Genomic DNA, 72,089 nt, shown 5'->3' on the forward strand with positions numbered 1-72,089 from the left:
AGATTTGCCAGTTCTTGCTGTGAGATGTTACCCCACTCTTCCACCAAGGCACCTGCAAGTTCCCGGACATTTATGGGGGGGAATGGCCCTAGACGCGAATCCGACCACCACCCCTGGTGAGATAAAACCGCAACTCGTCAGTGAAGAGCACTTTTGCCAGTTCTGTCTGGACGGTGGGTTTGTGCCCAAAGGCGACGTTGTTGCCGGTGATGTCTGGTGAGGACCTGCCTTACAACAGGCCTACAAGCCCTCAGTCCAGCCTCCCTCAGCCTATTGAGGACAGTCTGAGCACTGATGGAGGGATTGTGCATTCCTGGTGTAACTCGGGCAGTTGTTGCTATCCTGTACCTGTCCCGCAGGTGTGATGTTCGGATGTACCGATCCTGTGCAGGTGTTGTTACACGTGGTCTGCCACTGCGAGAACGAACGTCCTGTATCCCTGTATTGCAGTCTTAGGCGTTTCACAGTACGGACATTGCAATTTATTGCCCTGGCCACATCTGCAGTCCTCATGCCTCCTTGCAGCATGCCTAAGGCACGTTCACACAGATGAGCAGGGACCCTGGGCATCTTTCTTTTGGTGTTTTTCAGAGTCAGTAGAAAGGCCTCTTTAGTGTCCTAAGTTTTCATAATTGTGACCTTAATTGCTTACCGCCTGTAAGCTGTTAGTGTCTTAACGACCGTTCTACAGGTGCATGTTCATTCATCGTTTATGGTTCATTGAACAAGCATGGGAAACAGTGTTTAAACCCTTTACAATGAAGATCTGTGAAGTTATTTGGATTTTTACACATTTTCTTTGAAATACGGGGTCCTGAAAAAGGGATGTTTCTTTTTTTCTGATATATATATATATATATATATAATTCATTTATAAGTCCAAAAATGGATGCAACAACTAAGGATTCTAGCTTTAAACCCCTGTCTAATAACGTTGCCAGCCATGTGCAACCCAATTAAATGTACCATCAGTTAGATAAGAGCAGAAGCTGCATCAGGGAACATCCCAGAACACACAGGTTGAACTGACATAGATGAGCGACTCACCCCACATACTGCAGGTCAAATCTGATTGGTAGCTGGAAGTCCAATTGGATGGTGGCACACTGGTGCTGTCGACCAATGGCGTCCTTGATCTGGATGTCAATCTAGGACAACAGGAAGATGGAGTGTGTGAGTGTTAATAACATGGCTCTGTTCAGGGCGGGTTGCAGCGTTACACAACGCTCAGACAGAAGGGTCTTGTGTAACTGACCTTTGGCCCGTAGAACGCTCCATCTCCTGGGTTCAGCTGCCAGCGCTCTCCAAACTGCTGCAGACTCCTCTCCAACTGCTGCTCAGAGAGAAAGAGACAGAGAGAGGAGAGCAGGGGGGGACAAGAGGGAGGGGAGTGAAAGAGGGAAGAGGGGAAGAAAGTGGGAAAGAGAAAAATGGAAAGAAAGGATCTCATTTCTTCATTGAGCTTCTCCTCTCTGTTAATTTCCTGAGCTTTACTCCACAGAGGAAGAGGCAGGGAGCATAGACAGCAGCCACGGAACAGACAGGGCTTTGAGTTCGTCACATCCACATGGCCATTTATCAACACTGATTGGATAATTGTCCCTCATTACGTGATGTCATTATGATTACAATAGAGGCTATGTGCTGGAATTTATAGACATGACTTGCGGGACAGTAAACACACATTTACACAGCTGTCTCTGTGCGTGTACATCTGTCTGTATGTTGTGTGTGTACCTGCTCAGCGTGGTCCCACAGTGCAGGCTCCCCCAGGCAGGGTGTAGGTCGGGTGGAGAGGAGACAGTGGAAGGAGAATCCAAATACTCGATACACACTCCTCACAAAGTCCAAACACGCCATGATCTCCTCCTCCAACTGACAGAGAGAGAGAGAGAGAGAGTGTGTGTGGGGGGGGGGGGTACAGGAAGGGATTGGGGGGCAGGAGTACAGCCAGAAAAAGGAGGACAGAGTGATGAGACAGAATAGAGAAAGTAAATGCAATATTGTAAAAGACAGCATAAATAAACAGATGTGAAACTGGAGAGTCCAGGGCTTTCAGGGTTAAGGGTTAACTCAGAGATGAGTCCAGGGGTTAAGGGTTAACTCAGAGATGAGTCCAGGGGTTAAGGGTTAACTCAGAGATGAGTCCAGGGGTTAAGGGTTAACTCAGAGATGAGTCCAGGGGTTAAGGGTTAACTCAGAGATGAGTCCAGGGGTTAAGGGTTAACTCAGAGATGAGTCCAGGGGTTAAGGGTTAACTCAGAGATGAGTCCAGGGGTTAAGGGTTAACTCAGAGATGAGTGAGGAGGAACAGTTAACTTATTGACTGTTCCAGTGATTGGATTAGCCAAAGTAGAAAACAAACCTCACAATATCATGTGAATCAGTGTGTGTATAAGCGCAAGTGTGTGTGTGATGTGAGACAAATATCCCAAAAGGTTCAAATGACAGGAATCGTGTGTGTGTGTACCTGCTCAGGAGTGCAGAAGATGTGTGCGTCGTCCTGGCAGAACCTGCGGACCCGGGTGAGACCACCCAGAGCGCCGGACAGCTCGTTCCGATGCAGTGCCCCGAAATCGGCCCAACGCAACGGGAGCTCCCTCCATGACCTTACACGCTGCTCAAACATCAGACTGGAACAGAGAGAGCTGTTATTGACAAGTCCTGAACAGTGTGTGGGGCAGAGTATGAGAGAGAATGTAAGGGTGTGTGTGTGTTCTCACCAGTGTGCAGGGCAGTTCATGGGTTTGAGTGCATAGGTGTGTGTGTCACCGGTCACAGTAAACATGTTTTCACTGTAGTGTTCCCAGTGACCCGAACGCTCCCACAGTGCAGTGCTGTATAGAGTAGGGGTCACAACCTCATGGAAGCCACGCCTCCTGTACTCAGTCTGGGGGGGGGGGTATGGAGAGAAGGAAGGGAGGGGTGGAGAGAAAGGGAGGAACAGAGGGAAGTAACAACTTAATTATTACAGACAGATTTCTTCTCTGTTCATGTGTCATCCAGGGTTATTTGGAAAACAGACAGTCACAGTGTAGTAATTGGGGTGATTTCCTGACTACAACAGGAGTGTCCTGAGGTCACCGTCAGGGTAAAGATGTCTGAATGAGCGGCTGTGTGTGTGCGCGCACACGGAAGCCAACTTTGCTGATTGTCGTGGCCATTCTACTCTAAAATCATTCAAAAATACTAAGGGGGTGTTAGTAAATTGCTAAGAGTGCGCTCGTAAATTCAGAGCGTTGTCAGATTCTCCATTCGTAAATTCAGAGCGTTGTCAGATTCTCCATTCGTAAATTCAGAGCGTTCCGCTCTAGGAGCTTTCAGAGCACACACTGGACGCCCTGACCGAGGAGTAGGGTTGATTGAGCGTTCTGACCTCGGCAGTTAATCACCCAAGCTAACTGGCTAAAGTTGGTTAACTTGCTAGCTACTTCCAGACACATAATGAGAGAACACCTCACTCTGACCATTTTACTCTCCCTAGCAGAGCTGGTTAGGCTGTTTGCATGTTATCCAGAGTGTTAGTGACTAACTGTGCTGCTTGCAACAATTAAATGAAGTTAATTTGACAACGTTTACTGACACCGGTCATATTCAACGGGTGTTGCGCATTAATTCATCAGTTATTCTGCACTCTGGCACACTCAGACGAGAGTAGATAGGGTACGTTAGTTAATTAATTCATCAGTTAATCTGCGCTCTGACACACTCAGACGAGAGTAGATAGGGTGCGTTCGTTAATTCATTAATTCATCAGTTATTCTGCACTCTGGCACACTCAGACGAGAGTACATAGGGTACGTTAGTTAATTCATCAGTTATTCTGCGCTCTGACACACTCAGACGAGAGTAGATAGGGTGCGTTAGTATTCACTCTGGCTAAGTCAATCAAAGCAAAGTTGGTAGAATGTTTGAATTTGAATGTTTGGCTGATAAGATTAACAGTGTTGATTTGAAAGTCGTTCTATTTCCTTGCCATGGTCATTCTATTCATAAGAATACTTACATTTGAATATGATGATCTCACAATTGAAAAGAGCAACTTTAGAATGTTTGCTTGATAGGCACCAATGTTGATATGGAACTGTTTTGGTGGCAACAACACCATGACTAGACGAGGGACTTTTTTCTGCCAGAGCCATATATGAATATATTTCTGCCAGGTTTTAGAACAGCTGACATGTTAGCACCTTATTCTTGAGATGTTGGTGATGTAATAATACGAGAGTGCCTCTGACAGTTCCCTATGAAATGACCCGCTGTAAACAAACAAAACAGTGCAGCGAATTTAAAATACATTTTTACTGATTAGCATTTGGGATAATGTGTATCCAAGTCGGTATTGTGTTTTGGTGTCAACAAATTGCATCTTCATCGATTTTGAAAACTATCAGAAATAAACAGTATAATGTGGAAGTGTCAATGATCACTTAGCAACGGCTATAGAGGAGAAAGTGGTGCTCTCAGAACGTTCAGGCAGAGACCGCATTGGCCCAACTCTCTAGATACTGTTTCACTCTGGTTTCTGCCATCTTAGATTATCAACTTTTCAAAAATGCGCTTCTACATCCAGCGATTTCACGAGTCTGTAACATGGATGGCACTGAGACATCAGCATCTTCCTGCAAGACCTTCCAATCCCATCATCAATGGTACGAATCATGGTGTATTCTCACGAAGATCTGGTTCATTGTTGAGTTTCGTGTGCTTCTCAACATTCCTTGTTTAGCATGCATTTGGGTACATATAGAACTGGTTTTATGTGTGAATTTAGGTCTGGTCCTGACCGAGTTTCTCAGAGATCTTGCAGCGTGAGTGGCACTGGAAGCCTCTAAACATGGCCAGCTGCTGGTATCACAACCAGCACCTGCCTGAGCAGCACCTGCCTGAGCAGCACCTGCCTGAGCAGCAGAAATGACATCCGTTTCACAAGCACATGGAGCTGAAGCGCAAGGTGGAGTTTTACAGGAGAGTTAGGAGGGGGTTTTACGAGCAGCGTGTGAGCTCAGGGCCCAGGTCTGGATTTGGCCTGTCAGATAGTGTTAAATGCATAGAAATATAATGAATAGAACTGGACTCCTAATTCAAGTTAATGGTTTGACCATTCTATTTCTATGCATTTAACATTATACGATAGACGAAATACAAATAGACAACTTGTGAAAAACTGGGACCAGGAGACCAGTGGCATTTTTCTGATGGAGAAACTACAAGCCATTCCGGGGGTGTTGGAGTTGGCTGCAGAGATGGGCTTCCTGTGAATCTCTGATCTATTTTGGAGAAGCAGTAGCTAGTAAGAGGGATTGGTAAGTATAGTACATTTGTGTAAGTTAGTCTATTTTATATCAATAAAAATAAACAATATTTCAAGCATAAAAATGATGATGCGTCTGTGTGTGCGCGTGTGTTACCTTGATAAAGTCAGCGAGTGTGTTGTAGATGTGAGCTCCTTTAGGCAGGAAGAAGCAGCTTCCAGGACTGACGTCATTAAAGAAGAACAGCTCCTGGTCCTGGAGGCAAAACACACACACACACATATCAGTGAACGCTCCATTTGAGACACCGTCGCACTTGCCTCACAGTTAGCCAAGATGCTAAGCTAGCCCGCTAAAATAGGTTAGTTCGTTAGCAATAGTTTCTACACTACTCGGCTAGCTACAGTAGCGCTGCCGTGCCAATAATAACCTGTCTCCAGTTGTTTATATTTCTATGCGTATTGGGCCTAGATCTTTTATCTTCCCTCTCCCCGTCCACCTCACCTTGCCGATGCGTCTGTGGTCTCTCTTCCGTGTCTCCTCCTGTTCCCTCTCCCACTCCTCCCTCTCCCTCTGTCCTGGGAAGGCCACACCTATCACACGCATCACACCTGACGTGCCAACAGGATTGGTCAACGTTACGGGAGACACCTGAACAGAAAGAGGGGGGACAGAAAAGACAGAGTGTGACAGAAAGAGAGATAGAGTAGCATAAAAGAGAAATATACTAAACAAAAATATAAAAGGCAACATGTAAAGTGTTGGTCTCATGTTTCATGAGCTGAAATAAAAGATCCCATAAATGTTCCATAGGCACAAAAAGCTTATTTCTCTCCATTTTTGTGAAGAAATTTGTTTACATTCCTGATAGTGAGCATTTCTCCTTTGCCAAGATAATCCATCCACCTGACAGGTGTGGCATATCAAGAAGCTGATTAAACAGCATGATCATTACACAGGTGCACCTTGTGCTGTGGTCAATAAAAGGCCACTCTAAAATGTGCCGTTGTGTCGCACAACACAATGCCACAGATGTCTCAAGTTTTATAGGGAGCGTGCAATTGACTTGCTGACTGCAGGAATGTCCCCCAGAGCTGTTGCCTGAAAATGTAATGTTAATATCTCTACCATAAGCTGTCGTTTTAGAGAATTTGGCAGTAAGTTCAACCAGTCTCACAACCGCAGACCACATGTATGGCGTCAGGAGGGCGAGTGGTTTGCTGATCAATGTTGTGAACATAGTGCCCCATGGTGGCGGTGGGGTTATGGTATGGGCAGGCATAAGCTACGGATGGACAATTAACACAACTGCATTTTATCGATGGCAATTTTAATGCACAGAGAAACCGTGACGAGATCAACTCTATGCGAAGGAGATGTGTCGCGCTGCATGAGGCAAATGGTAGTTTAAGGTATCTGTGACCAACAGATGCATATCTGTACTCCAAGTCATGTGAAAACCATAGATTTGGGACTAATGGTTTCATTTCAAATTGAATGATTTCCTTATATGAACTGTAACTCAGTAAAATCTTTTAAATTGTTGCGTTTATATTTCTGTTCAGTATATATAGTAAAAAAAGAAAAACCCTTGAATGAATAGGTGTCCAATATATACAGTACCAGTCAAGAGTTGACACCTACTCATTCAAGGGTTTTTCTTTATTAGTACTATTTTCTACATTGTAGAATAATAGTGAAGACATCACAACTATGAAATAACAAATGGAATCATGTAGTAACCAAAAAAAAGTGTTAAAGAAATGAAAATATATTCTAGATTTTAGATTCTTTAAAGTAGCCACCCTTTGCCTTGATGACAGCTTTGCACATACTTGGCATTCTCTCAACCAGCTTCACCTGGAATGCTTTTCCAACAGTCTTGAAGGAGTTCCCACATATGCTGAGCACTTGTTGGCTGCTTTTCCTTCAATCTGCTTTCAATTCATCCCAAACCATCTCAATTGGGTTGAGGTCGGGTGATTGTGGAGGCCAGGTCATCTGATACAGCACTCCATCACTCTCCTTCTTGGTCATATAGCCCTTACACAGCCTGGAGGTGTGTTTTGGGTCATTGTCCTGTTGAAAAACAAATGATAGCCCCACTAAGCCCAAATCAGATGGGATGGCGTATCGCTGCAGAATACGGTGGTAGCCATGCTGGTTAAGTGTGCCTTGAATTCTAACTGTCACCAGCAAAGCACCCCCACACCTCCTCCTCCATGCTTCAAGGTGGGAACCACACATGCGGAGATCATCCGTTCACCTACACTGCGTCTCACAAAGACAGGGCGGTTGGAACCAAAAATCTCAAATTTGAACTCATTAGACCAAATGACAGATTTCCAGTCTAATGTCCATTGCTCGTGTTTCTTGGCCCAAGCAAGTCTCTTCTTCTTATCGGTGTCCTTTAGTAGTGGTTTCTTTGCAGCAATGTAACCATGAAGGCCTGATTCACGCAGTCTCTGAACAGTCGATGTTGAGATGTGTCTGTTACTTGAACTCCGTGAAGCATTTATTTGGGCTGCAATCTGATGTGCAGTTAACTCTAATGAACTTATCCTCTGCAGCAGAGGTAACTCTGGGTCTTCCTTTCCTGTGGTGGTCCTCATGAGAGCCAGTTTCATCATAGCGCTTGATGGTTTTTTGCGACTGCACTAAGGCGGTACACCTGTTAATTAAAATGCATTCCAGGTGACTACCTCATGAAGCTGGTTGAGATAATGCCAAGAGTGTGCAAAGCTGTCATCAAGGCAAAGGGTGGCTACTTTGAAGAATGTCAAATATATTTTGATTTGTTTAACACTTTTTTGGTTACTACATGGATTCCATGTGTTATTTCATAGTTTTGATGTCTTCACTATTATTCTACAATGTAGAAAATAGTAAAAATAAAGAAAAACACTTGAATGAGTAGGTGTTCTAATACTTTAGACCGGTAGGTAGTGCGTATTATATATATATATATATATCCCAGCCATCTTTCTTCCATAGCCACCATTTTGGAACCACTTCTCTACAGATAATAGGCAGGGGCTGCTTTCCCCTTGGGACAATAAAGATTGACATGATTTGACTTGGCGGGCGGGGGCAGGAAACTGGTCACTGACAATCACAACATCCTGTGGCTATTGCTCTCCCAGCGTGGAAAGTGGAAATTCCATTCTGACCAGTACAATATCAGTATGGAAATTCCACTTCTGAAAGCAAACAGTAGTGCTGAGCGATTAACCGAAATGTTGGTTTTTAAAACATCTAATTGACAAACGTCAGTTCAATTATTTGAATTCGATTTAGTTCATTACTTTTTCTGTGAGCTCGATGCGCAGTTTCTCTAGAGACAAACCAGATCATGGAAACTGAACAGACCTCAAGCACTAATTGCTCAGTACCAGCAAATAGGTCATTGTTGGCATCACGGGCTACCAAGCTACAGTTCTAATGCTTCTAGGGAAAAAAAACAAGCAGCGTTTTGTTTTCGCTTGTCTTCCGTGTGACATGTTGTTTAACTTGTTAGTCTCCAGTGCGTCGTTTAACTGGCCAGTGACTGCCAAGCGATTGTCATTTACCAGTAAGGAATTTCCAGTGTGACCTGTGCAGTCCCAGTACACATTGGTATCAGGAAGAGGTCAGAGTTAATGGCTATATTGCCTGGTAATGTCACAGCCCATGTTATGAGTTAAACAGTAACCAGGTTTCCATCCAACAGGTTTCCATCCAACCTTTTTCTGTGAGTAAAGTACATGTTGGATAAAAAGAAAAGTCACGACAGGCCGGATGGAAACAGCAAATTTGTAGGTAAACTTTCCAAATGTAGACAAAACACGCTAGACAAGGTGGGATCTTTTAGTGTCTAAAATTAAAACGGTGGTGGAAACGCTTTTAGGCGCAAATATTTATATAATAACCATCATAACGAAGTAAAGTTGGAGTCACGCGATGACAAGTCTGTGTGGTCTTCCCACTATGACACGTCAGGAAAGCATGCAGTTTATTAGAGTACAGATGAAATACGTTATTATGAACGTCAGGGTGGTGAAAACACAAGGTGATGAGCTTGATGCTCCTTTCCAAATACTGTATCAAGGGTCTGATGCTTGGCTGCCTTTTGACAAATAAAAATAATCTTGCTCTTTTGTCTATAATAATCTCATCATGTAGGCTATACCCACACTGTATCTGCCAGCTGTTGGCTACAGCACGCGTGCCAGGACCAGAGTGGGAACATTCACTACATAACTCAACATGGTTTGTGACAAAACCACCACCAGTAGAGATGAAAATGCGATGGAAACCCATGTAAGTGTTGTTTTTTATCCTGTACATTCAATTTTTACATCCAGCGTAGTTTAGATGTCATGAGGAGAAGACAAGAACTGTACATTCCTCACTGAACTGATACGCAGACAGGAAGGCAGGCAGGTTGACACACACACAAACACACATACCTGCAGCATCTTGAAGACCTTGAGGAGACCAGTGTGAGGGAGGAGAGGACCATTGCAGACTCCTATGCTGTCTCCACACCTGAAACAGGAAGAGATGGACGTCATCCTAGTGTAGTCATTTCTCCTTAAAAACAGACCATGACTGTGTTGTATCAGGCTGTGAGATGTTGAGCAACAAACCTGTAGACTGTAACAGTAGGACCACTCATCTGTTCTTCAATCAACTGGAGTCTCAGAGCATTGTCCTAGATGACAGAACACACTCAGTTAGTACACATACACACTAGTGTATCACGGCCACACCCCTTGAATTACAGACATTCCTAGATGACCATCACAGTCAGAGGTTAAAGACAACACATGTAAACAGTCAATTCCACAAGCTGCTACAGGTAGGAGCAGAGCAACACACCTACATTCTAGAATACTGTGGGCCATAACCATAATGCCATCTAATGTCTCATTCTGTACCAACTTCATACTATCCCTGCGTCATTACACTGACTAACCAAACACTCTAAGCCAAATACATTTAGTGCAGGTAAGGTACAAAATAGTACTAGTATTGATCCAAATACCTGTTTCCAACCACAATGGTTATGTCCTAAATGGCACCCTATTCCCTATATAGGGATCTACATAAGAAATAGGATGCCATTTCAGATGCAGCAAATGACAGACAAACAGAGCCAATGACCTCTGACCTGGAAGAGCTCTGTAACTTCCTGCCTGTTCAGCTCCAGTCTGGAGAGAGGAAGCCTCTGGCCAGCGGCCTCCTTACATCTCTCCTCTAGCTCAGCTAGGGACAGGCCACTGGGAGAGAGACCAGGGGTAAATGCTGTTTCTCTGTGTATACAGTGCATTCGGAAAGTATTCAAACCACTCAACTTTTTCCACATTTTGTTACGTTACAGCCTTATTCTAAAATGGATTCAATCGTTCCCCCCCCCCCCCAATCTATACACAATACCCATAATGACAAAGCAAAAACAGGTTTAGACATTTTAGCAAATTTATATTAAAAACACACGGAAATATCCCATTTACATGTTAGCTCCTCCCAGGGGCTCTGTTAGAGAACAAATGCATCCTTCCTCCCTTCCCTCCCTCAAAGCAGCTTTTCTGTCGTAAAGGGGTGCCAAAAGGTGAGGGGATGGTTAGTGTGGTAAAATGTAATGACTAAGTTGCTTTGGATAAAAGCATCTGAAAAATGGCATATATTATATTACAAAGAGAGGGAGATGTCTTACCTGTTCTCCAGGAGGTGGTCACAGTAGAGGCCGGACTCTGACACGCCCTCTCTGCACACATCCACCCCAAACACCCTCTCTAACACCCACCCCACAACACACGCTCCTGTCCTCCACACAGCCTGGGGAGAAAATAAAAGAGATGAGCAAGAGGGGATAAGAGAGAGAAGAGGTCAACCTCTGCCTCTGACTGCTCTACATGTAAGATCTATTGGGTTAGATGAATGAGAATGTCCTTAGTAAGTACCTGTTTGCCCTCTGTGGTGTCGAAGCCTAGCAGCTGTAGTTCACAGTCAGCCTCCAGGGGGCGAAGCAGCTCCCACAGCTCTCCATTCACCCTGCACACCAGAGCACCTTTCACACTGCACAGACATGGAGTGTTGGAGGGTTAGAGACAATGTCAATATGTTTGCTTACACCTATCCAATTTCACCAAATTCCAATCTGAAAGCAAAGAGATGGGACACATAGGTGTCCCAGGGACTGAGAAAGTAACTCCCTGCAGTCCTAAGGCTGCATTTAGACAGGCAGCCCAATTCTGATATTTTTTTTCCCTCACTAATTGGTCTTTTGACCAATCAGATCAGCTCTGAAAACGACCTGATGTCAAAAGATCTAATGAATCAAAAGACCAATTAGTGAAAAATAAATAAGAGAATTAGGCTGCCTGTCTAAACACGGCACGTGTTCTGAGGGATAAACAGTGCTTGAATTGGACAGAAGCTCAATGGGGCAGAGTACCAGCACCTCAACATTTCTGCTGCTTGAGTTCCTGCACCTCTTACAGAATATTAGCTCAAAAGTATTGCAGAGTTCCTTTACCTAAATATAAAACAGTACCGGCACTCAAAATAAGTACCAGCACCTATTGAGCACTGGGGATAACCCTTCCCTGACTTTTAGGATTCTGAATAATACATTATAAAAACACATGTCTGAGAGGCTAACCGTGCGTTCTGAGCGATGATTGAGGGCGTGGTCACGCCTGTGGTGCCATTCACCGTCCTGCCATCAGCCAATCGGACGCTGAAGGCCTGTTTCATGGCGCCGCTTGTCCTCTGCTGTCCCTGCCTCTCTCTGAGAGACTCAAACACCCGCACACGCTCAGACAGAGCAGGGGATGCCTGTATATAAAGGCAGAGGGGAAGAAATTAGGAAACAAGGGAATAGGAAAGAGAGCACAGGGGTCAATATGAACAACAATAATACAGACAAGGGGATCATACTATTAACATGTAATCGTTTTAAATCAAATCTTCAATATGGTATTCAACACAATATGGTATTCATAACAAAATGTATGGCATTATGATCACACATTAGTATTTGCATATTTCAGAGAGAGAGGACCCAATAATATGCTTAATTGAGAACTGTCCCCTCCCACCAAACACCCCTAAAAAAAAATTATAACCTTGTGGTCTCACACACACACACACACACACACACACACACACACACACTACATGACAGTTTACAGCGCAGTCTTGTTTGGACGTCAGAACACTTTCAGGGCTATTCATAGATCCATGTCAGAGGACACGCCCACACCTATGTACCTGAGCGGTCATAGGACAATGCTACACCACTGATTTGGAGAAGGCTGGCTACACAACCCAATGATACTGTACTCAGCAGGCCACTACAGCTACATTTCATAACAGAAAACGGTTTAAGATTGCACACCTTGCTAAAGCGCCTCTGACAGTGAAGCACTGCCCGAACTGACGGCCGACAGACGGGAAACCGCAACATCATGGTCACGAGCATCCTTAATCCACCGGTTTCACCGAAAACTGTTCATAATCATAACATTTCACACTCGTTGTCCCTTACACTGCAAGCGGCCATAATACCGGAAGAATGAAGTAGATGGGGAAGAAAAGTGATTGGCCAGCAAGGGAAGAGGGCGGAAACTTGACGTTGGCCAGTGCGCGCACGTTGGTGAGCGTCAACAATGAAAGCGCGCCCACCGTTCAGTTATACACCTCAGTGGCGCCCACTAATCTGTATTTAACATTCGGATAGATCACTTTCAGGTACACGAGACTAACTTCACAGCATTAATCTAAAACCGGCTATCCATGAAAATGACCTGAATCTATTTAACATAGGTATGCTCAATTCCTACATTTTCTCAAATTACGCCCAAGATCAAGAGTGGAGCGTTCAAGAAACCCATCCCAATATGAGTAGATCACTGCATCTGTGCAGCGCCTGAAGAGAATTGATCAACGGTGAGGCAACCGGATTGGTCCCTGTGAGAGCCAGCCAGCAACACACATCCATTCATTGATTGGCCGCATGAAGAGAGAGGAACAGCAGAGAACGTTGTAGCTCAGAGCACCGGTATTAGGCTATTACACGCACATAGCTCAAAAGTACTCGCCTCTAACGTGGGGCAGAAATTAGGCTACTTTCAACAGACTTCTGGAAGGAATAGTATGAATAGCCTATTTCGTTTACATTGTTTTAATATAAAGTAGCATATAACTAGGATTAGTTTGAGAAGCCTTGCCACTGGCATCTCTATTCGTACATTCAAGACACCAGTAACGAGCGCATGGTGATATGATCAATAGGGTTTCGTTATTTCTTTCCACATAAGGTATATTGGTTCAAAGCTCATAGTGGTTGTTGACGTCTTTGTGTGTAATAGTTGAGACATAACTTGGTCATTTTATGTGACCGATATACACGTAAATATGGTTTCATTTTTTCTACATAAATGTAAGTAACTTAAGTAAAATATACTTCAAAGAGTTACATAGTGTTGATGTACTAACAAACGTCAATATGATTTTAAAGAAAAGGCAATTTGCAAGTGACGCAGACTGGCTCGTATAAGAAAAAACATTGAAAGAACGCTTGGGGGCGCTAGAGTAATTTAACTGGGGATTTAGGACCACCTGTAAAGTGTCACTGAAAATACACTGAAATGGGTAGGTCCCTGGGTAGAATGCCCTAGAGGGACCTTGGACCTTCTCCTCAAATACATTTGTACAAATACATTTGAGGAGGGGTGAGGACACAAGGAATCACAGAAAGACAAATTGAGTTAGAGCCCTAGAAATCAGGTTGCCCTAAAATTCACAGGTTACCCCAAATACTGATTCCAAAATCTCATTAGGGGTAAAACTCCTAAATGATATTGGATCAGTGTCTAGGGGCAATGTCATTCTCATTGGCTACTACCAGAAATATGGACCATTATGAAGCACAATAAAATACTTGTTCACCGTCAATATCTCATACTTGGAACCCCACCACCACACAGATAAGAGACGTGTGTACTCTCATAAGGTGAAACATTTATGTTTGTATGAAGAGCATCTCAATGGCTCTCATCGCATCCTTTCCTTCATCTACACTGATCCCAATGAAGGAAACCGGTGAAATAAAGACTTTTAGCACACTTCCCTACATTGCTTTCACCTATCCAGTCTTCTCAGAACAGTATATGAAGGTGATGAGAGGAAGCCACTGAGATGTGGTAATATTACAATATGATCTCAACTGCCTTTCATTAATGGGACAGGGGTAATACATTTAAAGTACTGTGCAGTGACTGCACTGAATATTGGGTGGGTGGGTTACAGACGTCAATGCTTTCAACGCCAGACTGTGAAATCAGAGTCAAGGTGCCTCATACATGCAGTAGACTGGTTTGGGAGGAACTATGGATGTGACAGCAAAGACATGTGAACTAGAGCTCTGTGCAAGGATGTGAGCTACACAACCAAGAAAATCAGTGTCAATCGAAAAGGTTGAATGTAGATGGGTATGGTAGATGCTGTTGGATGGAATCACGTGTGTGTGTGTGTGTGTGTGTGTGCGCGTGCGCGCATAGAAAACAATAAATGGTAACCCACTTCTGGGTTAGGATCTTCAGACTCAATAATATAACTAAACTTACAATGGGTGTAATAGCATGGCAGTGACTACCTCAGCCAACCAGAGGAGGCTGGTGAGGGGAGGACAACTCATAGTAATGGATGGAATGGTATAAAACACATGGAAAACCAGGTGTTTGATAACACTCAATTTATTCTGTTCCAGCCATTACTATGAGCCCGTCCTCCCCATATAAAGTGCCACCAGCCACCACTGGTCTTAACCGATATGGTACAGTACTGTCTTCATGTCAGTGCTCTGTGGCCTGTTCCGGTCACCAAATCAACCCCTAGTCTCTACTACACACTTCACATATATGAAAGGATTGGATAGGTGCAATACGGTAATAGCTGCACCTTGCCTCTGATTGGCTTACACCTATGTAATCCTCCCAGATTGACAAGTGCCTAAAAGGTAAGGCCAAGGGGTTGATTATGAATTGAATATTCATAATTGCAGAGGCTGTGTTTAAAACAAAAACACATGCAGTAGGACTCCATGGAGTGTGGTTTAAACTGTAAAGTCTTCATATGAAGTAAATGCCTGGCTGGATGTCTAAATTGTGACAGTCATAGGTAAACATAGTAAATCCCTGAACTACAAGACGGCTCAGTGGTAGAGAGAGGAGAGCAGTAGCATCGGAAAGGATTGGACACTCAAAAGATTAATGATAGAACATCATTGATGATCATAAAAAGAATAGCAATGCATCTAAACAAGGAGAACATAACAACCACCCCTTCATAACTGAATCATTACATAGTTAATGCATACTATACACACACACCATCAGATTCCTCAAATCTTAAGCATTTTCACTCAAATTATTCAAACAAACATATTTCAAACTCAAGGGTACATTGAATGACAATATTATTTAAACAAACTGTTCAAAGAAAATGATTACATCTCTGAATCCATCCTGGTGGCTAGCTCTGTCTGAGGTATGAGTTAGAAGGGAGGTCATTAGTCTACTGTACAGCAGGGAAACGTGCACAAACCAACCAGCCTGCGTTAATCTGGTCATTATCAGCAGTGACAGAGATGCATCACATCATACATATAGTCAGAGTAGCTGCTCTGTACCATTGATTCAGGACAGCATCGCTTCCATTCAGACATTTATAGCAGAACACTATAAACTGATAAACTAACGGGAAATTTAGAGGAGCATTTACATAGTTTTCCATCATCTTAATGAGTAATGAATGTTTGCAGATAATTCACTCATCACTTCTTCATTGGTGTTATTTGGTATTCTACAGTTGTAAATGTACAGCGTCAGAGGAAGGAAAGGAGGAAAAAGAAGAGACTAAATCTAGGAAAGGTAGCGAAGGGAAAAGGTCAAAAGTAACAAACAAACAAAACTTCTGGACTGGACAGACAGTGCACTGCACATGCATAGGCAAGTATAGATATTTTACATCTGACATGAAGTTACAGCCACAACAAAAATCACAGCAAGAAATCCAAAACAACTCAGAACAAATGAGCAGTTGGGGAAAAAAATGACATTGTTTGTACTGTTATAAGTAATGTTTCAGCATTTCAATTCAGCTTTGAATAACTAGACCAAAATAACATCTATCATACTGCAGCAGCCATGACAACTGCGACTGATCTTACCGGTATCTATGACAGTGACTGTATCAAAGAAAGTAGTACCCTCCCCTTGGTTGGGTTGAAACTGGATTTTATTAAAGACAATACAGGTAGCGATGGCCTAGTAGAGAGACACAGCGGGTTCATAGTTCAAACTTCTAAAGCACCCGCCTCAACTACTGAGTCTCCACAACTCATCATTATCGGTTAAATGCATCTTTACACTGGACGATTCTTCACTCTCCTCCCCCCTCAGATTGGAGATGGAGATGGACAGACTGGTGTTTTGTTAGAGCAATGAGAAGCACGAACATCTCTGCCTCGGTGTAACTAAAGCTAAGGCTTCTTCACAATGGCGTCAATCACAAGTTAGCGAATAGCGATGACTCCGCTCTTTACACAAACAACCGAGGTTTAATAGTCGCAACACAGCCAACTCATTCAGTCTATACATTTAAAAGCTGAGAAATATACAGAGGGAAGAGAGACTTAAGCATGAAAACCTCTAGGAGAGAAACAAGGTTATTATTTCCAAGATGATGCACTGGGAGCACGTAGGGGTTATGGTGGAGAAACTCCACAACAGCACTGATCATAAAGTCAGCACTCATCTGGATAACCAAATCCTATTGACAAAAATGGTTGTATTTAGGACACACTCAGTGAGCAACTTTGTTCCTCAATCAAACCCCCTCCCATCCCATCCCTCCAGCCCATCCCATCTATCTCTCCAGCCCCTCCCATCTCTCTCTCCAGCCCCTCCCATCTATCTCTCCAGCCCCTCCCATCTCTCTCTCCAGCCCATCTCATCTATCTCTCCAGCCCATCTCATCTCTCTCCAGCCCCTCCCATCTCTCTCCAGCCCCTCCCATCTCTCCAGCCCATCCCATCTATCCCTCCATCCATCTCATCCCTCCAGCCCCTCCCATCTCATCCCTCCAGCCCCTCCCATCTCATCCCTCCAGCCCCTCCCATCTCATCCCTCCAGCCCCTCCCATCTCTCCAGCCCCTCCCATCTCTCCAGCCCCTCCCATCTCTCCAGCCCATCCATCTCTCCAGCCCCTCCATCTCTCCAGCCCCTCCATCTCTCCAGCCCCTCCATCTCTCCCTCCATCCATTTCTCCAGCCCCTCCCATCTCTCCAGCCCCTCCCATCTCTCCAGCCCCTCCCATCTCTCCAGCCCCTCCCATCTCTCCAGCCCCTCCCATCTCTCCAGCCCCTCCCATCTATCTCTCGCTCTCTTTCTCTCTGAAAGTGTTTATATCAGCTTATTCACACAATACCGGAGGTAAGTAGAATTTTAGTGAAATAGAATAACCACCTGTTTCTATTTGATCTGTGCTTGTCGTCTTCCTTCTAGTTCACACCTCCATTACTCCCTCACTGCTTTAGTGAGGGGAAGCAGAGAACATTGTCGCTCCTGGGGATTGGAGGAGGGGAGGGGTGGCAGATTTGGTTTGGTTACCTATTTCATCCATAACACTGTGCATAATTGCTAAGCTGGTACTGTATTGTGGTGAGGTGACGAGCTAGTTTGTGTCAAGGTGCGATCAGCTAAATGTAGTAAACCAAATGACTCCACTAGGATTAACATAGTGAGGACAGACTGGGCTCATACCATAAGGGTTCTACACATCTTCTCCCTGTGTCGGGTAGCTAGGTGTGTGGGTTGCTTTTCATTCAGCATGGGTTAACATTTCAATAGCGTGGGGGTAAGAAAGGTCTCTTGGGGGGGTAGAAGGGACCTCCTCGGCCCCCGCCGAATGGAGGGCCAGGACGCTTGCCCCCGCGGAACATGTGTGGCTCTCGGTTTAGGTGCGGATGGACAGGGGGGCCGCGAGGGTGGAGTAGAGGTCTCTGGGGGATGGAGTTGGAGGGGCGGGGGTTGGGGGAGGGTAGGCGTAGGAGGGACGGCGAGGGACGGTGGGGATGGTTGGGGTTGGGGTGTCGGGGCTGGGCAGGCGGGCTAGCTGGAGGGTGCTGGAGCGGAGGAGCTTGGGGGCGAGGAAGCAGGGGGTCGCCTGAGGGAGAGGGAGGGGTGGAGGAGGAGGGAGAGGGGGATGGAGGAGGGAGGTTGATGCCATCCTTGACACGGCCCAATAAGGGAGGCGGGGCACCGGGGGTGCCGGGGCGGTGGAGAGGGGGTGCGTGGCGGGGAGTGAAATGCTCTTTGACTGTGCCGGGACGAGGCATCTTAGGGGGCTCCCCTAACAGAGAGGACATGAGGGGAGTGGGGCCACCTTTACCCCCCCTGGGTCCCCCTCCCATCCCCCCTCGGTCTCCTCCTCCGTCTGGGCGGACCTGGGGAGGGAGGGGCAGTTGGCGGTCAATGGGGACTAGAACCCCGCCTACCATGACTGCCGAGGGGGGGAGGAAGTTGCGCGGGGGTGGAGGGAGCTGGGGCATGGGAGGGGGTGGAGGGCGTGGGATGGGTGGAGGAGGGGAGTTGAAGAAGGGAGGAGGGGGGTGATGGTGGAGGTGTGAGGGGAGGGGACCCTGGGGGTTCTCCCCATGGTAGGGGGGCATCTGAAACTGGGGTGGGGGGCCGTGCGGATGAGGGTGGGGAGGGTGATTAGAATGAGGATGAGGGTGGTGGTGTGAGGTCGGGGGAGGCATGGTGGGTGAAGTCATGTCGTCTGAGCCGCCCTGAGGAGAAGGTGAGGGGGGCTGGGCATCCAGGTACCCTTCCTCATCGTACCACATTCCTCCACCTGGCCTCCCCCCTTCTCCTCCACCCCCGCGACGCAGCCCTTGGCCAATCACGCGGATACTTTCCACCGTCTGGATGCGCTCTCCGGTTGGCTGGCGGTTTGAGAAGCCCCCCAGTGATTGGAAAGGTGCTCCCTCTGTGCAAGGCGACACCAGCGTCTCGATACGGTGGTACTGCCCTCCCTCCCCGTCAGATGAGCCCCCACCATCCTCTCCTCCCCTCTTTCCCTTTTCATCCCTCGTTCCACTGATTCCTCCCTCCTCTGACCCGCTGCTGGTCTTGCGAGAACCTATGGACGCTCTCCTCTCTCCTTCGACTGATCTGTCGTTCCCGTGACTCTTCCCGTGACTGTTCTGTCCATCCTTCTTGACCTTGCTGCATCCCAGTGATGAAGAGCTAATCTTCCTCTTCGAATCTTCCTCCTTCAGCTTGGCGGCCTTCTTCCCCGCTCCGTAGCCCTGGAAACGAGAAGAGGAAGAGAGGAAGTCCACGTCGCTGCTGCTTCCTGTTGGGGTGATGACGGCGTCCCAAGGGTCACTGCGGTAGGCCGTGGGTGAAAGATCATGACCTATGGATGAGCCTAAACTCTTGGGGTCACTGTTGAGGCCAAGGGGGTCGGAGGAGACACCCCCTGGTGTGTCCATGATTTCGTCCTGGGTGGGGGTGCCCCCGCTCTCATCCCTGACGGGGGTCCCGTCTACCCCGTCTCCCCCCAGCAGAGGGCTCCCATCCCCCAGGCCCAGACTGAACCCGGGGTTCCCCTGGAGGAAACGGTTGATCTTAGACTCTAGGCTGGGAGGAGAGACAGAGCGGCTAGGGAGAGGGGGAGGAGGAGGAGGAGGGGAGGCCTCTCGGTTTTTCTCCCAATCCCTGGCTCCTCTGCTCCTCTCAGGTGTGTCTCGTTTGAGACTGTTGGTCAGGGGGGGTTTGGTGTTGCTAGGATTGGTGGGTGTGGGGGGGCCCTTGGCTGCTGAGGAGTCTGGGGAGGCATGGGAGGAGGGGGCAGAGGAGGAGGAGCTACCAGACCTCAGCAGAGAGGACAGACCTGAGGAGAGAGAAAAGAAGATGGAGAGAAACAAAGATATGGGGAGGGAGAGAGAGAGAAAGTGGGGTGGGTGGAGATAATTACACCAGCAGATACACAAGTTACTCAGCATAAAAAGTGCCCCCAAAACAATTCCAACAGAAGCTTTGCATATCCCATCTCAAAGTCTGTCTTTAAATCTGCCTGTCTGGTTTACTATCTTGTGTGTGTCTCACCCTGTGTGTGGGTCTTTGACAGGGCGTTGAGGATGCCTTCAGGGGTGACGTTCACTCTGGACAGGATGCTGGCCAGGGCTGGGCTAGGAGGGGTGGGGCCAACTGGGGTTTTGGAGGAAGATGATTGGCCAGAGGGGGTGGTGGGAGTTCCAGGGGAGGGGCGAGACACAGGGCTGGCTGCTGAGAGAGACAGAGACACACAGAGAGAAAGAGAGATAGAGAACAATCTTATGCAAACATGTTATAACATTTCTGTACCAGCATGTCACAGAATCCATATATTAACTCTGCAAACATGTTATAACATTTCTGTACCAGCATGTCACAGAATCCATATATTAACTCTGCTTATCTTGCTAAGTACAGACAAACACACACCTGTGTTCTTCATGGCTGATGTGATACTGCTCAGTATGGAGCTGATCTTGCCCAGGTCCACGTTGGCCAGGTTCATTCCCAGAGGAGCGGTCGGACCGCTAGGACCACTCACACCCGCGCTCGTAGGGGTGCTGGGGGTCACTGGCGTGGGGGTAGACGTGGCTGCCTTTTTGAGAGGGGATTCGGTGGAGGTTCGAACGAGTGTGACAGGGGCGGGTTTTGCTGCGGTCTTGGAGCTGGTCACCTTGGAAACGAGGGCTGATGATGACTGCTTCTCAGCTGATGGAAACACAAGGGGTTAAAGTGTTCATTTTGACAAGGTTTAGTCTCCTTGAGAATTCCCTACTGCCATCTCACCTGTGTTGGCTGTCTCCATGTCCTCCTCAGACAGATCCATGTCCTCCACATCTCTGTTGTCCCCCTCTCTCACAACCCCCATATCCCTCTCGTCCATGGCACTCCCATCCAGGTCCGGGTCAAAGCCCAGCCTACCCCCTCGGCCTCCTCCCAGCCCCAGGAAGGGGGAGTCAGAGCCGGTGGGTGAGGGAGCGTCCTCAGAGGGGGAGGGGATGGGAGAGTCCTCGGGACCGGGAAGGGAGGACTTGAGGGCATCCAGTTTACGTTTGAGGTTGACCACACGGTTGGCAAAGGTTTTATAGGCCTTGAAAATTAGAACCATAGAATTAGATGTATTAGATTTTGATTCGATTATTTATTTATTTGATAGATGACAATCAGATTGATTGCCTGAATGACTGGTTAATACTCACGCTGGCCACGATCTTGACTTCCTTGTATTGCATCTCATAGAAGATGTCTGCGTTTCCCAGAGCCTCCAGCAGAGGGGGCCCTACAGGCATCTGGTTCTCCAGGAAACTGACAAACTCCTGCAGCTTCTGGCCGCCCTCTTCAAAGTCCTTGGCAAACTTGTTCCCTCCAGCCTTGTCTGGGGTAGAGATAAGTAATTTAAACAAGAGTACACAGAAGCCAGCCGCACCAATATGTCGGAGATAACACCGCACAGCTGGACACCAAAGCCAGCAACTCCACCACAAGGAGTTGCTAGAGCGCAATGGGACAAGGATATCCCAGCCGGCCAAACCCTCCCCTAACCCAGACTACGCTGGGCCAATGGTGCACCGCCTCATGGGTCTCCCGGTCGCGGCCGGCTGCGACACAACCCGGGGTCGAACCTGGATCTGTAGTGACACCTCTATCACTGATCAGTGTCTTAGACCGCCGCACCACTCAGGAGGGCTACTCTGATTGCTTTGCAATGTGCTTAATATTAGGAGAGCTGAGAAATAAATATAGGAGGCCTAGCCTATAGAAAGCTGATGGGATTCTCCTCTTTTTATTAGAGGCCATCAAAACTCTGTTTTGTCACACAATTGAATTGCATAGCCTATAGAAATGTTGTCCAACATGGGCTTATAGGAACATGTACTTTATTCTATGCATCAACCAGCTATGAGCTGGCTCTCGCAACACAACAGGTGATCCTATTCCCCTCAAACTCTTAATGCCAGGGCTCTCATGAAGTGTTTCATTTGATTTTCTATTGCATTGATGTCAGAGTGATTTGAGGGTCAATAGAGTGCTGAGTACCAGGCCATTAGCAAGTTTGGTAGGCTACTAATGACCATAGGGGACATCAGAGCGCCGTTTTGGAGACGCCTAGTTACCGTGATTCAACGATACGTGGAATTTGACTGCAGTCATGACCCGTGACTGTCGGTAATACAGTCACCGTAACCCTAGGCATGACCCCTGGCCTTAACCCTGTTTTGACCACTGACCTTTGAGTCTCTTGAGGGCCTCCGTGCTGCAGACGTCCACTCTGAGAGCTGTCAGCTGGGTCTCCCTCAGCTCCTCCTCCTCCACCACCCGTTTGAAGCCCGCCAGCTGCTCGATGAACGACTGGGGCTGGAGAGAGAGGGGGAAGGAAAGAGGGAGGGCGTGGGGAAGGAGGGAAAGAGTATTATTGTGTGCATCTCCATCAAGGGCCAATCATCAGTTGAAACAATAAAGCATCATCCCACCACTGTTTGGGTAAAAAGCTGAGGGATGGGCTGAAGAAATGGAACCACTCAAATTCATAGAGCTATGGTTACAAGGACTGACCATCCATGATATCAACATTATCGTTTTAACCATGTTGAGGCTATATAGTGTGCGATTACATTTGTTGTTTAGAAATATTGGAGTAAAACAAGCTTATATTTGGGGTTCTGATGGGGTGTGACAGTTGAACTAAGCTCATGAGGCATTTATTAAAGTTATATTCTTCAAGAATCAATGGGTACAAATCATTAATTTATCAAAACCAAAAATGGATGTAGCAACTGCAGATCACCCCTTTAAAAAGGGTAAAAGCAATTTAGCAGAGGACAGAAAAAAATACACTTACTATGAAATCAGCCACAATCTTGGACTTCAGGGCAGCTTTGGGGTTGACTGGGGCTACAGGACAAAACCACAACACATGAACAACACAACACACTGACCTGTTGACTCATACAGACCCAGAGGTTACAGAAATAGAGAGAGACGGCAAAAGCAAAAGATGGTGACAGAGGAGAGAAAGAAATAGAGACTGACCTGGTGGAGGAGGGGTCTCTTTAGCCTTCTCTTTCTCCCTCTCTCTCTCCTTCTTGGCCAGGTTGGCTTTGAGCTGGGTGATGAGTTCCTCAGGATAAACGTTCCTTTCCTCCCAGATAGTGAAGATCCGCTCCACCGACTTACGCACCTTCGGGTCTCTGGCAAGACAACAGGTCAAAGGGCAAGAGGTTAGAAGGGCACAGATTCAGTCAGCAAGAGATTGGTGGTCAATTTCATCATACATGGGCTAATCCTAACTTCCACCTAAATCAGATGTTCACTTAGTCTCCCCATTGACAATTAAAACGTGCCTCAAATGGAAGTTAGGATGTGCCTCACAATATTCATATAATCCAGCGCAGTTCACTCACTTGACCATTAGTGCAGCGTTGGGGAGCACCTCAGCGAAGGCTGAGCGGTAGACGATGGCGTTCTTTCTCTTGCAGTTCTGGATTACATCATTGGCTAGATAGAGCAGATTCAGACGGTGGTTGGTGTCCGCTGATGGAGAGAAGGAGAGGAAGACAGGGAAGAAGAAGAATAGGTGGAGGAGGAAGAGGGTTAGTGGGTCCTCAGAAGCCTGATGTTTAACCACCTCAAAAACCTTAACCTGCCGAAGCCTAGACCACCCTCGCCCAGTGGATGACCAGCCTAAACCTAGACCGCCCAGTGGATGACCAGCCTAAACCTAGACCGCCCAGTGGATGACCAGCCTAAACCTAGACCGCCCAGTGGATGACCAGCCTAAACCTAGACCGCCCAGTGGATGACCAGCCTAAACCTAGACCGCCCAGTGGATGACCAGCCTAAACCTAGACCGCCCAGTGGATGACCAGCCTAAACCTAGACCGCCCAGTGGATGACCAGCCTAAACCTAGACCGCCCAGTGGATGACCAGCCTAAACCTAGACCGCCCAGTGGATGACCAGCCTAAACCTAGGCCGCCCTCGCCCAGTGGATGACCAACCTAAACCGCCCTCGCCCAGTGGATGACCAGCCTAAACCTAGACCGCCCAGTGGATGACCAGCCTAAACCTAGACCGCCCAGTGGATGACCAGCCTAAACCTAGACCGCCCAGTGGATGACCAGCCTAAACCTAGGCCGCCCTCGCCCAGTGGATGACCAACCTAAACCGCCCTCGCCCAGTGGATGACCAGCCTAAACCTAGACCGCCCTGTGGAAGATCTATTAGCTCATGCATGCATTTTCTAATCAATTCTGGAAATATAGCAAAACCAACCAGTGTCCATGGGAAACTTCACTGAAATGACAAACAGTGCAGTGCTTTTACTAAGTGACAGTCAGATGTCATGACAAGCTGATATTCACTTTTCTATCTAAAGCATAATTAACGCACAGACAAAACGTCATTACTGCAGCGCACACTTTTTTCAACTGACAACTTCAACTGAAGCCCTGTGTTACAGGCAAGGCTAAGACATGGAAACCAAACAGGCTTGTCATGCAGTTAAATGGAGTCCAACATAAAGGAAGCCTGGTGGTTGGGGGAAAAAACACAGCTTGAACAGCAATATAAAGGCTCTAAGATCTCCCTCCCTGAATACATGAAGATCCAGATCAACATGTTGAAAGATGCAGCATGCAACACGGTAGTCACAATGTCAATAATAATGTTCAGCACCGCCACCTATTCATTCATGACACATTGTTTTCAGACAGATGAACAGAGCAGACAGCGTCGTCACACTCTGACACAAGACAACGTTCATGACATTCATGTAATTAAAAAAATGTAAATGAATCAAAGCTGGAGAATGTCATACATTCAAAAGCCTGCACACCCAGAGTTAAGGTATTCAAAGTGATCAGCTGATGGAGCAGGGAATACGGACACAAATCATGTTCTGATCCAGACAAGACTAGAAACGGTATGTACGAGTCCCACAATATCAATTAGGGTCATTGAAGCCTTATTGATAAACTGAAAGTGATATTAGCCTACGCCCTACAGCCTCAGCATCTTGTGCAGGACAGCTGTGATGACTAGTGTAAACCAACTAAGTAGGGTATATCTTAGTAAATGGTAACAAAATTAAACAGAGATACATTACCACCTTGTAACATAAAATAACAATACAGAAGCCTTTCATACATCTCAGTTGTGTCCAAGTGGAGAACGGTTGGCAAGTCAAAGGAGAGAGAAACGCCCCACTGGCGAGTTGGAAAGTATACAACCAGGGGAGGAAGTGATGAAGACTGAGCACAGAACAGAAAACAACAAGCTCTATGCGGTCTACAGTACACAAACCAAACAGCATGGGCTCCCGAGTGGCGCAGCAGTCTAAGGCACTGCATCTCACTGCAAGAGGCGTCACTACAGTCCCTGGTTTGAATCCAGGCTGTATCACATCCGGCCGTGATTCAATCGAGCCCGAAGATATCCAATGAATGTAACAATGAGTTTTAATTCATATCCTAAGTTCATTACATGAAATGGCTCTTCTTCGAAAAGATCCTGGAGTCAAAAAAATAGAACTTGCTAAAGTCTTGGCCTAACTAAGTCTGAGTTGCACAGGAGTGGTGGGGAAGGGGAAACCGTTCAAAATATCAAATAAACAATCGCTTTCAATAGCAACAGGGTCCCAGCTTCCTTCCCTGGCCTAAGCTATATTGTAAAGACGAATCCTTGCAAATCTTCAGTTGAGAATATTGCAGAATGATTATGGACTAGGACATGTGATTGGGTGTAGATGTGGGGCCTTGGATGGAACACCTGTTGCATCACTGTTCTACTGCATCACTGTTCTACTGCATCACTGTTCTACTGCATCACTGTTCTACTACAGCTGACACCGTAGTCTAGGTGGACACAGACTCATTTCAACAGACCAAAGAACACAGACACACTCTCCGGTCAAACTGTCCACGTCTGGGGGTTTAAAGTTTCAACCTCCAAAGCCATAGTGATGGGGGATATATATAGTTACATATCAGGATATTCTTTTTGGTGATATTTCTTATTTCTTATTTTCTTATTTCTTATATTTCTTATCGTTTTGACAATGTTGCAATATTATTTTGGGCTTGTTGGCTGCACCTGCAACAAAACTCCAGTATTTTTCCATAGCTTGTTCTCAATAATTTCAAATAGGGAACCAATTGTTTTCAGCACTTTTATTTCCATAACTGATCAAAACTTGCCCCTGCAGCGGACATATGGTGAGCAATATGTTTGGAACTTCAAATCGCAATAAAATCTTAGTATCAAAATCGCAATAGACATAGTATCAGCACCAAAGTATGGTGATAATATGGTATTGTGAGGTCCCTGGCAATTTCCAACCCTCGCAGTCTGCTTGGCCAGGCAGACTGCGATGCCACGTAAACCACCAGATAGCAATCATGGGCAAATGATGCATGTCAACTGGAATTACAACAGCATTAAGCTTAGCGTACCTCTAAGAGGGACCGCCCAGTTTGCAGAAATTGGTTCCCAAACCTTTTCTGTTCCGTGACCCACATAAAAGCTTTTCAGTACCACCACGGGGGGGGGGGGGGGAACCAGTGGTTCCTCCTGACCCAACACAGAAATCACTGACCTAGTACAAGCGAGCCAGCACCAGATGTTTTGGGTACCTAATTAACACGCTTTTAGCCTTCCAAACCAAACCGTGATGAACTGAAGTTGTAGTGGCACAATATGTGTACCACTACCTGCACCAGCTCAGGTACAGTACGATTCATTTTCTAAGTGGAAAAAAGGTATGTGTTCAGAAACGGAACATCACATAGGCCTCTACTACTGTAAACAATAAACACTTGTGTTTTCTCAATCTGTTATTTCCAGTTGGTCATGTAACACATTACAACAGTATTTTCTCTGGAAGATTTATTTTGCATTGGGGGGAGACCCAATAACATATGTTAAAATAATTGTAACTATTTGACCATGCATATAGCGTATGCATGGTCCATATTATCAGGTATGCTATTAGCATTAAGCATTATCACCTGTAGCCCAACTGATGCAGCATAGTGGCTATAAATAAATAGGCTGAAGCATAGGGTTGCTTATCTGCATTTACCCTATTGGGCTAATCATTAGCTAGATCCCAAATGTAATCTTTTAACTAGTTAGCATCCTATTAGTGAAATGTATGTCCCAAAAATCTTGCATAAATAGTGAATATAATGTAGCTCTTCCTACCTGTTAGGGTAACCTGGGGTATTCCTGCCACCCGGGGTAACGCAACCCCCCTGCCGCTACTTCTCACCGAAACCACTTCATGTCACGCCCCCCCCCCAACACTTTCCCTGGTTGCCACTGTTCTTGCTCAACTAAAAACTTACAATTGACTGTGTTACATTTTGCCCCACTCTCCCCTATACACTCACAGTAAATTGCAGTGATAATGTGCTTAACCATGATGCTGCTAAAACCTCTGTGGTGCAGTTCGCACATATTCAGGAGTTAAGAAATAAATAAAGTAGGAATGGAAAGCTGGCAACCCCCTCTTTTTAACAAAGGCCATTAAAAAAGCTTTTCCCTGCGATTGCAAGAATTGTTGTGCATCCGTTTGTCAGAATGCAGGTTTCCCTCCCTATAGCACTCATAACATGAATGAATATCACGATGAATATCACGATGAACTATTCTACTATGCAGTTATCTGATTTGTCTAGTCATTACATTTTGTTTGCAGGGGAAAAGTAAATGTGGACTGGACTGTTCTAGCATCAGTGTGCCTCGACAGAAATATGTATGTTTCATGTTTTTGGGGCTTGATCTTGCCGTGGCGCAGCGCCACAGTTAAATGAGTGCAGCGGAAACACTGCATTACAACACAACCCTAGGAGCTGAACTGTTAACACTGCCATCCAACATTACGTGAAAATTAAAACTTTTGAGTTGAAAGTTTAACCTTGACAACGAAGCCTACAACTCACCAAGTTTCTTTGGTTGACTGAGTTCAAAAGCTAGTTTGAATGTTTGAGGACATCATACATAAAGCACAGCACCATAGACAACAGATATACATGTGGTTGAGCCAATGACAGGGACAGAGAGAGAGATGGGAACACATGCAACCTTGCAAATGTTAAGTCTACTGCAGTGCAATTCATTTTAAATGAAGGAAAACTGCTCAGGGCAATGAAAGCGTTGAAAACCAGCTAAACCTTTATAGCTGGAGGCAAGGAAAGTGGGCAACATCAGTTTCCATAAACAACAAAAAACTGGCATATCTATTTCCATGGCATATCCATATCACACCATGCACTTCATAAAATAACCCCTCAAAAACACAATGAATGACATTGTCAAAGTTTAGGTCTAGGCATACTCTAGCTAGCTAAGAATTTTACCCCAGTGTTTGACAAACATAGACAGCTATGCCAAACACTGGAGTTAAGATCTTAGCTTGGCCTACCCAGGGGCATTGCGAATGGTGGCACTAGCCACCCCTGAAATATGATTGGCCACCCTTAGTGTCCCGCCATTCTCATTGGGTCAGAGCGCTGTCAATCTGGCTCAGATTGGAGAGAAAGGACAGTGAGTTTGTTCTGGCGGGAAGGCTGTTTGATTGGCTGGCTGGCTTTTTGGGGACTACGGAGAGCCCAGCATGACTTCTCTCTCAGTTGAGTTGACAAAAGCAGTGCAGAGGTGGAAAATTGCTAGGTAACTGCTGTTTGACTTGACAGCAAACTAAACTAGTTTCCCAGTTTATAGCCAGTGTAGGTGTTTATAGCTTAAGGCTATGGCATGTGTTTGTTCTAGAATGTTATGCATGTCCCTTATTGACTGAGGTGAATGAAGCTACATCAGCCAAAGTGATAATGGCTGGCGTTATTTTTGCCATTCCCCAAATAGCATTTTAGAGCTTTTAGATTGTATTGAAACATACATCTTAAACATATAAAACATGTCTTGGATGGGGGAGTTACCACTGGACATGGTGGTAGTATCTAACTTGAATCACTTCACATGTATTTATTTTAATACATTTGGGCAGATACAAATGAACAGTTGAAACAGCAGAGGTGGCAACAAGTCTCAGAGTGGTAGGGCTCATCTTTTCCACTGGGCCTGGAGTTCTTCCTGATCTGGTAACCTAACCAGGTAAAACACCAGACCTTATGACAGTGATTAATCAGTTGGAAAAAGGTTTTATATGGACTATAATGGGACCAGTTTTTCTAATCGGGTCAGAAAACTCCTGGCCCTGGGGAGGATGAAACCCCTGTCAGACTGCAGCAACCTTGTACTTGTTCATATGAATTATGTTTTAAAACACAGACCACTATGATTGGACAATAGAACTCTGGGCTGAGCTTGCTTTATACAGGCTTGTATCATGTAGACTTAATAAAAAATGAACTCTTATGTAATCACTATTGTGCTGACTAATTATTTCCAGTTAATCACCTTGGATTGAAAAGGTCTAGGTAGCCTAACCAGCCCAAGCTTGAATATAAATCCAACTTGATCACATGTTCTCCTAATGCAAACAAATCCGCCATAAATACATAACGTTACAGCTTTGTTTACCCTGGCCAGGGGGATAGGGCGCATAGTAGACCGTGTGTTGTTAGTAGCCTACAGATTATCAGACTGAGAAATCGTCTCGTTTTCTTCACATACAGCATACCAGATCGCTAATGTTTAGGTGTAGGATGCTGCAACATTCATGTAAAGAGCTTTTGCTTGCGTCTGTCGGGGCTGATGTGTTATCACATTTGCTAAATAAATAGGCCTATGCCGGAAAGTGGTGAGCGCTTTGCTGGATGTGCCTTGTGCCCGGCCTGTGATCTCCCTAATCTGATTGGTCAAGACACACACAGAACATGCAGTGATCCGATGTGCAGGACAGCAACTGTGTGCGAGTTGACGAATCATGAGGCAAATATGCCCCCCCCCCCCCCCAAAAAAAAGAAAACGTACTTTGTCCCTCTTTTGAATTGCTTTTATCGATATTTTGTATTAAACTAAACCAGCTAGCCATCCGTTTCCCGGCTGCTCTGAAACAGTTCTGCAATACAATGCGTCGTATTTTAAGCCAATTTAACGCTTTTTGTTATACAATTTGCTAATTTCCAATGGCCACCCCGTTAAAACCACCATACAATCGACCCTGGGCCTAACCCAGATTTCTTCCTACAGGCCGATTTTTCAGCCCACTTGCTTACCCAGCAACATGTATCACCTGTGCTCTGTCAACACTACCCACATTTTAACTGTAGTTCAAACACATTTGATAGTTTGGCTAGCTAGCTAATTACCTGGCTCCTCTATCCTCTGCAGTTCTGCAAAAACATAGTGCATGCGATGCGCACTAAACAGGTCCAATGTTGAACCACATGTGCAGACAGGTCAGGTTCGAGCAAACTAAATTCATCACACGTCGCTAGTTAACGTTAATATACATAACGATATGCTGAACTGCAGCTACTGGTAGGTACTAACTACCTTACTATAACTAGTTAGTTACATTAGCTTGCAAGGCAGCTAACTATAAGTACAAAGCACACGTTTTATTACCCATCTTATTTGAGCTATGCATGAACTTTATGGAGTCAACATTTTTAGGTAACACATTAGGAACATCATTGATTAGCTAACGTGTGTATAGTAGCAGGGAAAGCTAGCTAACGAATGACAAGCTAACGTTAGCTACTCACATTTCTTGAGCCACTTCATCCAGTAGCGAACGATAAGGCTGTGATACTTTTTATTTTCAATGCACCAGGTCGACAGCCCCTGTATAGACTCCATAGTGTTGGAAACTCCTTGAAATCTTCGGTCCAGGGTGGCCTCCAAAGCGCCGCGGCCACCGTGGCCGCTAACGGCTCCAGAACCCGCCGCCATTTTTCCAGTTCTCTCTGGTACTGCAGACACGGACACCGCAGTGAGTCATGAAGGTAGCAAAAGTGTGACAGACAGGCGAAAGGAGACACGCCCCCTACAGATCCAGAGTCAGATTCTGAAAACTGACCTAATAACAGTTGATGGCCAGGCAACTTCAACAGTTTGACCAATATTTACCAGCCGAAAGGTATGATAAAAAATGATAAAAAAGGCACCTCTCACTGTGTTACCAATCCAATGCAGCAGCTGAAAATCATTTATAAAGTGCACAAAGGTATAAAGCTTTCATTTTTCATTAAAGTGTATTGTCCTGCATGTGTTTATTGGCAACATATACAGGATCAAACATAAGGGGAAGACACTTTATCCAAAACAAACATCTAAAGAAAATAAAACCATTTTGGGTCAGTCAATACTTGACTAAATGTGGTCATTCCACAAAAAACAATTGTGTAAATTTTCTTTAAAAATAAAAGGCCAAAAACATGACACAAAAACCATAGTCAAATGTATGATCTCATACGTTTCAAAGTCTTTAGTTACTTCTACGCTGATAGGTTGGTTTTTGTTTATTCGAAACAGGGCTTTTGCTTGGGAATAGTACATTGCGGCAATATTTCAGAACTGTATTTGGACCACAGCTTGGCTTACACTCAGGAACTGTAGTCAGGTAGAGAAGCCAATAGCAAGCTATAGAACACTCACACAGTGGAGAGATGTCAGCCATAGTATTAAACACTGACACATAGCAACTGACAGCCTGAATGACACCCTAACTACTAGAAAGATGGTCTCACAGTTATCAACTCTTCCACAAAATGTGATTGCAGAACAGTGTACACCTCGCTCAGTAATATCTGTACACACCATATATCCCTCCTAATCTACGACCTCGCCCTCATCCATTCTCTAACCAGCACTTCCTTTCATTCATTCACTCCCAATCCGTCTCCCTCCCTGTCTTAAGTCAAGTCACCACACAATAACAGGCAGGCAGTCAGCCATACAAGGCTGGGTTGGGGTTGTGAATGTATCTGTGAGAGGGGTAGAATCACCCCTGACCTTTGCATGTCTCTGGTGCACGAGGTAACAATGTGCTTCACCACTGATCCAGGATCAGATAACTCCCAACCCTAACCATTATGAGGATGAACAACTATCGGACCCTGGGTCAGTGGTAAGGGATCCTTCTGCCTCCTCAGCTCTCTAGTGATGTTCTCCCTTCAGTCATCAGTGCTCTCCAGCACGCTCTGGCTCAGAGCCAGGTCCCAGTAGTGTTCTGTCCCGTGCTTCTTAAAGTGTTCTCTAGCCATGTTCTCTGTAGGACACTGCTTAAACTTCATCTCCCCGTAGTTACGCTCCTTAGCCGTGCCCTAGGAGGAGGGAGGAGAGAAAACAGCAGGGGGAGAAAGAGAAAGACAAGGTTAGATCAGTCTATACTGTGTTTACAATCAATCCATTTTAAAGAAGCCAGTTGTCCAAGATGAACATGATTAGTATATGAAGCATGCATTACACTCCTGGAGCATTAGTGAAATAAGATGTAATGGTTAACCACTCACCTCCCAGACCAGGCTGCATCTGTTGTTCTTCTTGGTCTCATCGTCTGCATCTGGATCTGACAGACAGAGGAGAAAGGAAAAGGATTCAGAACCACAACAACTACAGTGAAGTATTATGTAATATAAACAGTAAGACATACAGCGTGGATCATCAACTAGATTCAGCTATGGGCCCATTTTTTCTTGAGCAGATGGTCAGGGGGGCGGAACATAATTAAAAATCATTTGCAAATTGACCGCAAGAACCCCATACAGATATAACATTTGACTAAAACAATCATTTCAAACCATGCTTACATTTTTATATGATCACATACAGTGGCAAGTGAACTCTTTGGAATTACCTGGATTTCTGCATTAATTGATCATCAAATTTGATCTGATCTTCACCTAAGTCACAACAATAGACAGTGTGCTTAAACTAATAACACAAATTGTATTTTTCTTGTCTATATTGAATACATAATTTAAACATTCACAGTGTAGGTTGGAAAAGGTATGTGAACTCCTAGGCTAATGACTTCTCCAAAAGCTAATTGGAGTCAGGTAACCTGGAGTCCAATCAATGAAACGAGATTGGAGATGTTGGTTAGAGCTGCCTTGCCCTATAAAAAACACTCACAAAATTTGAGTTTGCTATTCACAAGAAGCATTGCCTAATGTAAACCATGCCTCCAACAAAAGATTTCAGAAACCTAAGACGAAGAATTGTTGACTTGTATAAAGCTGGAAAGGATTACAAAAGTATCTCTAAAAGCCTTGATGTTCATCAGTCCACGGTAAGACAAATTGTCTATAAATGGAGAAATTTCAGTACTGTTGCTACTCTCCCTAGGAGTGGCCGTCCTGCAAAGATGACTGCAAGAGCAGTGAGGTTAAGAAGAATCCTAGAGTGTCAGCTAAAGACTTACAGAAATCTCTGGAACATGCTAACATCTCTGTTGACAAGTCTATGATACGTAAAACACTAAACAAGAATGGTGTTCATGGGAGGACACCACGGAAGAAGCCACTGCTGTCCACAAAAAACATTGCTGCATGTCTGAAGTTTGCAAAAGTGCACCTGGATGTTTCACAGCGCTACTGCCAAAATATTCTGTGGAGAGAGGAAACTACAGTTGAGTTGTTTGGAAGGAACACACAACACTATGTGTGGAGAAAAAAGGCACAGCACACAAACATCAAAACCTCATCCCAACTGTAAAGTATGGTGGAGGGAGCATCATGGTTTGGGGCTGCTTTGCTGGCTGCTTCAGGGCCTGGAGAGCTTGCTATCATCAACAGAAAAATGAATTCCCAAGTTTATCAAGACATTTTGCAGGAGAATGTTAGGCTGTCTGCCAATTGAAACTCAACAGAAGTTGGGTGATGCAACAGGACAACGACCCAAAACACAGAAGTAAATCAACAGAATGGCTTCAACAGAAGAAAATACGCCTTCTGGAGCGGCCCAGTCAGAGTCCTGACCTCAACCCGATTGAGATGCTGTGGCATGACCTCAAGAGAGCTGTTCACACCAGACATCCCAAGAATATTGCTGAACTGAAACAGTTTTGTAAAGAGGAATGGCCCAAAATTCCTCCTGGCCGTTGTACAGGTCTGATCCGCAACTACAGAAAATGTTTGGTTGAGGTTATTGCTGCCAAAAGGAGGGTTAACCAGTGATTAAATCCAAGGGTTCAGATACTTTTCCCACCCTGCACTATGAATGTTTACACAGTGTGTTCAATAAAGACATGAAAACGTATCAGTTTGTGTTATTAGTTTAAGCAGACTGTGTGTCTATTGTTGTGACCTAGATGAAGATCAGATCAAAAATCTGTGACCAATTTATTTAGAAATCCAGGTATTTCCAAAGGGTTCAAATACTTTCTTGCCACTGTATACATCTCGTATGTTTGGAATACTTTGGAACAGATTTCTAAAAATTGCATTCACTTGGAGTTGATTTGTTGCTGTTTTTAGTATTTTATGAGCCAATCAGTTGTGTTGTGACAAAGTTGGTGGGGGTATACAGAAGATAGCCCTATTTGGTAAAAGGCAAAGAGAAACGACAGTCCATCATTACTTGAATGTCAGTCAATACAGAAATTAAGAACTTTCAAAGTTTCAAGTGCAGTCGCAAAAACCATCAAGCGCTATGATGAAACTGGCTCTCATGAGGACCGCCACAGGAAAGGAAGACCCAGAGTTACCTCTGCTGCAGAGAATAAGTTCATTAGAGTTACCAGCCTCAGAAATTGCAGCCCAAATAAATGCTTCAAAGAGTTCAAGTAACAGACACATCAACATCAGCTGTTCAGAGGAGACTGAATGAATCAGGCCTTCATGGTTACATTGCTGCAAATAAACCACTAATTTCAATTTTTTGGTTCCAACCGCCGTGTCTTTGAGACGCAGATTAGGTGAACAGATGATCTCCGCATGTGTGGTTCCCACCTTGAAGCATGGAGGAGGAGGTGTGATGGTGCTTTGCTGGTGACACTGTCAGTGATTTATTTAGAATTCACAGCACAGCTACCACAGATTTCTGCAGCGTTACGCCATCCCATCTGGTTTGGACTTAGTGGGACAATGGCCCAACACACCTCCAGGCTGCGTAAGGGCTATTTGACCAAGAAGAGTGATGAGTGCTGTATCAGATGACCTGGCCTCCACAATCACCCGACCCTAATCCAATTGAGATGGTTTGGGATGAGTTGGACAGCAGAGTGAAGGAAAAGCAGGCAACAAGTGCTCAGTGGAATCTCCTTCAAGACTGTTGGAAAAGCATACCTCATGAAGCTGGTTGAGAGAATGCCAAGAGTGTGCAAAGCTGTCATCAAGGCAAAGGGTGGCTACTTTGAAGAATCTAAGACTTAAAATATATTTGGATTTGTTTAACACTTTTTTGGTTACTACATTATTCCATATGTGTTATTTCATAGTTGTGACGTCTTCACTATTATTTTGCAATGTAGAAAATAGTACAAATAAAAGAAAAACCATTGAATGAGTAGGTGTCCCAACTTTTGACTGGTACTGTATATATAAATTAAATTCTCACCATCTCTCTTGGAGTTGTGTTCTTCCCATTTGATTCTGTTCAACATGAGCCTCTTGAACTTCTTCTGGGCTTTGGGACCTGAGAGAACAGTACATGCATGCTCAGTCATGTAATTAACTCTGGGCTAAAGAAGAACCCATTCACAGCAACAAGTCATAAGAAATGTTATGAGATTTTCATGAGTAATTCATGGTAATTAAAGGCAGCTTGAATGGTTCAGACTCAGTGAAAGTAGACCCCATTTAAAGAGACTAATATGGTCCCCCTCCTCCTTCCCTCCATCCACCCCTCTCTCACCTCCCTCCACCACCACCATGTTGACGTCTCGGTGTAGCACCACGGTGCCCGTCAGGTACAGCTGGTTGGCGTTAGCTTCCACCTTAAACTTCTTAGCCGGGTTGTGGAGGTTACGGATCCTGAGGGAAAGCGAGGGGGTGAGCGAGCAAGTACGAATGAGTAGGAAAGGCACACGGACACACTAAGCCGTAAATAGTTACATGTGCACAGAGACTTACCTAAACACTATAACATGCACACAAAACCTTACGCTATCCAGAGAAACCCTAACTCACCTATAGACTGAGATGTGAACTCCAAGACTCAGGTCCTCTTTCAGCTTCTTCACCTTCTTCTCTTTTCTCTGCTCAGTTGTGAGCTTCCGGGCTGCATTGGCCTCCTCATGGGCCCTGAGGACAAACACACAGACAGATGGTTATGTTGTGAGAGATGTCATATGGAGGGAGAGGACAGAAATGGTGAGTCAGGATGTGGGTGAAATAGGAGCAGTGATAGATGGGAGGCAGAAAAGAGAGAGGGGGGAGAGAGAGCGAGGAGAAATGGGTTAATAGATGAGGGAGGGGTAAGAGAAAGAAGGGACAATACAGAGAGAAATGTGTAGTGGTTTGACTTACTTCTGTCTCTTGGCCATCTGTGCTCTGACGTGGGCCTCTACCTTAGTGGGATCCTGTACTGCCTCCGTACCCAGCACTCTCATCAGGTTAGAGATGCGCACTGAAACGGGGAAGAGAGGAATACAGGCCTCAAACAGGACAACCACTCAGTAAAACTTCAAATTGAAAAGAAAAGCAGCCTTACTTCAACAGCCCTGATCTCTATCCTACCTTTAGGTTCTGGGGGGGGCATGAGCCCCAGTCGGACCTTCTCCTGTAGCTCTTTCTGTCCCTCCCTGCGAGTCTGTCTCCTCAGCTTCTTCTGTTCCTTCTTAGTCAGGTACACTCCCAGAGTCACTCCTGGCTTGTCTGTGTCCACTGGAGAGAGGGAGACAACACTTAGAGCAGCCTTCTCAAGCTGAACAGTAATCTACGCCTCTCGGTCAGGTTGTCAACAAGGCAGCACGGCGCATCGTTCAGAAACATACATCTCTTTTCCATAAAATATGTTTGAATTTTCAAACTAGTTTTCATCTGGAAGGCAGATAAAGGGTTTCAATCAAAACCAATCCCTTTGTCATGTGAAAACAGAATCCTAGTCATTACTCCACACGCTTAATTAGGTCACTTTTGTTTTGAGCCGACTTCGCCGTGGGCTTTGAACAGGTCCACTGGGTCACACCTGGGCGGCAGCCCCGTTCCAAATCGAACGCAGTCAACTTTCAGCCCGTGCAAAACACGCCAGCACGGGCGGCCGGATGAGATGAATCTAACCCCCTGACTAATATCCAGGAGCCCTTTTTGGGACCTTGACATAAAAGTAACATCAATGGAGGGATGTGTGTGGTTACCCGGGGGGCTGATCTGAGCAGGGTGCTCCACCAGGTTTGTGACTCCAAACAACTCCATCGTCACAAAATTGGTCTCTGTGGATCTGAGAGAGAAGAGATGTGATCAGCTCAACAAGAAATCTGGAAAATGGTGGAGAGAGGACTTTCATGACAATTCTTCAAAAGGTATACAACTTGGATATAGATGTTAGGATGACTATATTGAGCTAGTAAAGTGGGGATTAAATGTGTAAAGACTCACAGGTCAATGTTGGAGGGGAGGATGTACGAGTCCCACCACTCAATGATGGGCACCTGCCCGTCTCCCAGCATCTTCTTGGGGGCAAAGAGGGCCAGCTTGGTGGAGGCCTGGATCCCTGTCTTCTTGGCTGCCTGGGCGATCTCTGTCTGCAGCTTCTCCAACTGGGCCTGGACAGGGGTGGTTTTGGTTGTTTCATTTCCATTTTGCAGTTCATTTTACACTCTACAAATAAGCTTTTCCTCTCTGTGTATTGATCAATTGTTGTGAAACGCTTTCAAAATAATAAAAGACTATGGTGAGAGGTGGAAGGTGATGGGTCAGGGGTCAGATTTGGTACCTTAGTTCTGATCCTCTGGGCGATCTTCTCAAAGCGTCCCTGCTCGTGGAACTTGAAGCCCTTCTTGGCTCGCTGGGCGGGTGCTATGTTAACACGCCCGTCAAAGTATATAGTGGACTCCAGGTCCTCGCCAGGCTTCTCCTTCAACTGCTGACGGAACTGCTCCCTCTTCACCGCACGGATATTAGCTGTGGGCGGAGAGGAGACGAACGAACACAGTCAGACATTAGCTGTGGACGGGGAGGAGACGAACGAACACAGTCAGACATTAGCTGTGGACGGGGAGGAGACGAACGAACACAGTCAGACATTAGCTGTGGACGGGGAGGAGACGAACGAACACAGTCAGACATTAGCTGTGGACGGGGAGGAGACGAACGAACACAGTCAGACATTAGCTGTGGACGGGGAGGAGACGAACGAACACAGTCATACATTAGCTGTGGACGGGGAGGAGACGAACGAACACAGTCATACATTAGCTGTGGACGGGGAGGAGACGAACGAACACAGTCAGACATTAGCTGTGGACGGGGAGGAGACGAACGAACACAGTCAGACATTAGCTGTGGACGGGGAGGAGACGAACGAACACAGTCAGACTTTAGCTGTGGACGGAGAGGAGACGAACGAACACAGTCAGACATTAGCTGTGGACGGGGAGGAGACGAAGGAACACAGTCAGATATTAGCTGTGGACGGGGAGGAGACGAACGAACACAGTCAGACATTAGCTGTGGACGGGGAGGAGACGAACGAACACAGTCAGATATTAGCTGTGGACGGAGAGGAGACGAAAGAACACAGTCAGATATTAGCTGTGGACGGGGAGGAGACGAACGAACACAGTCAGATATTAGCTGTGGACGGAGAGGAGACGAATGAACAGTCAGATATTAGCTGTGGACGGAGAGGAGACGAACGAACACAGTCAGATATTAGCTGTGGACGGAGAGGAGATTAATGAACACAGTCAGATATTAGCTGTGGACGAGGAGGAGACGAATGAACAGTCAGATATTAGCTGTGGACGGAGAGGAGACGAACGAACAGTCAGATATTAGCTGTGGACGGGGAGGAGACAAACAAACAGTCAGATATTAGCTGTGGACGGGGAGGAGACGAACGAACACAGTCAGATATTAGCTGTGGATGGAGAGGAGACGAATGAACACAGTCAGATATTAGCTGTGGACGGAGAGGAGACGAATGAACACAGTCATACATTAGCTGTGGACGGGGAGGAGACGAACGAACACAGTCAGACATTAGCTGTGGACGGGGAGGAGACGAACGAACACAGTCAGACATTAGCTGTGGACGGGGAGGAGACGAACGAACACAGTCAGACTTTAGCTGTGGACGGAGAGGAGACGAACGAACACAGTCAGACATTAGCTGTGGACGGGGAGGAGACGAAGGAACACAGTCAGATATTAGCTGTGGACGGGGAGGAGACGAACGAACACAGTCAGACATTAGCTGTGGACGGGGAGGAGACGAACGAACACAGTCAGATATTAGCTGTGGACGGAGAGGAGACGAATGAACAGTCAGATATTAGCTGTGGACGGAGAGGAGACGAACGAACACAGTCAGATATTAGCTGTGGACGGAGAGGAGATTAATGAACACAGTCAGATATTAGCTGTGGACGAGGAGGAGACGAATGAACAGTCAGATATTAGCTGTGGACGGAGAGGAGACGAACGAACAGTCAGATATTAGCTGTGGACGGGGAGGAGACAAACAAACAGTCAGATATTAGCTGTGGACGGGGAGGAGACAAACAAACAGTCAGATATTAGCTGTGGACGGGGAGGAGACGAACGAACACAGTCAGATATTAGCTGTGGATGGAGAGGAGACGAATGAACACAGTCAGATATTAGCTGTGGACGGAGAGGAGACGAATGAACACAGTCAGATATTAGCTGTGGACGGAGAGGAGACGAATGAACACAGTCAGATATTAGCTGTGGACGGAGAGGAGACGAACGAACACAGTCAGATATTAGCTGTGGACGGGGAGGAGACGAACGAACACAGTCAGATATTAGCTGTGGACGGAGAGGAGACGAACGAACACAGTCAGATATTAGCTGTGGACGGGGAGGAGACGAATGAACAGTCAGATATTAGCTGTGGACAGAGAGGAGACGAACGAACACAGTCAGATATTAGCTGTGGACGGAGAGGAGACGAACGAACCCAGTCAGATATTAGCTGTGGATGGAGAGGAGACGAAGGAACACAGTCAGATATTAGCTGTGGACGGAGAGGAGACGAACGAACACAGTCAGATATTAGCTGTGGACGGAGAGGAGACGAACGAACAGTCAGATATTAGCTGTGGACGGAGAGGAGACGAACGAACACAGTCAGATATTAGCTGTGGACGGAGAGGAGACGAACGAACACAGTCAGATATTAGCTGTGGACGGAGAGGAGACGAACGAACAGTTAGATATTAGCTGTGGATGGGGAGATGAATGAACAGTCAGATATTAGCTGTGGATGGGGAGATGAATGAACAGTCAGACAGGTGACTGAAGATCAGGGAATAGAGCATGCTGATTGTGACAGTAGAGGAGAGTTGTACCTTTGAGCGTGGGCATGCGGTGTGTTAGCTCCACCTCGTTGCCGCTGGCATCCACGGTCCGACCCATATCATCCAGAATCAGAGGGGCCGGCTTGTTTGACTCACGGGCCTCCGCCACCTTCCTACACCCAACACACACACAAACTCAGATGACATACATGTGTTAAGCCTCCCTGTAGTATGACATGTATTTGGGGAAGTGTCTGAAGTCTAGTCTGTGGTGTATGCTATACTCACGGTGGTGCTATCCCCATGGCGTGTAGGTTGGCCAGCGCCACCAGGTTATGAGGTCCTCCCGTGTTAACAATGGCTCCCAGTATACCAGGCTTCATGGCTAACTGCGACTGGATGCGGGCCTGCAGTTCTGCAGCCTTCCTAGCCTTCTCGATGGCATCGTTCATGAAAGTAGCTGCCTGGGAGGGAGCAATGGACTGGGCCGAGCCCGAGGAGGGGACAGAGGGAGCAGGGAGAAGACGAGAGGCAAAAGGGGGGTCTGGCTGGGGAGTGGGCAGGGGCAGCCTCTGGAGGGGGACAGGAGATTGTGATGAGACAGTAACAACACAAGTCCACAACATCTGTCAGACATCTACACTTTTCATTTATAAGGAGGAGAAAAGACAGCCAATCCTTCAAGAGAGGGAGAGAGTGGAGGAAGACTAGTCTCACCTGCTGGGAAGACACTGGGACGAAGCTCAGCTGTTTCTTCCTCTCCTCTATCTGTCTGGTGGCAGCCTCCATCATCTGTTTGATCTGAGGACAGAGAGAGAGAGAATGAACACATTGATTCATTTCACAAGGATCGTGACACGTCTGTATGTGAAGCAGGATCTTGGTACATGTGTGTTTCATTGGGGAAACAGTGTGTATGTGAGTCTGTGTGTGTGTACCTGTATCTTAGTGAGCATGCCAGGGCTCTCAGTAGGGGGTGCAGGTAGGACCTCTGGTTCCTCCACCTCCTCGAAGCGGGGGACACGTTTCCTCTTCACCGGCACACCATCTCCTGCCTCAGGGACGTCCCGCCTCGCACCCACCTCCACCTCATCACCAAACACATCCTGGGGGAACATCAGTAGGCGGCAATGGCCTGAGGCTTAGCCAGAGGCACAGCCAAGCAATCTAACCAATGCAATGAGGAATTTAAAAACCTCCTGGGGAATATCCACTCACTGTTTCCTGCTCCCAGGGGAGATATGTCTGACACTAACATAATAAAGATCAAGCCTTGAGACAATGACTTTCTGTAGATAAACGAGTTACTGAGTTGAAATCTCTGATAATGGTAGAAACTCACCTAGCCTATTGTTTACACCCATTCAATCCATTCCGATATCTGTCCCATCTCCATGGTCTAAACATGTAGATAGCTACTGGTTACAGGCTACAGGTTAATGTGTTCCATCTCCATGGTCTAAACATGTAGGTAGCTACTGGTTACAACCTACAGGTTAATGTGTTCCATCTCTATGGTCTAGACATGTAGGTAGCGACTGGTTACAGGCTACAGGTTAATGTGTTCCATCTCTATGGTCTAAACATGTAGGTAGCTACTGGTTACAACCTACAGGTTAATGTGTTCCATCTCCATGGTCTAAACATGTAGGTAGCTACTGGTTACAGGCTACAGGTTAATGTGTTCCATCTCTATGGTCTAGACATGTAGGTAGCTACTGGTTACAACCTACAGGTTAATGTGTTCCATCTCTATGGTCTAGACATGTAGGTAGCTACTGGTTACAGGCTACAGGTTAATGTGTTCCATCTCTATGGTCTAGACATGTAGATAGCTACTGGTTACAGGTTAACGTGTTCCATCTCTATGGTCTAGACATGTAGGTAGCTACTGGTTACAACCTACAGGTTAACGTGTTCCATCTCTATGGTCTAGACATGTAGGTAGCTACTGGTTACAACCTACAGGTTAATGTGTTCCATCTCTATGGCCTAGACATGTAGATAGCTACAGGTTACAACCTACAGGTTAATGTGTTTCATCTCTATGGTCTAGACATGTAGATAGCTACAGGTTACAACCTACAGGTTAATGAGTTCCATCTCTATAGTCTAGACATGTAGATAGCTACTGGTTACAACCTACAGGTTAATGTGTTCCATCTCTATGGTCTAGACATGTAGATAGCTACTGGTTACAACCTACAGGTTAATGTGTTCCATCTCTATGGTCTAGACATGTAGATAGCTACTGGTTACAACCTACAGGTTAATGTGTTCCATCTCTATGGTCTAGACATGTAGATAGCTACTGGTTACAACCTACAGGTTAATGTGTTCCATCTCTATGGTCTAGACATGTAGATAGCTACTGGTTACAACCTACAGGTTAATGTGTTCCATCTCTATGGTCTAGACATGTAGGTAGCTACTGGTTACAGGCTACAGGTTAATGTGTTCCATCTCCATGGTCTAAACATGTAGGTAGCTACTGGTTACAGGCTACAGGTTAATGTTTTCCATCTCCATGGTCTAAACATGTAGGTAGCTACTGGTTACAGGCTACAGGTTAATGTGTTCCATCTCTATGGTCTAGACATGTAGATAGCTACTGGTTACAACCTACAGGTTAACATGTTCCATCTCTATGGTCTAGACATGTAGGTAGCTACTGGTTACAGGCTACAGGTTAACGTGTTCCATCTCCATGGTCTAAACATGTAGGTAGCTACTGGTTACAGGCTACAGGTTAATGTGTTCCATCTCTATGGTCTAGACATGTAGGTAGCTACTGGTTACAGGCTACAGGTTAATGTGTTCCATCTCTATGGTCTAGACATGTAGGTAGCTACTGGTTACAACCTACAGGTTAATGTGTTCCATCTCTATGGTCTAGACATGTAGATAGCTACTGGTTACAGGCTACAGGTTAATGTGTTCCATCTCTATGGTCTAGACATGTAGATAGCTACTGGTTACAACCTACAGGTTAATGTGTTCCATCTCTATAGTCTAGACATGTAGGTAGCTACTGGTTACAGGCTACAGGTTAATGTGTTCCATCTCTATAGTCTAGACATGTAGGTAGCTACTGGTTACAGGTTAATGTGTTCCATCTCTATGGTCTAGACATGTAGGTAGCTACTGGTTACAACCTACAGGTTAATGTGTTCCATCTCTATGGTCTAGACATGTAGATAGCTACAGGTTACAGGTTAATGTGTTCCATCTCTATGGTCTAGACATGTAGGTAGCTACTGGTTACAGGCTACAGGTTAATGTGTTCCATCTCTATGGTCTAGACATGTAGGTAGCTACTGGTTACAGGCTACAGGTTAACGTGGAACGTGTGGTACAACAGCAGCAGTGTGTGGTGAGGTCTACCTTCAGGTCTCTCTTGCGGTTCCTCTCCCCAGCACCCTTGTTCCCACGGGAATTGCGGCTCTCCTCCAGGGCCTCAAATAGTCTCTCCACGAACCCACCGGCAGACTCATCCAGGAATGGACGCAGCTGGTCTGATGGGTCAAAGGTTAGGAGTCATGGGTCAAATACAACATTTAAAGACTGCTGAACAGTTATAGGTTTGAGTCAGACCCACAAAAAAAAACAGACGTTCTGGAAAAATAGGCTAACAAAACAGATAGACGACGTACAACACAGCTTTACTGCCATCATTTCAGTGTAACAATGTCACACACCAACTGCCCTCATAATCCCCCTCTCACACACCTGTGGTCTTCCTCTTGTCCAGGCCCTTGCCTACACAGTGCAGGGCCGCAGTGACGACAGTAGGCTCAGAGAAACCCAGCACCTTCTTCACGGTCCGTTCCACCCAGGGCCGCAGCTCCTCCACCTCCCGTTTAGGAAGAGACATCGTCTACAACACAATGGTAGTCGGTAAACAAACACACACACAGAAATATACAAAACTTCGTAGCTAGCCAAGTAGCTAACGTTAACCTTAGTGGCATGGATAGGTGATCAGCAAAGTTGATAAACAGACCAACGTCACGTGTATCTGCCCAGATAACGTTTTCTAGTTAAGTTAGCTACTAAAAGTTATGGTTAGTTTGCTTGCTAAGTTAAACACTTGGTGTTTTTGTTTCCCTTGCCTGTTCACATTTCACCTGTCAACACAGATTTTTGCCAGTGTTGGCTAGCTAACTAGTTAGGGCTCAACTACTAGTTAACTTGCTAGCTATATCTCAACTACTAGCTAGCATTGAACTCGTAGCAAGCTACAACAGTCTTGATTCCCCCGTGCGGTGAGACCAACTTACCAACCAGACGATTTCGTCCTTAACAGGTAAATATATCCTCTTATATCAATTATATTCTAAAACATTAATATTAAAAGATTGAAATACATAATAAATCCAAGCCGCTGCGAACAAACTTTCTGTTAGCGCGGCGTTCACACGACGTTCTGAATTCAGAACCCGGAAGCGGAAACACGTGAGGTATCTTCTTCTACTGTTAGTACTTGTTCGTTGTTGCCGCCTATCGTAAATCAATCATAAAATCAACACGTGAATAATAGTTTATTTATTTAACTAGGCAAGTCAGTTAAGAACACATTCTAATTGACAATGACGGCCTACCAAAATGCCTCCTGCGTGGACGGGTGCTGGGATTAAACATGTACAATAAAATATAGGACAAAACACCACAACACTAAACAAAGACCTAAGACAACAACATAGCAAGGCAGCAACACATGAAAACAACATGGTAGCAGCATAAAACATGGTACAAACATTATTGGGCACAGACACCAGCACAAAGGGCAAGAAGGTAGCGACAACAATACATCACGCGAAGCAGCCACAACTGTCAGCAAGCGTGTCCAAAATGTAGTCTTTGAATGAAGAGATGGCGATATAACGGTCCAGTTTGAGTGTTTTTGTGCAGCTTGTTCCAGTCGGTAGCTGCAGCGAACTGAAAAGAGGAGCGACCAAGGGACGTGTGTGCTTTGGGACCTTTAACAGAATGTGACTGGCAGAACTGGTGTTGTATGTGGAGGATGAGGCCAAAGACAACAAAAAGAGCCTATGCTGCAGGCAGAGTACTTTCATCAAAATACAGATTTTCCAGAGGTAGTCTACAATTGTACCACTCACCGTGCATTTGACACAGGTGATTGTCTTGTAGCAGTTTGTCACTTGAGTACAAGAGTGTGTTCAGTTCGATTGAACCTTTGCTACGTTTCGTATAGATTTGTACTGAACGGCACGTTCCCCCAAAACGTTAAAATCAAATGTGTCACATGCTTCGTAAACAACAGGTGTGGACTAACAGTGACATTCTTTCTTACGGGCCCTTCCCAACAATACAGAGAGAAATAATAGAAAATTAAATCACATAATAATAAAAGTCATAATAGATACTCAATGGGTAACGACAACTTGGCTATACTACATTAGTACCGAGTCGATATTCAGGGGTATAAGGTCATTGAGGTAGATATGTACATAATGTATAATAGGAAAAAAGGACAGATAGTAAACAGTAGAAGCAGCGTTGGCTATGTGATAAGTCAAAATAAGTTAGTGCAAAAAGGGGCAATGCAGATAGTCTGGGTAGCTATTTGATTAACTATTTAGCAGTCTTGTGGCTGGAGTCTTTGGTCGTTTTTATTGAACAGACTTGAGGTACGTTTGCTCAGTTTTTGTTGGTTTGGCTTAAAGCAATGAGTGACGTATTTAAATCGAAGCCAAGCATTTTCATCCACAACCCCTCCCCGTATTTTAATTTTTGTCGTTCAGTATCCCCGTTTCCGTTTAATTGAACGTTACTCTACTTTTTTTCGTACTGAATGCAGCCCAGTAGTAGGCAACTCTACTTTATTGCAATTTGGATTGTCGGCCACCAGTCGGGAGTAGAGTGACGTTATAGGCTACAGCCTAGGTCGGCCTTGTCAATTGAACTTGAATTTCGAATAAAATATATACACTGTCAGACATAGATACAACTGCATTAATGCGTTTTCTCAATCACTACGTGATGCGTAAACAAACTGACATGCATTCATAGAATTGGTTGAAAACACTGGATAATGTTGAAGATGCCTCATTGTTTATTTGGTTATTTCCTTTCCGCGCCCCCTTTTCCTCTTTCTCTCCCTTTCCTCCTGGCGCGCGATGTAGGTCATCTGAGTCCAGTAGTTGTAGTTTGAGCACGAGAGCTGCAGTGTGAGCCGGGGGCTACCCCCCGTCTGCCGGATTACATGCAACGCTCTCCCGCCCCTCTCCACCCTCTAGTCTACTCCCTCCCTTCCCTCTCCACCTCTCTCCCTCCCTAGTACTACTACTGCAGTAGTGTTTTAGAACCCTTGCACTGCTGTTTTATAATGATCTTAGGCCTACTACTGTAACTGTACTGCGCTGTACAGCCAAAGAGTACAAACACCACTCTTTTTCTGTGGAATTCTGTTTTTCATTATTTACTCTCTTTCTTTCATTCTCATTCCACCTCTTTTTATTTCTCCATATTTCTGTCACTTTCACAGGGCTCTCTCACACACAAAGCACACACATCTTTCCAATTCATCCTCCTCACATGCAGGGATGGACTGACTAAATGCCCTGGCAAAAAAATTGTTTGGTAAAAAATGACAATTTTTTTACAATTTTATTTCACCTTTATTTAACCAGGTAGGCTAGTTGACAACAAGTTCTCATTTACAACTGCGACCTGGCCAAGATCAAGCAAAGCAGTGCGACACAAACAACAACACAGAGTTACACATGGAATAAACAAACATACAGTCAATAACAATAGAGAAAGAAATTCTACATACAGTGGGTGCAAATGAGGTAAGGCAATAAATAGGCCGATTTAGCAATTGAACACTGGAGTGATAGATGTGCAGAAGATGAATGTGCAAGTAGATATACTGGTGTGCAAAGGAGAAGAAGAAAAAAAATAACAGTATGGGGATGAGGTAGTTGGATGGGCTATTTACAGGTGGGCTATGTACAGGTGCAGTGATCTGTGAGCTGCTCTGACAGCTGGTGCTTAAAGTTAGTGAGGGAGATATGGGTCTCCAGCTTCAGTGATTTTTGCAATTCGTTCCAGTCATTGGCAGCAGAGAACTGGAAGGAAAGGCGGCCAAAGGAGAGATTGGCTTTGGGGTGACCAGTGAAATATACCTGCTGGAGCGCGTGCTACGGGTGGGTGCTGCTATGGTGACCAGTGAGCTGAGATAAGGCAGGGCTTTACCTAGCAAAGACTTATAGATGACCTGGAGCCAGTGGGTTTGGCAACGAATATGAAGCGAGGGCCAGCCAACGAGAGCATACAGGTCGCAGTGGTGGGTAGTATATGGGCTTTGGTGACAAAACGGATGGCACTGTGATTGACTGCATCCAATTTGCTGAGTAGAGTGTTGGAGGCTATTTTGTAAATGACATCCCCGAAGTCGAGGATCGGTAGGATAGTCAGTTTTACGAGGGTATGTTTGGCGGCATGAGTGAAGGAGGCTTTGTTGCGAAATAGGAAGCCGATTCTAGATTTAATTTTGGATTGGAGATGCTTAATGTGAGTCTGGAAAGAGAGTTTACAGTCTAACCAGACACCCAGGTATTTGTAGTTGTCCACATATTCTAAGTCAGAACCGTCCTGAGTAGTGATGCTGGACAGGCGGGCAGGTGCGGGCAGCAATTGGTTGAAGAGCATGCATTTAGTTTTACTTACATTTAAGAGCAGTTGGAGGCCACGGAAGGAGAGTTGTATGGCATTGAAGCTCGTCTGGAGGTTAGTTAACACAGTGTCCAAAGAAGGGCCAGAAGTATACAGAGTGGTGTCGTCTGCGTAGAGGTGGATCAAAGAATCACCAGCAGCAAGAGCGACATCATTGATGTATACAGATAAAAGAGTCGGCCCGAGAATTGAACCCTGTGGCACCCCCATAGAGACTGCCAGAGGTCCGGACAACAGGCTCTCCGATTTGACACACTGAACTCTGTCTGAGATGTCTATCTGACATCCCACTGGCCAGCCCATTATATAACAACATCATGGCACAATGTGACTGTACCGCACACAGACCCCGCACACAGACCCCTCAACCCATCTCCCCACACACTCACTCACGCACACAATATCACAAGTACCCTCACCCCATACACACAAGACCCCCACCCCCCCACAAACACACACACACAGAGACTCTCAATGGTGTTTTCATAGTACTCAATAGCACCCGCAGTGCATGGCACTATTTTGTGGTCGCTGGTTGAATGGAGGGGCTGTGTATGAATGCAACCTCTATCCTCTGGTCTGGTTTGAGAAAAAGCTTCATCGTTATTCATCAGATAACATTACTGTCAGTGTTGTGTTTTATTCCACAATGTTTTCATTTGAAGGGCAAATAAACTGAGTATACCAAACATGAGTAGTATTTACCTAGTATTGAGTTCCACAGGGATGCTGGCCCATGTTGACTACAATGCTTCCCACAATTGTGTCAAGTTGGCTAGATGTCCTTTGGGTGGTGGACCATTCTTGATACACACGGGAAGCTGTTGAGCGTGAAAAACCCAGCAGCGTTGCAGTTCTTGACACAAACCGGTGCGCCTGGCACCTACTACCATACCCCGTTCAAAGGCACTTAAATCTTTTGTCTTGCCTGTTCACCCTCTGAATGGCACACATACACAATGGAATGGCATCAAACTATGTGATTTCCCCAGCCCAGCAGATCAGGTGGCGTTTCATCATTCTAACCCAGTTGTAGTCCTGTGTGTCTGACAGTGGCTCTAAATCATTCTAGAAGGTTCCGGTACCAGGGGACTCTGGGTCACGCTGCTGTATACACTTCTCCAAACCCTGTATGTGCGTATGTGTGTTCACTTCACACCAAACTGAGCTGCATGCCACAGCACTGAGCCACGGCCCCTAATACACACACAGATGGGCAGAGTGTACCAGTCCTCAGGGTGTGTGTTGTCAAAGTACATGCAAAATAACCCTCATTTACATACTCGGCAGAAGCACGCCAGTTTCTACCTCTTTCACCATCCTGCTTTCACCATTTCTCTCTCTCTCACATCCCACCTTTTTCTCTTTGTCTCTCATTCAGTCACTCTGCTTCAATAATTGAGAAGCCATGTAAGATGGTGTCACCATGAGCATCGTAGCATGGCTCTTCCCCAAATATCCCCACATTGTGTTATGAGAGACTTCTGTGTCCTTGAAAATATGGTCCACATCATGTATTTTAGTCTGCCCCCTGCTGATGACATCATAATGGCCACCAAGCAAGGACAGAATTTGATATGTCTGCTATCTAAATATGTGAATCCTTTAAAATGTGTATCTATATATTCCTTAAACAGTAGGTTCAGTAGTGTGGAGGTTAACTCTATTCCCTCTCTTGGTATTGCAGTTCATAGGCAGGACAAGTGTAGTGATGGTTAACTCTATGCCTCCTATTGGCACTGTGCATGTTTAATGCAGATCAAGGTTGTTTTGAGACTAGTCAGCATTCAGCCCTGGAGGATTTGGGTGGTGCAAGTGCAAAGTAAGTGTGTGTGTGTCTGTGTGTGCAGGTGTGAGCGGGTGCGTGTGTGCGGGTGCGGGTGTGTGTGCGGGTGCGCGTGTGTGTGTGTGCGGTCAGTAGTAGAGTACAGCATGGCTTGCCTCGCGTGACTTCTAATGGAGCACAGTGAATGAACACAGCAGGCGCAGAGAGAGACAGAGGAGAGGGATAGAGACAGAGAGAGGGATAGAGAGACAGAGAGAGGGATAGAGAGACAGAGAGAGGGATAGAGACAGAGAGAGGGATAGAGAGACAGAGAGAGGGATAGAGAGACAGAGAGAGGGATAGAGAGACAGAGAGAGGGATAGAGAGACAGAGAGAGGGATAGAGAGACAGAGAGAGGGATAGAGAGACAGAGAGAGGGATAGAGAGACAGAGAGAGGGATAGAGAGACAGAGAGAGGGATAGAGAGACAGAGAGAGGGATAGAGAGACAGAGAGAGGGATAGAGAGACAGAGAGAGGGGTGGAGGGTTCCAAACCAGCCATGTTTCTCAAATGTCACATTTTGAAGTTGTTCCAAACGTCAAATTTCAAAGTGTTTAGGGTTAAGTGTAGGCATTAACTCCACATTTTAAAGGTTAGGGTTAAGGTTAGGCATTAACTCCGAAATCTTAAGGTTAGGCATTAACTCTGAATGGTTTTGGCACCAAAGGCAGATGCTTAGGCATTAATTACGAATTAACTCCAAAATCTTAAGGTGAGGCATTAACTGAGAATGGTTAAGGTAAGGGTTAAGGTTTGGGATAGGCTTAAAACAAAAATAACATTCTATTGCTGGATTTGAACATGTAACTTTTGGTACCAGAGGTAGATGTTTATGTATGGCACATAACAGCTAGGGCAAAAACCAAAACATTTACCCCTTGGCGTACCCAGGACCGAGTTTGGTCAACACTGCCCTACATACCGGTCTTGACGAGAATAAAAAAAACTGTCGGGAGGTTCTCTTCTGCACTGTTCAACCAATCCAGTAACTGTGGAGGAGGAGTTGACATGGAGTGTCACCTTGTTAGTGTCCAAAAGCAGAAGTCATGTCACAGGCTCTCTTTCCATTTCCCCTGAAATCCGGACCATCCGGTCGTTGGGGACTTGGCAGAGGCTACACAGCTCTGGTATTACTACGGGGGGGGGGGGCTGAGAAATGTTGTACACACTGAAACATTTTACAAATCACAATTTTATATGTTCTGTATATTCACCCTTTGCTGACTGTTTTATTTTTAAGGCAATGCTGAGTTGATCTGTGTTGGGAGGCTCTGTCTGGCATAACATTGGAGTTCATTCATTCTAGGCTGTGTGGTGGGTGGGGGAGGAGGTTATCTTTTGACTTTCTTTAATTCAAATGTTCAAAATAAGGAATAAAACCAAACACACAAAATAAACACTAAATTCTACTTCTTGGTTCCCTAAACCCCACTCAGCAGTCATGTCATCCTGTTTCCTCTATGTGCCCTCTACATATCCACTCCTCTTTCTCCCCCTCCTCTTCCTCCCTTCCTCCTGCCCTTGCTAGAGAGGGAGGGAGGGAGGAGGCAGGGGCTTCTCTAGCTAAAAACTGCATGGATACAAGGGGGGGGCTGTGGAGGGAAGCAGGGGGGAGGCGGTCTTTGTTGTTGTAGCTTAGAACCAGTCAGTGTGTCAGAAGAGATTGGCCCGGTACTGAATCAGCCAGTCACTATGTCAGGGGATGTGTGTGTGTGCACACCTGAGTTTTGTTACTTGTATGTGTTTTTGTGCGTGTGTTTTTTTGTTTGTGAGTGTTGGTTGGTGGAGGATGGTATGGCAGTGCTCTATCCTGTCTGTCTGAGCTTGGAGAACCACACCCTCTCAAATTTCTGCTCCCTAACTCAACATTCAACTCCATGGATACGCTGCCTGTTGGGGAGGAGCAGGGATGGAAGAGTCCAGCACATCCGCTGGATTTAAAACGGAGTTAAAGACATGGCACACAGTAACCCAATGGATGGTTTTTAGTGTTTTTGTCAAATTACAACTTCAATAGGAATAATAATAACTTAATAAAAAATGTAATAAAAAATAAACTTAATTAGGTATTCAGTTTTGTTATGAAAAAATAAATTGAGTTTAATTTATAATTGGATGTTTGTGTATTTGAATTAAACAGAATGTTCAGTCTCCATTGTGACAATGTCAGCATGGAAGATGTCATGTCTAGGGCCCTGTGTTTGGGACAATCATCTTTAGTTAAAGCTTTTTCATCAAACTGTCCCCTTTTCTTTTTATGTCAGATGGACCAGCACCATCCTCAGACAATTTCTTTAATTTTTGGTGTAATTCAAATTTCTGGGAAAGGCTTCAAATAAAGGTTCAAATCTAGGTCATGTGACATGATAACCCAAAACACAGGGGCTGCGTTCCAAACACGTAAAAGACACACCCTCCTCCACTTACCCTCGCCTTATGCCCTTGGGGGAATCCCCATGGCCATCTTTTCCATCGGTCCAAACAATTAGCCATGCAAGCGAAATTGGCAGCGTAAGCCCCTCAGCCCTCGTTTGTGATTGAGTGTGCGAGTGTACAATTCTGTTCACTTCGGGGCCTGAAACGCCCCATAATTCAATTCGCAATGATTGTACATCCGCTAAGAAAAGTCAGCCAAAACTTACAACAAACATTAATATGGTGAAGTCAACATACAAGTGTAAGTAAAAATGAATGTAAATAAGTTAGACATTTTGCTACTAATGCACATGATGGCAAAAACACGTATGGTAAAAGTAATTATGTTTTTGTTTGGTTAGCTTTTGGAAACGTTAGCTAGCGCATACAACTTTCCTTGACATCGCAATATAATAATTTTTGATTTACCTGATATCGTCAGATGGCTAGTATTCTATGTCTGCGGAGGTGTTGTCTTCTAGCCAAGATATGAAATGCAATCATAATTGACTGTAGCGCATATAAAGCACACACAACAGCTACCGGTGGTTTCATGATGACTGACAACACAACAGCTACCGGTGGTTCCATGATGACTGACAACACAACAGCTACCGGCGGTTCCATGATGACTGACAACACAACAGCTACCGGTGGTTTCATGATGACTGACAACACAACAGCTACCGGTGGTTCCATGATGACTGACAACACAACAGCTACAGGTGGTTCCATGATGACTGACAACACAACAGCTACCGGTGGTTTCATGATGACTGACAACACAACAGCTACCGGTGGTTTCATGATGACTGACAACACAACAGCTACCGGCGGTTCCATGATGACTGACAACACAACAGCTACCGGTGGTTTCATGATGACTGACAACACAACAGCTACCGTTGGTTCCATGATGACTGACAACACAACAGCTACAGGTGGTTCCATGATGACTGACAACACAACAGCTACCGGTGGTTTCATGATGACTGACAACACAACAGCTACCGGTGGTTTCATGATGACTGACAACACAACAGCTACCGGTGGTTTCATGATGACTGACAACACAACAGCTACCGGTGGTTTCATGATGACTGACAACACAACAGCTACCGGTGGTTTCATGATGACTGACAACACAACAGCTACCGGTGGTTTCATGATGACTGACAACACAACAGCTACCGGTGGTTCCATGATGACTGACAACACAACAGCTACTGGTGGTTTCATGATGACTGACAACACAACAGCTACCGGTGGTTTCATGATTACTGACAACACAACAGCTACCGGTGGTTCCATGATGACTGACAACACAACAGCTACCGGTGGTTTCATGATGACTGACAACACAACAGCTGCTGGTGGTTTCATGATGACTGACAACACAACAGCTACTGGTGGTTCCATGAACACTGACAACACAACAGCTACCGGTGGTTTCATGATGACTGACAACACAACAGCTACCGGTGGTTCCATGATGACTGACAACACAACAGCTACTGGTGGTTCCATGATGACTGACAACACAACAGCTACCGGTGGTTTCATGATGACTGACAACACAACAGCTACCGGTGGTTTCATGATGACTGACAACACAACAGCTACCGGTGGTTCCATGATGACTGACAACACAAAAGCTACCGGTGGTTCCATGATGACTGACAACACAACAGCTACCGGTGGTTCCATGATGACTGACAACACAACAGCGACCGGTGGTTCCATGATGACTGACAACACAACAGCTACCGGTGGTTCCATGATGACTGACAACACAACAGATACCGGTGGTTCCATGATGACTGACAACACAACAGCTACTGGTGGTTCCATGATGACTGACAACACAACAGCTACCGGTGGTTCCATGATGACTGACAACACAACAGCTACTGGTGGTTCCATGATAACTGACAACACAACAGCTACTGGTGGTTTCATGATGACTGACAACACAACAGTTACTGGTGGTTCCATGATTACTGACAACACAACAGCTACCGGTGGTTTCATGATGACTGACAACACAACAGCTGCTGGTGGTTTCATGATGACTGACAACACAACAGCTACTGGTGGTTCCATGATAACTGACAACATAACAGCTACCGGTGGTTTCATGATGACTGACAACACAACAGCTACCGGTGGTTCCATGATGACTGACAACACAACAGCTACTGGTGGTTCCATGATGACTGACAACACAACAGCTACCGGTGGTTTCATGATGACTGACAACACAACAGCTACCGGTGGTTTCATGATGACTGACAACACAACAGCTACCGGTGGTTCCAAGATGACTGACAACACAACAGCTACCGGTGGTTTCATGATGACTGACAACACAACAGCTACCGGTGGTTCCATGATGACTGACAACACAACAGCTACTGGTGGTTTCATGATGACTGACAACACAACAGCTACTGGTGGTTTCATGATTACTGACAACACAACAGCTACCGGTGGTTTCATGAGGACTGAAAACACAACAGCTACCGGTGGTTTCATGAAGACTGACAACACAACAGCTACCGGTGGTTCCATGATGACTAACAACACAACAGCTACCGGTGGTTCCATGATGACTGACAACACAACAGCTACTGGTGGTTTCATGATGACTGACAACACAACAGCTACCGGCGGTTCCATGATGACTGACAACAGCTACTGGTGGTTTCATGATGACTGACAACAAAACAGCTACTGGTGTTTCCATGATGACTGACAACACAACAGCTACCGGTGGTTTCATGATGACTGACAACACAACAGCTTCCGGTGGTTTCATGATGACTGACAACACAACGGCTACCGGTGGTTCCATGATGGATGACAACCGAACAGCTACCGGTGGTTTCATGACGACTGACAACACAATAGCTACCGGTGGTTCCGTGATGACTGACAACACAACAGCTACTGGTGGTTCCATGATGACTGACAACACAACAGCTACCGGTGGATCCATGATGACTGACAACACAACAGCTACCGGTTGTTCCAAGATGACTGACAACACAACAGCTACCGGTGGTTTCATGATGACTGACAACACAACAGCTACCGGTGGTTCCATGATGACTGACAACACAACAGCTACTGGTGGTTTCATGATGACTGACAACACAACAGCTACCGGTGGTTTCATGATGACTGACAACACAACAGCTACCGGCGGTTCCATGATGACCGACAACAGCTACTGGTGGTTTCATGATGACTGACAACACAACAGCTACCGGTGGTTCCATGATGACTGACAACACAACAGCTACTGGTGGTTTCATGATGACTGACAACACAACAGCTACTGGTGGTTTCATGATGACTGACAACACAACAGCTACAGGTGGTTTCATGATGACTGACAACACAACAGCTACCGGTGGTTCCATGATGACTGACAACACAACAGCTACCGGTGGTTCCATGATGACTGACAACACAACAGCTACAGGTGGTTCCATGATGACTGACAACACAACAGCTACAGGTGGTTCCATGATGACTGACAACAAGACAGCTACCGGTGGTTTCATGATGACTGACAACACAACAGCTACCGGTGGTTCCATGATGACTGACAACACAATAGCTACCGGCGGTTCCATGATGACTAACAACACAACAGCTACTGGTGGTTTCATGATGACTGACAACACAACAGCTACAGGTGGTTCCATGATGACTGACAACACAACAGCTACCGGTGGTTTCATGATGACTGACAACACAACAGCTGCTGGTGGTTTCATGATGACTGACAACACAACAGCTACCGGTGGTTCCATGATAACTGACAACATAACAGCTACCGGTGGTTTCATGATGACTGACAACACAACAGCTACCTGTGGTTCCATGATGACTGACAACACAACAGCTACCGGTGGTTCCATGATGACTGACAACACAACAGCTACCGGTGGTTTCATGATGACTGACCACACAACAGCTACCGGTGGTTTCATGATGACTGACAACACAACAGCAACCGGTGGTTCCATGATGACTGACAACACAACAGCTACCGGTGGTTCCATGATGACTGACAACACAACAGCGACCGGTGGTTCCATGATGACTGACAACACAACAGCTACTGGTCGTTCCATGATGACTGACAACACAACAGCTACCGGTGGTTCCATGATAACTGACAACACAACAGCTACCGGTGGTTCCATGATGACTGACAACACAACAGCTACCGGTGGTTCCATGATGACTGACAACACAACAGCTACCGGTGAATCCATGATGACTGACAACACAACAGCTACTGGTGGTTTCATGATGACTGACAACACAACAGCTACTGGTGGTTCCATGATAACTGACAACACAACAGCTACCGGTGGTTTCATGATGACTGACAACACAACAGCTACTGGTGGTTCCATGATGACTGACAACACAACAGCTACTGGTGGTTTCATGATGACTGACAACACAACAGCTACTGGTGGTTCCATGATGACTGACAACACAACAGCTACTGGTGGTTTCATGATGACTGACAACACAACAGCTACCGGTGGTTTCATGATGACTGACAACACAACAGCTACCGGCGGTTCCATGATGACTGACAACAGCTACTGGTGGTTTCATGATGACTGACAACACAACAGCTACTGGTGGTTCCATGATGACTGACAACACAACAGCTACTGGTGGTTCCATGATGACTGACAACACAACAGCTACCGGTGGTTTCATGATGACTGACAACACAACAGCTACCGGCGGTTCCATGATGACTGACAACAGCTACTGGTGGTTTCATGATGACTGACAACACAACAGCTACCGGTGGTTCCATGATGACTGACAACACAACAGCTACCGGTGGTTCCATGATGACTGACAACACAACAACTACCGGTGGTTCCATGATGACTGACAACACAACAGCTACCGGCGGTTCCATGATGACTGACAACACAACAGCTACCGGTGGTTTCATGATGATTGACAACACAACAGCTACCGGAAGTTCCATGATGACTGACAACACAACAGCTACTGGTGGTTCCATGATGACTGACAACACAACAGCTACCGGCGGTTCCATGATGACTGACAACACAACAGCTACCGGTGGTTTCATGATGACTGAAAACACAACAGCTACTGGGGGTTCCATGATGACTGACAACACAACAGCTACCGGTGGTTCCATGATGACTGACAACACAACAGCTACCGGTGGTTCCATGATGACTGACAACACAACAGCTACTGGTGGTTCCATGATGACTGACAACACAACAGCTACCGGTGGTTTCATGATGACTGACAACACAACAGCTACCGCTGGTTTCATGATGACTGACAACACAACAGCTACCGGTGGTTCCATGATGGATGACAACAGAACAGCTACCGGTGGTTTCATGATGACTGACAACACAACAGCTACCGGTGGTTCCGTGATGACTGACAACACAACAGCTACTGGTCGTTCCATGATGACTGACAACACAACAGCTACCGGTGGTTCCATGATGACTGACAACACAACATCTACCGGTTGTTCCATGATGACTGACAACACAACAGCTACCGGTGGTTTCATGATGACTGACAACACAACAGCTACCGGTGGTTCCATGATGACTGACAACACAACAGCTACTGGTGGTTTCATGATGACTGACAACACAACAGCTACCGGTGGTTTCATGATGACTGACAAAACAACAGCTACCGGCGGTTCCATGATGACTGACAACAGCTACTGGTGGTTTCATGATGACTGACAACACAACAGCGACTGGTGGTTCCATGATGACTGACAACACAACAGCTACTGGTGGTTTCATGATGACTGACAACACAACAGCTACTGGTGGTTTCATGATGACTGACAACACAACAGCTACCGGTGGTTCCATGATGGATGACAACACAACAGCTACCGGTGGTTTCATGATGACTGACAACACAACAGCTACCGGTGGTTCCGTGATGACTGACAACACAACAGCTAATGGTGGTTCCATGATGACTGACAACACAACAGCTACCGGTTGTTCCATGATGACTGACAACACAACAGCTACCGGTGGTTTCATGATGACTGACAACACAACAGCTACCGGTGGTTGCATGATGACTGACAACACAACAGCTACCGGTGGTTCCTTGATGACTGACAACACAACAGCTACCGGTGGTTCCATGTTGACTGACAACACAACAACTACCGGTGGTTCCATGATGACTGACAACACAACAGCTACCGGCGGTTCCATGATGACTGACAAAACAACAGCTACCGGCGGTTCCATGATGACTGACAACAGCTACTGGTGGTTTCATGATGACTGACAACACAACAGCGACTGGTGGTTCCATGATGACTGACAACACAACAGCTACTGGTGGTTTCATGATGACTGACAACACAACAGCTACTGGTGGTTTCATGATGACTGACAACACAACAGCTACCGGTGGTTCCATGATGGATGACAACACAACAGCTACCGGTGGTTTCATGATGACTGACAACACAACAGCTACCGGTGGTTCCGTGATGACTGACAACACAACAGCTAATGGTGGTTCCATGATGACTGACAACACAACAGCTACCGGTTGTTCCATGATGACTGACAACACAACAGCTACCGGTGGTTTCATGATGACTGACAACACAACAGCTACCGGTGGTTGCATGATGACTGACAACACAACAGCTACCGGTGGTTCCTTGATGACTGACAACACAACAGCTACCGGTGGTTCCATGTTGACTGACAACACAACAACTACCGGTGGTTCCATGATGACTGACAACACAACAGCTACCGGCGGTTCCATGATGACTGACAACACAACAGCTACCGGTGGTTTCATGATGATTGACAACATAACAGCTACCGGAAGTTCCATGATGACTGACAACACAACAGCTACTGGTGGTTCCATGATGACTGACAACACAACAGCTACCGGCGGTTCCATGATGACTGACAACACAACAGCTACCGGTGGTTTCATGATGACTGACAACACCACAGCTACTGGTGGTTCCATGATGACTGACAACACAACAGCTACCGGTGGTTCCATGATGACTGACAACACAACAGCTACCGGTGTTTCCATGATGACTGACAACACAACAGCTACCGGTGGTTTCATGATGACTGACAACACAACAGCTACCGGTGGTTTCATGATGACTGACAACACAACAGCTACCGGTGTTTCCATGATGACTGACAACACAACAGCTACCGGTGGTTTCATGATGACTGACAACACAACAGCTACCGGTGGTTCCATGATGACTGACAACACAACAGCTACCGGTGGTTCCATGATGACTGACAACACAACAGCTACTTGTGGTTTCATGATGACTGACAACACAACAGCTACCGGTGGTTCCATGATGACTGACAACACAACAGCTACCGGTGGTTCCATGATGGATGACAACACAACCGTGGGACTGACGAATTTCCAGGCAAGGGCGGTCCATTTCAAATGTATTCATTCCTCTCTCACCCCTTGCCCTGCAAGTGTCAACTCATCAGATGTCATGATTCATCATCAGAAGTGTCCACTTAATTTGAAGCCTGAGGGGAGAGGGTGTGTCTTTTAAGTGTTTGTAATGCAGCCATGGCCCAAGTCATGTCATGTGCCATCAGTTTCACAGTGTACTATCTCTGATCATGTGTCCACAGTGAGTGTTTGTGTATTTTCAGTTCTTCAGGGAATCTGGGATAGTATATGTGTCTTTAGGCAGACATATTTTAATTTGGAGGGGTACCTCACCTGATTTAGGTGTGTGTGTGTGTGCTTTCAGTATCATCCTCCAGACTGCTAGGACGTAACTCGTATAGTATATGTACAGTATTAACACTTTTGACTTGCCTCCTTCGATCCCCCTCTGAGAGGATAACGCCGCACACCCCCCCCCCCCCCACACACACACACACACACACACACACACACACACCTAAATCATATTAAGTAGAAATATGTATGCATCCAGCAGATCCATCAGTGTAGTGTTATGTAACTGTACAGTGAAAGTAGTAGATTTCATGTTAATGTCATGTAGTAAACAAGCACATAGATTATGTAGTAGAGGAGGCAGGCCAGGCAGCAGCTGGGAGGAGGATAAAGCCCCCCCCCTCAGATTACTGAGGCTCAGTCTAATAACAGACCCATTTCCCACTCCCTGTTACCCCCCTTTCTCTCTCTACTCCCTTCCCCTTTCCGAAATGTACATGCTCTAAATCCACACCCCATCGAGTCACATCTGCTCCCTCAGTGCTGTAAACTACTCTTTAGGACTACCCAACATACAACACACTCTAACCCAGCATACCAACACTCTAACCCAGCATACAAACACACTCTAACCCAACACACTCTAACCCAACATACCAACACACTCTAACCCAACATACAACACACTCTAACCCAGCATACCAACACTCTAACCCAGCATACCAACACACTAACCCAGCATACCAACACACTCTAACCCAACACACTCTAACCCAACATACCAACACACTCTAACCAAACATACAACACACTCTAACCCAGCATACCAACACTCTAACCCAGCATACCAACACACTAACCCAGCATACCAACACACTCTAACCCAACACACTCTAACCCAACATACCAACACACTCTAACCCAACATACAACACACTCTAACCCAGCATACCAACACAATCTAACCCAACACACTCTAACCCAACATACCAACACACTCTAACCCAACATACAACACACTCTAACCCAGCATACCAACACAATCTAACCCAACACACTCTAACCCAACATACCAACACACTCTAACCCAACATACAACACACTCTAACCCAGCATACCAACACTCTAACCCAGCATACCAACACACTCTAACCCAACATACCAACACACTCTAACCCAACATACAACACACTCTAACCCAGCATACAACACACTCTAACCCAACATACCAACACACTCTAACCCAACATACAACACACTCTAACCCAGCATACCAACACTCTAACCCAGCATACCAACACACTCTAACCCAACATACCAACACACTCTAACCCAACATACAACACACTCTAACCCAACATACCAACACTCTAACCCAGCATACCAACACACTCTAACCCAACATACCAACACACTCTAACCCAACATACAACACACTCTAACCCAGCATACAACACACTCTAACCCAACATACCAACACACTCTAACCCAGCATACCAACACACTCTAACCCAACATACCAACACTCTAACCCAACATACAACACACTCTAACCCAGCATACCAACACTCTAACCCAGCATACCAACACACTCTAACCCAACATACCAACACACTCTAACCCAACATACCAACACACTCTAACCCAACACACTCTAACCCAACATACCAACACACTCTAACCCAACATACCAACACACTCTAACCCAACATACCAACACACTCTAACCCAACACACTCGAACCCAACATACCAACACACTCTAACCCAGCATACCAACACACTCTAACCCAGCATACCAACACACTCTAACCCAGCATACCAACACACTCTAACCCAACATACCAACACACTCTAACCCAACATACCAACACACTCTAACCCAACACACTCTAACCCAGCATACCAACACACTCTAACCCAGCATACCAACACACTCTAACCCAGCATACCAACACACTCTAACCCAACATACCAACACACTTTAACCCAACATACCAACACACTCTAACCCAACATACCAACACACTCTAACCCAACATACCAACATACCAACACACTCTAACCCAACATACCAACACACTCTAACCCAGCATACCAACACACTCTAACCCAACATACCAACACACTCTAACCCAACATACCAACACACTCTAACCCAACACACTCTAACCCAACATACCAACACACTCTAACCCAGCATACCAACACACTCTAACCCAGCATACCAACACACTCTAACCCAACATACCAACACACTCTAACCCAACACACTCTAACCCAACATACCAACACACTCTAACCCAACACACTCTAACCCAATGTAACCGATGTGAAATGGCTAGTTAGCGGTGGTGCGCGCCAATAGCGTTTCAATCAGTGACGTCACTCGCTCTGAGACTTGAAGTAGGGTTTCCCCTTGCGTTGCAAGGGCCACGGCATTTGAGGCGCGATGGGTAACGATGCTTCGTGGGTGTCAGTTGTTGATGTGTGCAAGGGTCCCTGGTTCGAGCCCAGGTTGGGGCGAAGAGAGGGACGGAACCTACACTGTTACACCAACATACCAACACCCATGCATACACACATAACAGAGAACTCAAAAAATTAATCTTCAAAAGTGTCATTTATTAAAAGATTTTATTTTTGTATCATCAATGTAAAAAGTACTCTGAAGAGTAACACAGAGTAACAGCAGAGTAAGAGTGAGAAACAGAGAAATAGTGAGAGAGAAGATAAGAGAGGGAGAGAAAGGGATGAACAGATATGAGAGAGAAAGGGAAGAGGGCAAAAGTAGTACAATGTGGCAGAGAGGGAGGGAGGAGTAGAGAGAGGGGGAGGGAGGAGTAGAGAGAGGGGGAGGGAGGAGTAGAGAGAGGGGGAGGGAGGAGTAGAGAGGGGGAGTAGAGGGGGTGAGTACAGCATCTACTAAGATATAAAAAGGCAGTTGAAATAAACAAGACATATTATTTCTGACCAATCAGCGGTGGTCTCTGCAGTAGAAAACATACATGGAAAAGAGATCACAAAAATCTGTGCAATCAGTTTCTCTGTCACAAAACAGCTGTATAAAAAACACAAGTAGGAAGAAGTGGCCCTTAACCACAGGCCCGGGGTCAGGTGTGTTTTCAACCCCTAATGGTAAACGTTTGGATTGGGGGTAGGAAAAATCTGATCATAGACCTGTGGTTAAGAGCAACTTATACCTCAAGCATAAAAACATCCCCCAGCCCCATGTAAAGACGGTAGGTAGGTGACATGGAGGCTACCAGTGATTGTGTGTTCAGTTGTGGCTCTCCTCAGTTGAAGCTCTGCATATAAACAGTTTATTAAGCATAAGTAAACTCTTTGTAAACCATGCATCATGTACACCAGTTATTTCCTCTGGAGCTCAGTTGGTAGAGCATGGTGCTTGCAATGCCAGGATAGTGGGTTTGATTCCAGGGACCACCCATTTGTGAAATGTATGCAGCATGACTGTAAGTCGCTTTGGATAAAAAGCGTCTGCTAAATGGCATATATTATTATATTTCATTAGTAAATACATGTGTATTAATTATTTGTTATGAGGAATATATCAATCATGTTTTAGTCATATTATGTATAGCAGCTTACGATGATGGTGCAAAATAAATATTCATACTGTCTCCCTTTTAGCTCTGATCCTCACATGTTTTTCAAGTTTGACGAGCGCCAAGAAGCACACAGGAGATAGCAAGCGCTGATCATATCCTCCAGTCAGACCTACATAATCAACTATAAAATACACCCCAGAGAAGAGGCAACTGTCAATCTAAAAACGGAAATAAATTAGCCAGTCGTTAGTTCATAGAAGACTATGATGTTTATGTATAGAATACTATTGTGTTGTACACATGACCACTGCACAGGTTGGAGTAGAGGTTGCCTTGCTGTTGTGGGATCAGTAGGTAGCTAGTTTTGCCCAACAGACCCCTGGAAGCCAGATAAGAGATTGAAGGCAGGAATTAGGCGTTGTGTACTGTGTTTTTCGACTGATTGTGCACTGTGCTATTAAGAAAGACAAACAAACTATCAAAATGCAGTAGAAAATGCTTTGAAAGAATAAAATGCTTATTTTTGTACACATCCTATTTGGTAAAGGCACAGTAGTCCAAAAGTCCAATCATCCCCCCAAAATGTGTCCCACCATAACAGTAAAAACCACAAACAAACCGTTGTACAGCAACTTTCCCAAGAGCATCGGTCAACCAATCAGTCAACCAATTGTAAGTTCAAAGAGTGAGAAACACAGCTGCCAATTAATAAATAAAGGTAATAAATAAATGCAGCGTTGTCAAGTCAACATGTGAATAAATAAACGGGGTTTCTGTCTGTCTGTGAGTGGACTCTTCTCTCAGGGTGGTCTTTAGTCTCTCACTGAGCCATTTAAAGGATTAAGTTGTCCCTAGAAGCTGATCTAAGGTCTGTTTGGTATTCTATCCCCTACCGGTTAGACCATTGAAATTTGATTTATTGTTTAACGGATAACCCGCTTCACATTTCTCCACACAGAATAAAACCCAGTTGTGTTTCATTCGTTTCACAGTCCAAAACACCTTGCATCCGTCCTCACAAACAGATTGTGTCATGTTGGTGGATTGACATTAAATAGATTCTAAACCTCTTTAGACTTCAGTAGAGGTCCCTGCCACGTCCTCTTAGATGTTATTCAGCTCTAGAGGTCATTCAGTAGTCTAATGGCATCTGGCTAGTTGGATTATTCCTCACTTCTATCCATAATGCCTCGGTCTATTGAACTGTCTGCTGTTATTCACTGGAAGCATCATCTCTGACGAGATTCCAGGAATATCATTCCAGGAATATAACTATCCTTAATCCCTAAATCTTATCCCACCTGTCCTCCTAACCATCCTCTCCTCGTCACCTCTCACCTCCTTGCCTGAAACACAAATATCCCTAAGCCAACAGCGTTTCGATTAAGTTTGCATAGTGGCATTTACCTTTTCTTAAGTGGAGTAAGAGAGTATACCATTCAGTCAATCAGAGATCCAATATTCTATAACCAAGCGATGGGCTTTAAGAGGTGTTTACCAACCTTCCCAATCTACAAACACTATTTGTGCAAAACAATCTGATTGTTATGGAACTGTGATTATGATTCACAAGGACATATTCTGTCCTCATGTAGTAATAACTGTAGTCTCTCAGATATCATTTTCATTAACGGTCCTAATTGTGTTTAGGTAGTTGCAAAAGATCCATCATTAAGGAAACACATCAGCACCTAAAACCATGGCTGCAGTCCAAATTCAAATTAGAGAGTGATGATCGGAGAGGCAACGTCCTTAGTGGAAATCTTGAAGTTGAGCTTAAAAACAACCAACCTAAAGCTATTCATGTATCTAGCAAGCTAACGTAGCTAGCTACAGTTATCCATAGCTGGCTAGCTAGTTTTATAGTTTGGTCATTTATTGCAATACATTTCAGAATTCCCAAAAATATGTTTATGAAGCTAGCTAGGTTTTCTAGGCTCCTCACTACCACACTAAGCCAATTTGGCAACGCTAAAATCAATGTCATATATATATATTTAGGAAGATAGAATCATCATTTTGTCTGCCGTGGTGAGTGAACGTGACATTCGCGGCCACCGGAGTATGATACGTGACTACAATTTGCATTGAATTGTGGGTCATATAAACCCTGCAAGTGATCAAAGTTCGTCACTCGCTCCCTCGAGCTAAATTGAGGCCCGAGGGGGCAACGTTAGTGAATTGGACCTCCACTTAAGATGGCAGTCAAACTGCATCCGGTTCAAAGGGGATTCCCCGAAGGGAAAGTGGCTAGTGCAAGGGCTGAGGGGCTAAAAATAAAGTGTTTGGACTGCAGCCCATTTCTACCCGACTCTCCCTAGCACAGCAGCTTTTGCATGTTGACGTAGTCACACTAGCCTGCTGGTCGGAGTGTGCTCAGTGCATCAGGTCTATAAAGGGGCGGGGTTAACCCTGCTCTTACACTCCACCCTTTTCAAAGGCTTTGCTGTGATTGAATGAGCCTGGACCCGCCCCTGACAGGTCTTTACGGTCTTTTTCCCAGTCTTCCCGGCAACAGGCTGACTTTGGCACCCGATTGGCTGCGGCTGGCTTTGGAGGTTGTTGAAGGGTGTGGTGGAAGAGATTACACTGTCCTGCATGGCTGGACTGCCCCTGGTGGTGGGAGGTGGCATGACAGGCAGCAGCTGTTTCCCCTCCATTGGTTTCCAGGGGGAAAGGATGGGCACTACAAGGACCGAGGTGGGACCGGGTTCAGAACAGAGCCCCGCTTTGTTGCTCGATGACTCTCCCCGTCTCTCTTCGCTGTCCTCATCTTCCTTTCTCTCATTCTCTTGGTCGCTGGTGGGGTCCTGGGGGTGTGGGGGTACGTCTCCCCCCTCCTTCCCCCTCTCCTCTCCTCCACCGGCGTTGAGCCTCTTAAAGAGTACAGGAGGAGGGGTGTCAGAGTCTGTGTCTGACCAACTCAGTCTGCGCTTCTGGAGAGAGACAGAGAGAATGTTGTCAGCCACAACTTATCAACATATTATTGTGTGTGCGCGCGTGTTTGTGTATTCTCACCTTCACAGGGATGTGCGACTGGTCTCTGTGCCTGTGTGGGGGGGTGCTGCTGGGGCTGTCCCGGGGGGAGAGGTGAGGGGGGAAGAGGGTAGGGGCAGTAGGTGGGGCCAAGGGGGACACCTGTGGAAACCACATCTTCAGCATCGTCTCCACCTGGACAAGAGTGTTCATATACTTTTCCCTACGGAGGTGGAGAGAGAGGGAGGAGAGAATGGAGAGATAGAGAGAGGAGGATTATAACGTTTAGAAAACAATAGCATGGACATTAACATTCCTGTTCTCATCTACTAAACACAGATCCAGACTAAATCCACTTCTCTCTCTAAACATTCAAACTGGACTACTTATTATGAAAGCTATCTTTTTCTGCTGTTGTGACAGAATGCTGAAACTGAGTAGTGCAGGGTTGAGTCCAGTACGCACATAAACAGGTGTGTGTGTGTGTGTGTGTGTGTGTGTGTGGTCTTACCCGATGTTGGGTCTCCGTAAGATCCCTAGGATCCTCTGGATGCGGTCCATGGCTGCACTCTGCTGGAAACTACTCAGACCTGTCAATCAAATACACAATCCTCCAGTCAGCATTCACACTGTAACACTGTCTGACACGCTACAGTCAACACACACACACACACACACACACACAAACAGACACCAGACATACACACACACACACACACACACACACACACACACACACACACACACACACACACACACACACACACACACACACAGACACACACCAATACGCCTACAGATGAAAACTACAGACACAGTAGCTGCAGACTAGATGAATACAGACTAGATGAATACAGACTAGATGAATACAGACTAGATGAATACAGACTAGATCAATACAGGCTGCAGCATCACACACCAGTGTGTAGGAGAATGGTGCTTACCACGGTCAAATCGTCCCCCCTTCAGTCCATTCAGCAGCTCCAGTAAGGGCCTTACAAACCCCTGCAGCTCAGCACACTGAGAGAGAGAGAGAGAGAGAGAGAGAGAGGAGAGATGATTATTAAGGGGGTACAGTACTGTGGTCAAGCTGTCTCTGAAGTTGGTTCAGTCTCAAACATCTGTAGGAAGATGAGTTATATATCCCTGTCTTCCATCCCAATCCCTTCATCTCTCTCTGACATTCACCTTCTGGGCAAAGAGCAGGTCTCCCTCTGTCTTCTCTCTCTCCATCTCGCTTGTTCTCTGTCTCTCAGCTGTGACCCTGGGGTGACCTGCAGTGACCTCTGAACCCCGTGACTCCTCCTCCTCGCGGTCAGTGAAGCCGTCACACGCCCACTGGGACTCGGGACTCTCTGCCCCGGCACTCCCGTTGCCCCTGACCATGCCCCCAGTGCCGAGGATGACGGAGGGGGAGCGTTCGGACAGGAAGACGTCAGTGTCATCCTCCGCCTGCTCAGAGTGGTTGAACAGGTAGCTGTCACTGGAGCTCAGCGAATCAACAGAGGGCTGGGAGGAAGTGCTGCCCTGCGATTGCATCACTGTGTGATTGGAGAGAGAGGGGGAAAGGGGGGAGAAGTGAGAGAGCAGGGGGAATGGGGTAAACAGAGAAAAGATTTAGAATAACTGCCAAGTAACAAAATGTGTCCTCTATGACAACAGCCAAATGACATTGTATATTCAAATGAGAGAAAGACAAATCCAACCCATATTATGTTTATTTATTTTCCCTTTTGTTCTTTAACTATTTGCACATAATATGACATTTCAAATGTCTTTATTCTTTTGGAACTTTTGTGAGTGTAATGTTTACTGTTCATTTTTTTTCATTGTTCATTTCACTTTTTTTTATTATCTATTTCACTTGTTTTGGCAATGTAAACATATATTTCCCATGCCAATAAAGACCTTAAATTGAGATTGAATTGAAAGAGGAAGAGCGACATTGCTGTGGAAATTGCTATAGGGGAGACATTTTTTAATCCTACAACCCAAAAATAATAACACCAATTCAAAATGGTGGGTCTACCAGTGGCCTAGTTTAACATGATGTAGAGCGTGACTGGGGGCAGTAGGCACACAATGGCCGTGCATGTCTGGCTCCCATTGAGGGGAGAGGAGATGGAGAAAGAGAGAGTGAAACGTGAGGGGGAAGGGTGTGAGTAGAATAAGCAGTAGTAGAATCCAATAAGGCAGGATGGGTCTTTCTCTCTCTGACTCTCTCTCCTCCTCGGCCTCCGGGGTTCTCTCTCTCTCTCACTCCTCTTACTCGCTCTTTCTCTCCATCCCCCCTCACTCTGATTCACTCACTATACCACCCCCCTCCTCTCAGTTTTTCTGTCTGCCTCCCATCTCTTCCTCTCTTTTCCTACCCTCTAACCCCCTCCTCTGTAGACAGTACTCCTTCCCCTCCCTCTCTCTCTCTCCCCCTCTCTAATCTGGGAGTCCCTGTTGGTTTGTGACCTCAGACTACATTAAGAGTGGTAACATGAGCACACTAGTATCTCCACACACACACACACAAGGTCTAACGCCCACCACCCAAAAATACACACTTTCGTATATACACCCTCCACGCACACAAATGTACACACACACAACATACCGTTTAACACACCCCCCACACACACACTGATAAAGTCTCACCACACACCTTCTGCTAGAGAGCAAACCCTCTGTGATAATAGTCCCTCTGCAATGTACACACACACACACACACACACACACACACACACAGACTTATTAATTCACTTCACTGTTTAATAGTCTGTCACAGAAGTTGTGATTTTTATAACCACACACACATGTGTAGTTGTGTATTTTATTCCTCTTGATTTGAATGATATATTTTTAACTCTGTATTGTTGGGAAAGACTCGCAAGCATTTCACGGTAAAGTCTACACATGTCATATTCGGCACATGTGACAAATACAATTTGTATACACTCTCTCTCACACACACACACAGAGAGAGAGAGAGAGAGAGAGAGAGAGAGAGATACTTATTTATTCACTTCACTGTTTAATAGTCTGTCACAGAAGTTGTGATTTTTACAAGAAAAGGACCACAGTACACTTGGGTAACATAATTGTAACAGTCCTAAAATCGATTATAACAGATTGATTCTAACTATGGTGGCTCTTTCCTGGGACTTGTGCTGTCCCAATTACGCCTATCATTTAGATAGACTTTGTGGGAATGTAAAGATGAATGACTGGATGCATGCCAATATTATGTAATACAAATACGTAACATGGACCAATGGATCAACCCACTGAATCATATGAGCCAAAACTCATACACTCCTCAGCGTTTTCTCTCGGTGTGTGTCTGTGTCGGCCCGGCCCCGTGTAGGTATGTAGGCTGCAGGGGAATTTCACTGTGTCTCAGGTGGTGTGTGTGTGTGTGTTTGAGGAACGTGATCATGACAAACACAAACATTACAACTGACACAAATGACACTAAGTACAATAATTATACTTCTAACGAACACTGACAAATGTAATATATTATGTTCAAGTCTGACTGACAAAGGTCTAGCAATTGTTCCATGCTTTTAGAATGACCGCTAGCCTCCAGCTCTATAACACTGTAACACATCAACGACGTAACAAATCAGCAGCAGCCTAGCCTACACTAAACACAACGGACGTAATTAAGGAAACACTGTATCATGTCTCTGATATAGCCTATCACAGTCAATTCCGTAAACCGCGCAGGAATGTAGCAATGTAACATTTTAAAGAGAACACTCACCTGAAATATTGCAACTAAATAACAGCAGTAGAACCGGCCACGGTTGCCAGAAACGGCCTTGATAACGTCTCTCTCTGTAGCCCACTTGCCGATATTTGTCTCACACTCGCTGGAACATCAGGTCGGCAGTCTCCTTCCTCTCACGATCGCCGGACCTTCATTGGTTTGCCTCTTTGCTAGTTCTTTCTATCTCCACGGTTTACGAGCTTCAACATGTGCACGGATACACGTGCCCACATTTGTTCGTGCCCTATTGGTTGTCCGTCTGAAGTTACAAACCCCATTGGTGGATCCATGCAGCCAGTGAATGCTTTACTGCCTGCTGATTGGTGGGTCAGCGGGGCACTCAAAGCCCCGCCCATACATGTGGGGCTCGTGGTTCGGGCTCGTGGTTCGGGCTGAGTGGGAAGTCTACTCGTGCGTCAGTCTACTACGGCTGAGCGGTGTAAACACACGCACACGCTTTTTAGGCCTATAGAGTTATTATAATGAATGCCTAGAATAAAATGAGTTATACTGTATAAAAGATTTAGGATAAAGGCGTAGGCCAATATGATGACTATTTTGTACCTGATGGTCTAGTCCTAAATGCTACATTCACGGCACCATTCAAGGTCACCCCTCACACAGGGTCTGGAACAGAGTTCTGTTCTCATCGTTCTGATCTAGAGAAACACACAACCACAAGTCATTATCAACGTGTGAAGTAGGCTACCTCAGGAACAGAGAGGAGAACGAAGATCATATTGATACAGTTATTGTGGGCTGCTGCAGCCTGTAGAATCCATGCCAGTATGTTTTTTTGTGAATGTGGCTGTTCGTGTTGTTTTGTACTGTATAATGTCAATGTTAGTTAATAATGGTTTTCAATAAATCAGAAATGTGTAGATGTGTTTTCAATAAAGAGATGTGTGGACAGGTAACACAAAGTTCCCAACATTGCGAATATTCTCTTCACTCACTGTATGTTTTACGGTCAAATAGTAAACACTTTTGGATTTGATATGGTCTTCTAGGCATGGAAAGCCAATACAGTCACAGAGGCATATAGCATACGTGCTTAGGGACCTAAAGCTTTCCATCCCCTCATACATACAGCTAAACATTAACCCAATGACCCTCTTCACCATGCAACACACATACATCCGCACGCAAACACACACACACACTTGTGTATTTGTGTATTTTTTCCTCTTGATTTTTTATTATATATATATTTTTTTACTCCGCAATGTTGGGAAGGACTCGTAAGCAAGCATTTCACTCGTTTTCGGCACATGTGAAAAATGCAATTTGTTTTGATTAGATTGATTTGACACACACAGAGACCACACAATAGCACACACACACACACAC

At 45.6% G+C, this 72,089-nt stretch overlaps 4 protein-coding genes across 8 annotated transcripts in view; all 4 read right to left on the minus strand.

Moving 5' to 3' along the window:
* Positions 1-12,829, minus strand: part of tars2 (threonyl-tRNA synthetase 2, mitochondrial) — a 19,415-nt gene extending 6,586 nt beyond the window's left edge. Inside the window, exons 1-15 of one of the 3 annotated variants that reach the window (XM_029737206.1) lie at positions 12,640-12,829; positions 11,902-12,077; positions 11,201-11,315; positions 10,954-11,075; positions 10,751-10,825; positions 10,408-10,516; positions 9,884-9,948; positions 9,704-9,782; positions 5,760-5,906; positions 5,412-5,510; positions 2,724-2,890; positions 2,471-2,633; positions 1,738-1,875; positions 1,256-1,333; positions 1,048-1,148 (exon numbers count right to left, since the gene is read on the minus strand). In XM_029737206.1, coding sequence (XP_029593066.1) covers positions 1,048-1,148; positions 1,256-1,333; positions 1,738-1,875; positions 2,471-2,633; positions 2,724-2,890; positions 5,412-5,510; positions 5,760-5,906; positions 9,704-9,782; positions 9,884-9,948; positions 10,408-10,516; positions 10,751-10,825; positions 10,954-11,075; positions 11,201-11,315; positions 11,902-12,077; positions 12,640-12,723 — 1,718 coding nt within the window. In that variant the 5' untranslated portion in view covers positions 12,724-12,829. Of the gene's footprint in view, positions 1-1,047; positions 1,149-1,255; positions 1,334-1,737; positions 1,876-2,470; positions 2,634-2,723; positions 2,891-5,411; positions 5,511-5,759; positions 5,907-9,703; positions 9,783-9,883; positions 9,949-10,407; positions 10,550-10,750; positions 10,826-10,953; positions 11,076-11,200; positions 11,316-11,901; positions 12,078-12,639 lie in introns of all 3 variants that reach the window. The other 2 variants (XM_029737208.1, XM_029737207.1) reach the window with 2 other exon arrangements.
* A 4,950-nt stretch (positions 12,830-17,779) lies between these two features.
* LOC115176860 (regulation of nuclear pre-mRNA domain-containing protein 2-like) lies at positions 17,780-31,287 on the minus strand. 3 transcript variants are annotated; one of them, XR_003872298.1, is made up of 11 exons: positions 31,038-31,286; positions 23,770-23,899; positions 23,399-23,556; positions 23,208-23,260; positions 22,597-22,723; positions 21,568-21,743; positions 21,155-21,458; positions 20,798-21,076; positions 20,420-20,596; positions 18,068-20,204; positions 17,780-17,869 (listed from the first exon to the last, which is right to left on the minus strand). XR_003872298.1 is itself a non-coding variant. In XM_029737205.1 (10 exons), the coding sequence occupies exons 1-10, from the start codon at positions 31,222-31,224 to the stop codon at positions 18,148-18,150; spliced, it is 3,651 nt and encodes a 1,216-aa protein (XP_029593065.1). In that variant the 5' UTR covers positions 31,225-31,287; the 3' UTR covers positions 17,780-18,147. The 3 variants fall into 3 exon arrangements, 1 of the variants encoding a protein (XP_029593065.1); XR_003872297.1 differs by having other exon boundaries at positions 20,420-20,599; XM_029737205.1 differs by having other exon boundaries at positions 17,780-20,204; positions 20,420-20,599; positions 31,038-31,287.
* A 225-nt stretch (positions 31,288-31,512) lies between these two features.
* Positions 31,513-45,155, minus strand: LOC115176862 (U4/U6 small nuclear ribonucleoprotein Prp3). Its single transcript, XM_029737209.1, has 17 exons — positions 44,983-45,155; positions 44,432-44,579; positions 44,087-44,217; positions 41,641-41,808; positions 41,420-41,503; positions 40,991-41,274; positions 40,754-40,875; positions 38,152-38,339; positions 37,815-37,981; positions 37,574-37,656; positions 36,954-37,100; positions 36,744-36,843; positions 36,405-36,518; positions 36,130-36,248; positions 35,833-35,910; positions 32,787-32,842; positions 31,513-32,597 (listed from the first exon to the last, which is right to left on the minus strand). Exons 2-17 carry the CDS (start codon positions 44,574-44,576, stop codon positions 32,448-32,450), a joined length of 2,136 nt encoding a protein of 711 aa, XP_029593069.1. The 5' UTR covers positions 44,577-44,579; positions 44,983-45,155; the 3' UTR covers positions 31,513-32,447.
* Positions 45,156-64,096: 18,941 nt separating this feature from the next.
* On the minus strand, positions 64,097-70,947 carry LOC115176617 (uncharacterized). Its single transcript, XM_029736726.1, has 6 exons — positions 70,734-70,947; positions 68,165-68,517; positions 67,921-67,996; positions 67,488-67,566; positions 67,019-67,199; positions 64,097-66,936 (listed from the first exon to the last, which is right to left on the minus strand). The coding sequence occupies exons 2-6, from the start codon at positions 68,513-68,515 to the stop codon at positions 66,391-66,393; spliced, it is 1,233 nt and encodes a 410-aa protein (XP_029592586.1). The 5' UTR covers positions 68,516-68,517; positions 70,734-70,947; the 3' UTR covers positions 64,097-66,390.
* Positions 70,948-72,089: the final 1,142 nt, after the last annotated feature.

The sequence above is a fragment of the Salmo trutta genome, chromosome 37, assembly GCF_901001165.1.
Source record: "Salmo trutta chromosome 37, fSalTru1.1, whole genome shotgun sequence".
NCBI lineage: Eukaryota > Metazoa > Chordata > Actinopteri > Salmoniformes > Salmonidae > Salmo > Salmo trutta.

Coding starts and splice junctions, on each gene's coding strand:
- LOC115176617 (XM_029736726.1), bottom strand. CDS start 68,515: ATGCAATCGCAGGGCAGCACTTCCTCCCAGCCCTCTGTTGATTCGCTG. Junction 67,567..67,920: donor GGGGGGACGATTTGACCGTG/GTAAGCACCATT, acceptor TTTGATTGACAG/GTCTGAGTAGTTTCCAGCAG. Junction 67,200..67,487: donor TTACGGAGACCCAACATCGG/GTAAGACCACAC, acceptor CCACCTCCGTAG/GGAAAAGTATATGAACACTC.
- LOC115176862 (XM_029737209.1), bottom strand. CDS start 44,576: ATGTCTCTTCCTAAACGGGAGGTGGAGGAGCTGCGGCCCTGGGTGGAA. Junction 44,218..44,431: donor GGACAAGAGGAAGACCACAG/GTGTGTGAGAGG, acceptor TTGACCCATCAG/ACCAGCTGCGTCCATTCCTG. Junction 36,519..36,743: donor CAGATGGCCAAGAGACAGAA/GTAAGTCAAACC, acceptor GTTTGTCCTCAG/GGCCCATGAGGAGGCCAATG.
- LOC115176860 (XM_029737205.1), bottom strand. CDS start 31,224: ATGGCGGCGGGTTCTGGAGCCGTTAGCGGCCACGGTGGCCGCGGCGCT. Junction 23,557..23,769: donor AACGCTGCACTAATGGTCAA/GTGAGTGAACTG, acceptor TTGTCTTGCCAG/AGACCCGAAGGTGCGTAAGT. Junction 21,459..21,567: donor AAGTCAAGATCGTGGCCAGC/GTGAGTATTAAC, acceptor CTAATTTTCAAG/GCCTATAAAACCTTTGCCAA.